This window comes from Anarhichas minor, unplaced genomic scaffold (genome assembly GCF_050575085.1).
Source record: "Anarhichas minor isolate MPS153535 unplaced genomic scaffold, ASM5057508v1 ptg000074l, whole genome shotgun sequence".
NCBI classification, from domain to species: domain Eukaryota; kingdom Metazoa; phylum Chordata; class Actinopteri; order Perciformes; family Anarhichadidae; genus Anarhichas; species Anarhichas minor.
In genome coordinates, this window is record NW_027466520.1 from 5,951,720 (window position 1) to 6,023,808 (window position 72,089).

The window sequence follows — 72,089 nt, forward strand, 5'->3', positions numbered from 1 at the left end:
GAATGCCAAGAGCTGTGTCTGAGAAAGAAAAAAAAAAAAACCCTCATAACTGCATTCTCTCCTTCGTCTGGCTTGTGTCCAGGACTTTCAATCTATCCGTTCACAGCGAGAACTCAGAAAGAGATTGAATTAGGTCCTGGGCGTTGAACCACGGTTTCTTAATTGGCACAGGATTAGTTCACATTGATTTGGCCTGATTAGAGTCCCTAGCTTGTGTTTCCACTTAATCACTGAGCAGATCCTTTTCTTGAACCACCATTTGCATGCACCCTTCCCCTCAGCCCACATCACTCACTCGCATTCCACGGCAACCTTTTTTGAATTTGCATGAAATCATCGGCCTTGACTCTGGCTGCTTTACTATCGCTGCTTCTGCTGCTGCTGCTGCAGCACACATACTACGCTGTGTTAATCAGATTTCTTGGTGGTGTTGTTATAATTACAGTCTTGGTACAGTATAGCAAGAGGCTGATGCTCTGCCAGGTCTAGAAAATTGCCCTCTGGTTACAGAGAATGTTCTGATAGATCGCAGTGGAGAGCGATGGAGTGAGAGAAGGAGCCAGGGAAAGATTGTCTCCAGGGGAAATAAAGTAAAAAAAATGGGAAAAATCACAGATTATGCATGAGAGGGAACAAAAGAGTGGCAGAGACCGAAACGGATCACAAATAAGGTTTTGGGGGCAATATGCTTGGAAAGGCAGCAGCAGAAAGAAGATAAGAGGGAGAACGATATGGAGAGGGTGACATAGAAGTGGAGATGGACTGGAGCTGTGACGAGACTGTCTATTTACAGTTAATTCTGTGCTTCCGCCTCTCAAAGCTCAGACTTTGAAGGCAAGTGTCCCCATTGAATTCAATTTATTAGACCATTGTATTTTCTGTGGAATTGACATGTGAAATTGCGCAACATGTTGGTGCCTGATGTTGAATTTTCCCGTTGTGATGAAACCCGTCATGTCTCAGAATAACTTGTGCTGATATGACATGTGTTCGTAAAAGTGTGCACTCGCGCAGGATGTGACATCTAGTCAACGACATGATTGGATTTGATTATAGGCTCAGACTACAGATGGGCATTTATAGGTGGTGTAATCTCGCCTTGCCAGACCTGACTCTCACAGGAGAAATGTCAAACTAAACACACTTTCATTTTAGATAAAGAAAACAATCTGGGCTGTTTTAAATGTCCTAATTCAATCAGGAGTGTCATGGGGATGTCGAAATGGCACAACGCTGACAGGAGCTCATGAGGTGAAATTTGATTGAAAAGGGTATTGCGTCGAACTAATTACCTGCCTTATGTTCAATTCAAATTATTTTTCCAAATTCAAACTGATTTTTTTCTAACATTTGTCAGTCATTACTTTGCTGTTAGCCACTCTGATTTGAGGATACATAAAGCTTTGCAGCTGAGTGTATTTTGCCCAAATACGCCACGGTAGAGTGAAGAAATAATTTGTTTATTCGTTTATATCTTAACCTTATTTTTCATTAATTTATTTCTCATTTTTTTCTTCATACATTTTCAAAAAGATGACAAGTAGGGGAGATTTATTCATTTATTTTTCACATAACGGTCATTGCATCCTGTTGCTGCATTTCAAAATAAAGAAGTTTGATCAGAGCATGACAGTGCCTTCACCTGGCTACAATCACTGCTGCCATGATCACTGGAAAGTCAGGGCGGGACACTTCTCATCGATATTTTGCGCTCTTGACGGATTCAAGCAGTCCTTTGTCCTTTTGCACAGCCAGAGTGAAGTCCTTACATGACAAGTCACAGTTCACAGATATTTAAAGTACATTTTTGATCCGCTTTTTGCTGCATCTGTTTCTTGAGTCTGACCGTGGTCATGGACCATGGAGAGAGAGTCGTCTCTACAAACGCATTTGAGACTGACACACTGAGGACAAAAAGACAATCCAGAACCGCCACCCACTTCTCAGTGTTGCATTTTGTGGTATCCTGTCCGTGTTTCAGTATTTCCTCTCAGCTAGCGCAACTCTTCATAGAAGTTGGTACATACTGAGTGCCTCTGTCATTGTCAACTGAGAAGACTTGGGCTCACCTTTGGTCAGGGACAATTAATCTAAAATATCCTGCACAATCTATGGCCCTAAAATACTCATTGTAATCATTCCAGCTTTTGTTCTTCGCAAGAGTCCGGTCATTCTTATCTCCATGGCCAATGAGAATCCCTGACAGCATAAAGCACATAAGGCTTTTGTTGCATCACCACTAATGGGCATAACCCCTTTTGTTTTGGCTTTGCATTGTTTGTTGTAGCTCCAAAGTGTTTTTGTTTTGTTTTTGCAGGTTAATCCATATTTGCACATGCCAAACTGACCAAACAACACCAGACATTTCTGAAACAGCTCGTTTGAATAGAAAGAGTCAGAGTTTGTGGCAAATGTATCCATATTACCTTTAAATACGTGCAAATCTCACAGGAGCACGAGATGCTATTTGCTTGGCAGTGCAGCTGTGCAGTTTGTGGGTGCTTTGGGAATAGCTTTGAATTTCTTTTTGTCTTATTTGTGCAAGTTTAGTGGCCCAAACAGCTGGGCAATCCTTTAGTGAATTTGCTCCTGTGTGTACAGTGTTGCCAATGACTCAGCAGGTGTTGAAATTCTATGAACAATAAGTAACAACATCTGGTGGGAATTTGTGCAATTGTTTTAGTGTCTTTACACAAAAACTGTGGAGAATTCAAATTTCAGTCCAACATCAAGTTTTCCATTATTATTGTATAGCTTGTTAGCGAGGTGAACAGTATTTCATAGTTGGTTACCACTGAAAACGGAAACGGATACCCTGGGTAAGTGAAGGGAAGCAGAAAGCAATAGTCAGCCAGTATCATCAGGACGTATCTGAGCAGTCCACATCTATTGAGTCAGACTGTAAGATGAGAAACTGAGAGATTCTTCTGATCGTCAAAATGATTCTATAGATATTACATTGGTATCTATTTCACTTTTCAGACGCGGTAACATTCACACAGTCGGACAAAATGAACCATATGTCTCCTTTACTCTTCCACTACATTGCTCATATTTGATTGTTTTGGCTGCTGTTCATATGTATTCTAGAATACAACCCATTTCCTAATATACACTGACAATGATGACAAAAAGACAAATGGGCATAGAAAGACAATGACAGAAGGTATCACATCTGGTTATGTACATTCAGAGTGCTCCTCCTCCTCCTCCTCCTCCTCTCTGCAAAGGTTAGCTGACTTGTACAACATACGGCACTTTTATCCTTAGACCCTTGAGTCAGATAAGGAATGCCGCTGACAAAAAAAACCTTAACCAATAAAAAAAGAACTTCTCAACAGTATTTTATGTAAGATCGTTTTGTTTTGTTTTGTTTACATAAACGTATCGGCATGTTTCAGATCAGAATTGTAAGAAACCAATGCCCCTTTGCGCACATTTACTTGAAAATAACTGATCTGACATTTCACATAGAACAGAAAACAGTCGAATCTCCTTCTTAAAGTGATTCTGTGCCTCTACACATACACGCATATATACACACAAACACCTCATTTTCAATAAAATGACTACCTGTCATCAGTGTGTGGGTCTCACTTTACAGCACTGTGAATTCATTATGTGTGCCCTTTAGAAGTCTTACCAGCCAGGTGGGGTGCTGTCAACCCCCCTCCTGCCTCTGAATCACACCGAGCATTTCAATTGCAAATACTGTACACATCTCGGTGCTCTTCTAAAAAATCCCTAAATTATGCAACAAACTGCACATTAACCTATAAGTACACTTGCAGACACAACTCGCATTCTTTTTCTTATTTTGAATAGTTCAAAGCGTTTTACCGACATCTGTCTGTGTACTGTTAAAACAGATTTTTATGTCCAACCTATAGGCCTGGAAATACATTTTTATACACTCTGTCTCCTTGAAATTGTCTCTGGCTAGCTCTCTGTGTTGATTGTATTTATTATATATTCACTTCAACATGCGTCACATAGTATTACATTACAGTATGTTGTTATTATTTATTCCAAAAACCAAATGATCAGAAAAACGTTTGTTTGGACCAAAAGCCCAGTGCTCCGATAATACACACTTACTGTGCAATTATCAGAAGATTGTGACTAATTATTATAAAAAATGCCATTAGACATTACCCGTCCCATAATTGTTTTTTCCCCACTATGTGGAAGGCATGAGCCGCCCTATTATGCCTCTGGTTGGGGTACCATAATATTCTTACCATGAACCTGAAACTGAACTAATTTCACTACTCGTGCCTAAACCTAACCAACCTAACCAATTAAGGCAGCTTGTAATTAGAGGCAGAGTGGTGGGTCATGCCTTTCACCCAAAATTGCTTGGAGAGTGTGTATTTTCAGGAAAATTTGGCCTATGTGCATTTGTTTTTAGGCTAATGGACAATTGGGCTTTAGGTCCAATAGGACATTTTGCAGACTATTGGGGTTTTGGAATAATGGGCCATCAGAACAATGGGCAGTCCCTCACATAGCATCGCGCTGAAAAATTAAAATTGGGGTGTTCATCCGGGTGTCATGTTTATATCACTGCCAACTGGAGCTGATAAACACCTGTAACTACAGCAGAGTCGATCGTCGCTACAATGAATGCCGATTCTAACCTTTCCCACTGTACACAAAAGCCAGATGTCAGTGGGGAAGGTTTTTTTTTTTTTTTCTTTTTTGTCCAGTAGTTAGATTAATCGCCCATGGTTTATTTAAAATCTGGAATTATTTGTCTCACAAAGAGATTTGGGTTTATTTTGAATCGGATTAGTGTGCGTTTTTCTGCAGATAGATGAGATTCTAAAAGTTTACTGACTCTGTGTTCGTGCATTCATTCATTCATTCATTATATATTTACACTGTTCTGGCCCTCAGCTTTTTGAAGGATGTTACTGTATGTTTATAGCTGCCTGTGTTTGCAGTTAAGGGATAAGGCCTAATAGAAAAAGTCAGGTCGGACCGGGGCGCAGCTTGGATTTATGGTTGCCTGAGCAATGTCAGTCCAAAGTGATCTGAGACGGTCTTACTGAATCATCACTAGTTTATGTGTAAGTGTGTGTGTATGTAGAGGGGAGGGGTGAGAGGCTCTTGTTGACTGGCAGTGCTAAATCTAAATCCTCCTTTTTTCCGTCAATAATTCTCTGCTTTTTCACAGCCCCTCTAATCCTCTTTCTTACGTGACTCACCTCTATTTATCACCAGAGTGCCCGCATGCCTCAAACAATCAGGCAAAAGTGTGCAAACAGTCCGTTTAGTGTTTGTACGTGTGTGTGCATATGTGCGAGTGTGATTTTCAATCTCCGTTGATCTTGATCTTCTAGCTATGTGTCCTTGCCTGTTTGTGTATTTATTTTGCTGTCTGCTGGCAGTTAAGGAATCGCATGACGCCTGAGTTGATGTCATGAGCTCCTGCTCCACAAATTCCATCTTTGTCCAAAATAAGCATCAGGTCCGCAGCTGTGGAAATGTAATAAAGCATAGAGATAATCATTGAATGATGCCTCTGTATAATGGATCCGTGCTACACCAGTGTAGAGTTTATGCATCATGCTGGGTTGGCCGGCAGCCCGCTGGTGCTGCTGCTGACTCAGTGCAAGCATAGCTGGGGCTTGGGGGGTTAATGCAGCCGGGCCACGGGCTGATCCACAGCCCATCCTCATCTGCCAAAACTTCAAAGGATGCCCTGACAGAGTCTAAATCGCCATCTCCTCCAGTCAAGGCTCTGCAGAACACTTCCCCTCAGTGCACAGGTCAAACTTGGCCTCATCTTTTATGTATGGCTTACCCCATTGATTGCGCTCTAAGAGATTCATGAATACAGAAGGCCCTATTTCCGTATCACACTCCAGCATATGGAGTTTTTTTTTTTTTTTTTTTTTTTTTTTTTTTTTTAAAACAACAGTGGAAATATTTCTCTCGTTTGTAAAGCTCTCGTTTTATTTCCCTCTCATTCTTTTCACCGTTTCTGTTCCCCTGTCATTCTTCATCCCTGTCTTATACCTCTCTCTCTCTCTCTCTCTCTCTCTGCATATCGCTCTCCTTGACTTTCACTTATTTTGGGTAGAAGGTCACAGTCATCTCTCCTTTTGACAGACCTTTTTTCTTTTTCTTTTGGTATTTATTGTTCATTCATGAATTATTCAGATTGCAGATAGTGAATACAGTGAATTTGAGAGCTGCGGTTGATTTACAGGAAGCTTCTTGGAGATACTTGAAACAACTTCTTCAAATCAAATCTGGACACACCCCTTGTTACACCATAATAAAGACCCTACACTATGATGAAAACCCTTCTTAATCACTGACTCAAATCATAATACCAGTCTAATCCCATTCTTGTTTTTCTGTGCATGTGGCTGTTGTTGATTTGAAAGTAGACACAGCTGGGGAAGGGCCAGTGGGTCTTCTTTGCCTATTCTGCTTTCTTGTACTGAGAGCAGTGAAAGCTTTATTAGTATGCCAACGGCGTGTCTCAAATATTCATTTATGTTCATCCCTTGGTTGTTTACTTTTTCATGAAAACTTGTGTTGATCCATTTTTTTAACAGCCCTCCCGACCCACCCTCTGTTTCTGTACCTGTGTTTAAGTGATGTGCGTGTTATGCGCCCCAGCAGAGTGTGAAATTGAAATTTTCCCCTGCAGAGGTGACATGATTGACAGAATACAGAGGACACATGAGATGTGAAATCCCATCTTTTACCGACGTTGTTGTCATTTATCACTTTAAAACTACGAAGGGGTTCAATTTAATGAGTTTTATCACTCTTGATAATACTTATATTGCCATATTATCACATGTTTATAATACTATAATCTCATAGTAAAGGCTGCTGTTTAAATATGCCTTCGTCTGTGAGTGTACCCGGATAGTTTGACTGCAATCTGATTGGTTTGAAGATATTGAGCTTGAACATGTTCATATCCTACATAATACAACTGCATGTATTGAAGTTGCCTTTTATTTAAAAAATAACAGGCACCTTAGAGATACTCTAAATATCAAAATCCTCGCACATTTTTAAATTGGGTTTTCTAGGTCAGGTGAGTTGCAGACAGCAACCTTCTAATACTGAGAACTCATTCAGCACCGGATCTCAGAGTTGGCCTGAGATCACTAAAATGTTCAATAATTCAACAACTATGAAACTGAATTTATCTCACGCTCCTACATAATACAAGCCTTAGCCGTCCTCTCTGAATTGTCACAGTAACTTTGAGTTATTAATGACATTACTAGATGTCTAGCATAATAGTTAGTAGTAAATATAAGTTCCAAGAAGATAATGACTCTTGATTAAGTTGGTGTATTTAACAAAATAGATGGTGCATAAATGTTACAAAACAAACTTTGCATGAACTTAACATTGCCAGACTTTTGTTTTTGTTGGTATCACTGCATTCTTGTCATGTGAAAAGGACCTGAAGCCCCCCTGGAGCATTGCCCCCCCCCCTCTGACCTGTGTGTGTGTGTGCAACCTGTCCAAACCTAGTCCCACCTGGCGAGCGTCGGACAGACCACCATCTGTTAAGTGCCCCCACAATGAACTACCTGCCACCTCCTCTTCATCACCATAATGGGATCTCATGAAAAGGATTCTTTCCACTGAACTAATTAGCAAATTGTTAGTCAATTCTTTTAAGCACAATTATGAATCTGGTTGATAGGTTATTACAAGGGGTAATTATATAAGATGTCTGAGAACAGGATGTTTTCCTACATAAGCCTTTTTCATGTGGGGAAAACACAACATGACAGGCCAGTGCCTTGTGCTTTAAGAAATGGCAGTGAGAGTTGGTGATCTATCTGCTTTATTGTTAAGTAGAGTGAGTCATTGCCCTGAGACAATCACCCTCCCTCAAAACACCTAGAGGACTTAACGAGCTAGATTTAAAGACGCTCAAATAGGCTTAAAATGATTTTCCTCCCCTTATATTTTTTTCCCCTCCCTGCTTTTGTGCCGTATCCCTGAGATGTTGCTTCCCAAAAGACAGGTTTAGGATAAAAACCAACATGTTTTTACATGATTTTACAGCCAAACAAAACTTGGCTTAGCTGACTATACACACAGACATTTTAATGTCCTTTAAGCCACCCTCTCGGGTCAATGAAGATCATCGTTTTCAATTGGTTTCTGGGGTCAACTTAGAAGCAGGAAGGTTTTTCTGTTCTTTTCTTCTAAAGAAGATTTGTGCCGTCTACCGTCCCCGAGCATTTCACGAGTAATTGCAACACTGAAGTGAGTCTGGAAAAAGCGCAGGGAGCAACATCACAGCATGAGCACATGGCACATGGACCAGCACATTAGCCACCAGAGCACCACAGGAGTGTTTTTCTATGTTGTGATGAATTCTCAACCATGGACTCTGTCTTTTTTCACTTCAAGGTGGCGAAATGTGCTCGCACGGAGGACGAGGAGCCTGGAATTAAGCACAGGAGAGAAAAGATGCCGAAGATGAGACAATAAAGAAGGTGAGTTAGACTTCCCTGCGTGCCTTTCCTCCACTGGATCATTATTGCCGACATTGCTCCTATAAGTAGCATGTGTGCATCTTGAATTGATGCCTATAATGTGGGTTTCACTGAGGTTAGCAGTACATAAAGAAACATTTTGATGTTCTGTGTATAATATTAATTCTGGGTGCTGTCAATTTTCACACCTGCATACTCACAGTTCACCTTTGACCAAAAGCTATAACCTTTCAGCGCGCCATTAGTGGAAACGCATCCGTCAAGGTTGACGGCTTACCATCGATGGCAGCAAAAATGAGACAGAAAGAGACACAAACGCTGAGCAGACAGCGACAGAGGGGCGAATGGCAGGAAAAAGGGGGATGATGGAAAGATGAGTCGAACAGACAAAATGAAAAGGAGGTTTCACAGAGGCTGTTTGGATTAAATGCTTTTTCCTGTTTGTATAATAACAACTGGTGACAGAGCAGATGGCTGTGGTGAGATAAACAGTTTAAAAAGTGTGCAAAAGTGCCTAATGGCAAATAAAAGTGCTGAACATGTTTACTGTGCCAGGAGTAAGTCAAAGCACTCTAGCAATGTGGTGCAAAAAGTAATGGAGGGCAAACAGGAGCGAAGGCAAAGGATTTAGAGTTATTTTTGTCATAGGACACAAATAAAAACATTATTACAAATATTATAATCTGACATTAGGATCATCGTTTTATGACTTTCACTTGTGGATGGATGCTGTATAGTACACTTAGGATCTATCCTGTTAATGAATTTTACGTTTTTACATTTTCTTTTTTCATCCGGAAGAGTCGTTAAGGATTCTGGGAATATCTTCATTTAACAGCTCTTCAGCAGCATTTCGGCGCTTTTCAAAGATTGCTGGATATTTCATTTTTGGAAAATCTGCTCTGTGTCTCAGATGTAATGGTAACACATAAGAAGCCCAGACTGGGGCTGAGGGCTGATTGTGCTGTTTGCCAAGTTTTCTCCGCAATCAAGGCGCAGAAATTATTTTTGAGATGTCGCACAACAATTAAACATTTAACAGAGAACTTGCTTTGTGATTGGGATCTCTTACACATCTCGCGTATATACAACAGGCGCTTCTCAACAAATGTTATTAATAACTTTTCAAATTGAATTAGTAATTATATATGATCTGACCTGTAAATGTACCGTATGCTGTAAACTGTTGTCTTGTCATTTATCAAGCTGACATTTTAGATTGAAACATTCTGTTTTTGTCAGACATCTCAAAAAGCCAGTTTGCTTGACAATGGACTGATTAGAGCACTGACTTATAATGAGCTATAATGCAATGTAAAGTTGTTATACTTGCAGGAAATAATTCAGAATAGGTTTTTCTCAGAATTCAACATTTTCCAGAATAAAATGGTGTGTACGTAATAATCACATCAGCTGCAGCTTAATTAGAAAGGAAAAAGTGCATCGTCATTACCACGAGTGGTTAATGTATAATCACGCATGGGATCCCATCTCTCGCTCAGCTCTTGTAGACCAGCCAACCCTGAACCCTGAGGCCTGGAGCAACTGCCAAAAAGCTGGATTTACAGCGAGCGCAGCTTACCATTTGAAAACGTATCATTGCGCTGGCTCGGATCATCATTGAAGGCTATTTGAAAAGAAGTAATGTGGACTACAAACAGACTCCAGGCCAATGTGTACTGTACACCAGGGAAGTGCGAAGAGGGAGGGAAGTGTTCGTCAGGCAGTGGGATAAACGGATTGATAACTGACGCCATATCACAGAATTCCCGCTGTGCAGTCACACTCTTCAATTTAACATCTTTTTCAAATACTGAAATCTTGATGTTATCCTGTGCAAACAACATTTCTGGATTCCAATATCAAGCGGGTTTTCCGTGGAGTGTGTTTATGGAGATTAGGCAGCGAATGAGTGTGTAATTAGGGACGATCCAATGAGGTAAATCTTGGCCAGTGGGAAGAAAGCCATGGCACTGATACTGGCAATCACAGCAGAACAGAACGGACACCCGCGGTCGGGTTTAGGGAAAAGATAGAGGAGGAATGACCAAATAATGGAGAAGGGAGGTAAGTAAGGTTAGAGAGGGAAGAGAGGAGAGTGTTTTGGGATGTAACAGAGTGGAGAAAAGGGGAAGGCGACCCAAAACTGGGCTGGACATCACATATACTACTGACAGTATGGAAACGTGTAAAAGCTGCTCCTCATACCACACTCTTGATTGATTAACAATAAACTGCCCAGACTGAGCTAATCTGTTGTAGTCATGGTGCAAGAACACACAATTTGTTTAGCTACGGAGCTTCAACGCAAGGTGTTGTGATTCATTTCTTCCACACTGCAGGCTACCAAAGATGAGGTTTATCGAGAATACACGTTGGCATAAATAGGTTGCAGTAGATGATACTCGACCTGAGACAAACCGTTTGGTGTGACCGTAAAGCACAGAGCACGCATAAGAACAGCTTCATTCACAATTTCAGGGCGAGTATTCTAAAAGTAATCACAAACATTTATAAATCCATCCAAGCTTTCAGCAACTCTTTAAGTGGTCCACTGTTTCAAAATGGGTTTTTTTATGAGTAAGTTATTAATGAGGCTTTAATATATTTTAATATTGAGCACAAAGGAACTCTCAGCTAAAACCTCCTTATCTTTCAGCCTCCCCACTTCATTAATTCATTATAAACTAAATTTAAATGATTTTTTTTCCTACCTTTCAAAGACTAATTTAAGATCATATCTCTTTGTTGCAGAAATGAGACTCCTTTACCGTGGTTCACATCCTGAGAGTTGCCCGTGATAGATAACATCCAATATTCAAAAAGTTATTTCATGTGATGTGTGTCACCTGAGTACACCAGTAAGTCGGAGGCTGTTATCTGTGTGTACCTGAGCAAATTATGAAATGAAAGCTAATTTAACTCGCACAATGAGCGGCGCGTTTCACAGTTAATTTGGTCGTTTATGAAACACTCAACAGCAAATCACTTTTACATCCTCAGTGCTTTGTTTCTAATTCCAACACTTCACAGTACTTGGGCGGCTAAGGAAAGACGTATAATGTTCTCTTTACAACACTGTAAAACGCTGCAACTCGATGATAATATTATCTTGAATATACTATCGTAAGTTCAAGTATCCTTGAGAATGCATAATATTTGATCTTGCACTTGAGAAGAACCCATTTAGTTTCTGTAAAGATGACTAACATTTACTTTTACTTGACCTGTATTCGCTTCAGTCTCCATGGAAAACCATAATATCCATGTCAATAATATCCTGGGAAGTGTTGCTTTTAATTGTCTGTCCCCACGCACACTCAGTGTTTGACCCGAAAAAGGAAAGAACATAACATTCTGAACATTGCTGAATGAATATTGAACAAATAGTGGAATTGTCCTGAAATATTGATTTAATCGACCTCGGATGAACAAATAACATGTAAAATCTTACACTGAGAGTTATACAACTCTGTTCAGCTGAGATGAGCTATAAACAAAGGAGAGTTTATTAAAGGGCAGACGTGAATGTGCATCTAAAAAAGCAACTATGCTGCACTAGCATGTGGTTCATTTCTCATCTCATGTCTCTCTCTTTCTTGATGCCTTTCTCTTTTTACTCTCCTTGTGTTATTTACTATGCATGTTCTGCCCTGAATGACATGTTGACCACAGTTTCCATCTATGGGAACAGGAAATAGCCACTGAATTTCTGCTGAAGGGAATCAATCTCTGTAATCTGAGTTTAGAAACGAGGCCCCTGTCTTGAGTCTTTGATATGCTTTGGCTAAACCTGAGGTGACAGGAGACGTAATTGAGCCCATTTTTATGGCATTAGCCTTGCTTATTCCATTACGTTGGGAATTTTCATGCCCTCTATCCGTGTCGCCAAGTTGTGATGTGAGGTCAGCCGGGAGCTAGCTGCTGCTAACCGTCAGAGCACAGCACTTACCTGGTTTGACACCTGCTCTCTGTGCAGGCAGCGTGTTCGGTTCAGGCTCAAATCTCCACAGTGGAGAGCTGGAAGTCTGCCTCCTAGCCTCTGTGTGACTGTGTGCGTTTGCAGTGTGTGTGCGTGGCGTTGTATCTGTATTTGTGATTGCGTTCCTTGTGTATTTGTGTGTCGCATTGGATATGCGTCCACCAGCACTCATGCGAGAAGACAGCGGGTTTGACTCCCTCCCCCTAACCCTCTTGCTCAGTTGGATCTCACTCCCAGATCTGTCAGGCGTCTGTTGATGTGTCCTCGATGTGACATGCCACCCACAGTGAAGGAGAGGCACAATTCATCCAGCTTTTTCCCATTGGTTCATCCGAGCACCTCCCATAACCAGTCTGTGACCTCTGCCCTCAGAAGTTAAGCAGATAGCCTTGCGTTGGTCTCAGAGATGTGGTCGAGGTAATCCCATCAAAAGGCTTCAGTTGGTCGTCAGCCCATTAACAGACAGCTAAATCTGCTTTTCATGCCTCTGCGCTAGCCGTTGCTTGAGGCACAATGTTTTCTGGTTGTCCGTCCGTCTCATTCTCGTGAACACTATATCTCATGACCGCCTGGACGGAATTAATGGAGGGATACAACCACGACGTGGTAATTCCATTTTTTCTTTGCAGTTTTGTTGACGAGCTTAATTATTTGCTGAGCTCGAGGGAGTTATTTCACATCACAATTATATGCAAATCACACATCATTGTTTGGTATTAGGCTTCACTGGCACTTAATGCAATATTTAATCTTTATTTTGCACATATTGTCTAATAATAAACGTAGAATAAATAGTTTGGCAATGGATCGTAGGTTTTTAAACTACATCAGCTAAAAGAATATGAGCACATTAGCTGTGTGCACTTGAGGTCGGCTCTGTTTCCTGACATGTAATTAACTGTAGAATCAGTTGCTTGAAATCACCTGACACTCTGGACGCCTCTGGCAGCAGTTTGATGCCAATGCTGCCTGGCAGTGGCAAGTGTGACTGTACTGTGCATACTGTACAAAAGCTGCATGCACACAGCCACGCTGCTTGTTCCAGCAGGGAATGTTGTGTTTTTTTTAATAAAAACAACATGAATGCTTTGCAAGTCGCGTGCAATGATGCATCGTATTTTTAGTGAGTAGGCAGCTGAATATGCAAACAAAAATGTTTTGTAAGGTTTAATTGCCCATGTTCAGTTTGGGCTGCTCACAAGCAACTGCTTGAGTGGAAATAGCAGCTGTAATGAAGAAGCAGCAGCAGCAGCAGTCTTATTATCAGCTACAAGTGTGCGAACACAGGAGAAATGCCACAAGGAGGAAACAGTTGCAAGCCTTACGGTGACTTTAGCAGCATTAGCAGTTTTTTTTCCACATGTGTTTCATGGCCACGGTGGATGGTTGAGGCTGCAGTGTGTTGTGCATAACATGCACGGAGATGCACACACACACGTACTCCCTGACTCTACAGGGTTCAATTAACTTATCGCCGTCACAGCACTATGCCGCTTCCACACAGTCCAGGATTAGACGCCCCAGATTTCACAGCTCTTAAGAGAGAATATAAACATGGAGGTTATTATTTTGTGTGTGCACAGATGGAAATATGCATATCCAAACAAATGGAGGATTTTTACCTGATATTTGTTTTGTTTGTGTGTTGACAGGCTCAGAATAGCTTTTGTTAAGCTGTCCCACTTGTAGTGGAATTGTGATAAAATGCATATTAAAGTAAAAAAAAAGAATTGATGCACTTCATTTTCTTACCATATAAACAACGTTTTGAATACAACGGTTGTCATTGTTGTGAAAAATTAAGGAATCATTTGAAATTGTTGAAGTCTATTCCATTTATATACTCAACACTCATGTACAGATGGTTAATAAGGCAATGGGACACAAGTAGCTTCAGTTTTCCTTGGCATAGATTCTACAAGTCTCTGGAACTTCACTGAAGGTATGAACAGCATCCTCCCAAGAGATATTTCCTATTTCTTGTTTTGATGATTGTTGTGTTAACACAAGCCGAGGTATACTTCCAAAAGAACTATTTTGTTGACGTGCCGTCTGACAGCAAACATGTTTTGTAGCTGTTCTGAATTGCCAATCTCTAAGGTGAGCCTGCTGTCATAGGTGCTTATTTGGGTTTAGATCTTGTGGTCTGTGAATGTCATGTCTACTGTATGTGAGCAGTCGGTATGACATATAGGGAACTTCCCAAATTCTATAGTACTCCTCTAAAGCGTTAACATTTTTACATTACATTTATCACAGATAATAAGTCCATAACTATATTTTAATTTCTTTCTTTTTTAGCGTTCCCAATCAAATCTATCCTCTAAAAATATTTTTTTTAGTATTTCCTTGCTTGCCTTGCAGGATACATGAAGAAATAAAGCATAAGAAATGGCGACTTTGGTTGCTGTCCACACATATGATCCCAGAGGCCGGTACATACGAGTTCTCATTAGCTGAGGTGAAAACACATTGTTTTCCACCAGAAAATCCATTTGTTTCCATGGTGATGATGTGTCCTCCCTTTGCCTGCTTTTTATGGATAGCTTTATTGAACTTATTATTATTATTTTTTTACAAAATGTTTATTGGCTTTTTGTTCATTTTGGATATGAATATGAGACAAATATAATACATGTTGGAAAGGTGTCCACATCTCATAAAAATCCTCAGCTGTGTGCGTGTGCGTGCGTGCGTGCGTGCGTGCGTGCGTGCGTGCGACAATTTTAAATTAAGTTTTAATCAAGTTTAATATGACGGCTTGTGGAGGTAGATCATTTGGGAGGGCTCAAAGTGAACTCCTCTAAAACACTTTGCTCCCGGGCAATAAACTAACATCCATATTCAGTATCTATTGTTGCTTTTCATCCAGTTTATTTTATCTATAATTGAAAACAGGAACATTTACTTTGTGAAAAAATATAGCCTTAAACTCAGAAAACGTAAATCCTTAATCTCTGGATTTAACGTTGTAATTTGCCACGAGGAATACTTACAGTTGACTCTATTAAGCTAACATTAGCATAAGGCAGTTTGAAAACAGCCTTGCATAATCCATGACTTTTTTTCATCAATAGTGTAGTAAACCCAAAATACCTCCACACTTTACAGATGGTTTTTGTGTCATGATTATCTCTTTAGCACACCTTGCTGTTTTTTGTTTTGCGTTGGCAAGAGAACAATAATAGCCTGTTGATGGGGCCCACTGCTTGAGTACAAGGCACACCCAGGTTGTCTTATAGACTGTGCATTTTTAATTCAAATAGATCATTATTGGTTTCTTTTTTTACCACGTTTGAATGGTAGATTTAAATTAAAAGTGACAACCCTATCATATGGTGTATTATGGAGCTGGGGGGGGGAGGCCTCACTTTTTAGGGAGGCACCTATTTATTTTGTTCAGTCCCAAAAGCAATACCTGAACTTTGTGAATGGGCCAGTACCGAGTGGATCTGATACCAGTGTTTGATTAATTCTTCTTTTTTGTGTAAGGCAACATCAGGCTTAACTTGCTTTCTAAACTTTCTAAAACAAAATGTAACAAATATATACTTGGATAGAAATGTAGTGCATTGTTTGTTGAAATAATGGTATATACAATACCAGATCTGCCCGTTGTAACTGATCCAGCTGTTTGAGTCAGTATCAGACCGATATCAGTATCCATGTTGGTGCATCTCTCGCCTTTTTTGTCAAGGAACCACATCTCTTCACATAACTTTGCAAGGTTGACCCCAATCCAATTATATTTTGCATTTGGATTAGGCTAAAGAATCGTTAATAATTCACCATGTTATCATAAGCATCCGGACTTTGAAGAGACGTTGCTGTGAATTTGGCCTGTTTAGAGGAAAACAAGATTCTGTTTTGAGTTTTATTTTTTCTCATAAATTCACAACTATAATGTCAGAATTTTTTGTCTCAGACTATTACTTCTGCCTACAATGACCCTGATACACAGTCGCATAGTGCTGTTTAGGGAAATAAACAAGTATTATCACATGACTGCCTTGTAAAAAGAATGTTATAATATCTATCTGTAAATCAAACCCTTTAAGTGAATAATAGGGTCTGTCTTCTTTATCCTTCTGTCTGAACTTCTTTCATGCATTATTGCAACTAATGTATTCCTACAGTGTCTGCAAGAATCCATCTTAAATTAGTTATTTCCAGGGAATTAAATGTTTTAAGCCTTTGGTGGAAATAAAGATTAAACTAAATGAAAAGAAGCATATCAATAACTGTAGAATTACCTTCAAATTCCATTCCAATAGTTCGCCTCCATTTTCAACCCGGTTTTTCTGTGTTGTCGAAGTATCCCGAGCATCAGTGACAGCTCTGCCTGCAGACAAACAACACCAGTCTTTCTCTAGACTTAATGCCTCTGTTAATTTGTTTACCTTGATCAAATAGACCTCATCACTTGAGGAATCTGTCCCCGGAATGCGTTTGGCGGGGACTGAGCTATAACTCCGCACAGTCACTCCATTTGTCAGAGAGAGGCCCTGACAGTCAGCCTAATTAGTTTGGTTGTGACAAAGGAGCTGTCTTGTGGAAACTGGGAACATCAATCCATCCATGAAGGCATGTGTTTTCATAATGCAGCCGATACAGTGAGCAGAAACATGCCTTTTAGGCGTCGTCTGAAACTGCATCTACAACGAGGCAATGATCTGTTTGGTTAAAAAATTAAATGCTTTTCAGATGCGCTGTAAATATGTATTTGTATGCCAGGTTATTTAACATGCTTTGATAAAATGTCAAGCAAGTTCTTTTCACTCTTGGATAAAAGATGCATATTCCATAGGAAGCATGTTGTGTAAGCTGTCAGGTATTGATACAGTAAAAATTTACAGTCCGGCTTCTTATCTTCCTTGGTGTCAATTTTTGAAACACCTTTGTACAGACCTGTCAGTGGTGGAGAGCGAATATGCCCCTCCGTGAAATAAGATGGAATGCTGAAAGCATTTTACTTCTATCAATTTTCAATTTTATGGACTTTTATCATGTGCTCTATTGCTTTTGTAGACATTCATATATTTTATGAAGCACTTCATATAAACTAAAAGCAGCAATTTGCAGTTTTTCTTCAAAATATTGCCACGCTGCAGCCAGACAGGACAGTCAAGGAAGACAGTCATCCATCATTTAAGAGTCAATTTAACAGTAAGACATTAAGGTCGGTGGTTCTCAGCCTCTCCTGACATCCCTAAAAGCCACTTCTACATAATCCGGAAACACAAAACAAATTACCAGTTCCCTCAACGGCTGTTTGGACCCCGGCTGTCTTTAAAATGTTCCACGGCATCGTTCCCTGGGGATTTTTTTTTAAAGGCACTGTTCACACATTCACAATGAGTACATCCTCTCTGTCACTGTTACTGCTTCTCTGCCAGCTGCAGCTCTCCTGTATGTGGACTTGCTGTGAGAGTGTCTGTTAAAGTGCCTCCACAAAATAACTGAATATACCTCGTTATGTGAATTTATGTCTGCATTTACTGCTTCTTTATGTCACTTAGTATTTTTACAGTGAAGATTTATATTTTTTTGCTATATTGACTTCTTCGGCTTAGAAAAGCATAATGCTCCTTATATTTAAAAGATCAAATGCAGTAAACCATCACAAGTATTTAGGTCTACTGACATCCTTTTCTGTCTCACATGTAGAAACACTGTGCGTGTATCTTCACCCTGTTATCCAGTTTGTGCAGTAATATCTCGCAGTATACTCGGAAATATACTGCGAACGTCTGCAGGATCAAAGGCAAAACTTCACTTGACCTAGAAAATGGAGATAAAGTGCTGTACTCTTTCCTCCTTCCATACAGACATAAAGACACATGCGCCCACATAAGAAGAGAGTCCACTGAGGTGATTGCATGCCCCATGGAGAGCAGACTGGTAGTGTTTTCAACCTTTTTGAAGAAATCATTGCTTCTCTTTGAGTGGGAAGAAGAGACCTTTTGTAGCCTTGTGGCCTCTGAAGGCCTCAAAGAAGCTCTGTAAGCCATGAGCTCCGTCTTCCGTCTTGCAACCGGCGTTTGATGTCGGTCGAGGAATGTAGACGGAACGGCAAGCAGCCTTTTATTTTGCCAGCGAGAGTCTTCTCACACGAAGGCAGATTGATTTCACCCCTTCCTACAAAGATGGTGTGCAGTCAGTAAGTCAATGTTACTTTGCATATTCCTCCCAACTTTTTTTTATTTGCTTTGGTAAGTCTCAAAGCTCGGGGTGAAGTAAAGCAAATTAAGAGTAGATTTGACCACTGTGAGTTAAATGATAGAGAAGGAAAAAAATCTATTTTCCATTTATCTCATCTGAGCCCAAAGAAGCAGAGCATCTAAATAGAATTTGGCCTGCTGTGCTGATGCAGTGCAGGTGTTAATTGGCATTAGCATTCACAGGCTGACTTGTTTTATCTACTCCTCCACTTTGTTTGCACACCTTGCTGTTCAGCACACAATCACTTTAAATGTAATGAAGTCTTTGTAGTTTTCGGAGCCTGTTCACACAAAGTATTAAAGGAGCAAGTTGTTTGGGTCTCGATGTTTTTTATTTGTTGGTTTGTTGGTTTTGTGTCGTGGAAACAGGGATTTTAAGCACCGTAGTTCATGAAATTGTTGTGCTGCTGGTGTGGTTCAAGACAAATCTCCAATCATAGCTGAGCAATCGGAACTAGTCATAGCACGCTTGTCAAGTTTTGGATTTCTCTTAATTTACATGTCAAAGCGGTGTTCATGGGACTCTAGTAAGAACACACTCTGCATTTTGGGTTTGGAGGGTGGTGTCTTGTTTTATGCCTTTCCTGAAGGCTGCTCTAACTTAAGCTACATTCATTAGCATGTACGGCTAACTAGCTGAAAACCTAAAGCATTGCCAAGGCCAAGGAGAACATCACAAACTAACCACATTAGTTTGCAGGGTTAAAGGTTATGTTAAAAAATCCCATTGGTTAGTTTTTCTTCATCATGTTACTATATTTCCATGTCTATGGCTCATCAACTGGTGAGGATGCTGACTTTTAGCTTGCAACATGTAGTTTCAGTCTTTTGGCATTATATCATGCAGCCATTGAGTGCATATTAAAGACCCCTTTTGCAGGACTCTTGTTTTAGAAAGAGTCAACAGAAACGTCAAAAAAAATCTGCCAAGGACAGTGTTGTCAACCAACTCATGCAGATACAATTAGCTTAATTAGCTCACTAACCACTACTGATCAAATCTGTCAGCAACCGTCAGCAGATCAAAATGAAAAGCCTGCTTTTGTCTATACCTTCTGAAATCAAGGACCTTTTGTTTTAAGGACTGCTGTCATTGTTTTCATTGAAAATTGTTATGTGCTTTGTCTTAGCAAACAGCCAATTAGCAACATGCATGGAAAGACCAATTACAACCTGTAGCTTGACAGAAGTGTTATTGTATATGTATTACTATTTCAGAGTTCTAATTTAGCCTGTGCAGTTGTTGGTGTGCTATATTGAGGTTGACTTGACCAGACAGGTAGAGACACAACTGGGTCAGTCAGCTACGATGGACATGGAGCATAATACATAACCACAGTTGTCCATGAGCTTTCCTCATGTCACTAAAGGCCACACCTGACAGACACAGCAGAACTAGCAGATCCTCTTCTTCTTGTTGATAACCTGCATTTTACAAACTAGCAGCCACATCAAAATGCAGCTTGTCAGATACACTATGTATTTGTGTGTGTGTGTGGCTAGCAGGCAGAAAGCCAGCATGACCCAACTTCAGCTTAGTGCAGTGCTGCAGACAGCTGTGCCACAAACACGCTGCTGTGGATCACCGCGAGGGCCTTTTATTTAGGTCACATTCTGTGCTTCAGCAGCCAACAGAAGGGATCTCTGTCAACTGCAATGAATACCTTTAGTTGGACACAGCCCACTTTTTAAGTGCCCTGCAAGAAGCGGACACTGTGCGTGTCTGTGTGGTATGTAGCGTGTGCTTTGTGTGAGTTCACAATGTGTGAGTAAGTGAACATATTGCAGATGGAGTTGGGTTTTGACTACTATACATTTCGTTTCATTTACACCCTTAACAATACAACTGTAATATATTGGCTTAATTCTCTCACAGAGTGATTTGATCCCCTGGTTTACAAGGGAATTGCATGAATTAATCCAGCATCCAGTTTATAGCCACATAAAAGAAAATAATAGATCTGACTCACTCTGTAGTCATTATACATCCTACATGAGCCCTACACAGTGTCTTCTAGTTATGTAAAGAACTGACATGATATGTCATTCCGCTGCTCTGCCTCCCTTCGTTTCTCTTGTTATGTTTCCTTCCTTTGTTTCCGCTTCCCCTTCCTCCTCCTTTTTTTATTTTTTTTTTATTTACCACAGTGACCTTTGGTATAGTATTATAAATTGCAGTAATGAATTCTCCGTGCAGACTCGGCCACACTGCCGTCACAGTGCTACACCGCGGTGCGTGGGCTCTTATTATTGTCTCGTTAGCTTCACCTCCAGTCCATTGGAAACCGTGCGGGTTCAGCGGCTATCCAGCCCCAGATGGGTAAGGAGGGCAGTTTAAGGGCCCTGATGGATGCCATTGTTTTCATGTCACCATGTAAGGGAAAGGTCGTTTATTGCCGCTTGCCTCGACCGGCCCAGAAGCTGTCAGCTGGGTTTTACTGGCCAATTAGTTTGCTCTTAGAGTAGAGCTAGAGGTATAGAGGAAAAGTGTAGGATCAGGCTGTGATCATTTGTTGTGTTTGTGAGCGGGGGGATGTGCATGCGTGCACACTGAGCAGGTGTACTGTAAAGCAAAAATAAATGCACTTTTTCAGTACTACCCCATGTTTTACAGAGGATGTGTCTGCATTCCCATTACCAATTTGTCAGTACCCTCGAACAAAATAGCATACACTTGAGCTAGAAATAGAGTTGAACTCTTCTTGAAACCCCTTCTACCTTTTGTTTCTGTCTTTCTCTCTTTTTCCTCGATCTCCTGTCACTTTTTCATTGAAATCTTCCAGAGAGAACAGAGAGGTGGGAGAGGAAGCTTTCAGACTTGATTTGTATGGTCCGGGACCACATGCCAAGTGGCTGCTATATTTAGAGATTCTCTTTTTTTGAAGTTTTGAAGGACAAAAATAAAAGAATAGGTCCAAGTCTCATCAACATCATCAAGTTTTATCATCTGTGAAGGAGTGCCAAAAAGCATCTTCAAATTAAATCCGAAGAAGACGCTGTGCTTTGAGTGTATGCAAATATGAGATATTTATAATTCTGTTTTCTCTCTCTCTCTCTTCTTGTTTGTTTGTTTGTTTCCTCACGGCTGTGTGTTTCTTTCTGTCTTTTTAGAGCTGGTTTTGGGGCCTGTGCAGACTTCCCACGGCAGCAGCTGGATGTGTATGTCGACTCGGCCACGATGACGATGAAAGGCCTGTCCAGCAGCCGTAGTCACCACCACACGGTGACCTGCGACCCCTCTTACGACTCCATGACCCTGGGGCACTCGGATCGTCGGTCCTACTTCCTCAACCCTGGGGAGGCTCATCCTACTGACCACCCCTGCTACACCCAGCGCAACTCCTTCCAGTCTGAGTGCAGTGCGTACCCTGACCTGGCCAGCTGCACCTTCCCTCGCAGACATTACAGCTCTCACCATGAGCTGAAGGAGGCGTGTGGCGCTGTGGTGCCTTATACAGGGCCAACAGGGAGCATTAAGGGAAGCGGAGGAAGTGGTGGAAACAACAACCGCATCCCTTCTAACCTGCTAGAGCAGTTTGAGCACCAGGCACCGGTACGGCGTGAAGGCTACCACACACTGCAGTACAAGCGCACTGCAGTGGAACACCAACGAAGTGACAGCCCTGGTCGAATACGCCACCTTGTGCACTCTGTCCAGAAGCTTTTCACCAAGTCCCACTCCCTGGAGGGGCCCTCAGGGTCTGGTGGTGGAGGGAGTGGGAGGATGAACGGCAGCAAATCCAGTCCTGATGACCCACCCTCTTCTTTTGGCACCCTGAAGCACAGTAAGCGCAGTAAGAGCAAAGACCGCTCCAAATCAGAGCCTAAGATGCGCACTGCCATCTCGGGCTACTGGAGCTCAGACGACACGCTCGACCGAGAGATGTGCCTCTACCACCATCACCACGGGGGAAGCAGTGGCCTGCCTACAGGGGTCATGACCATGGGGCGCCACCCGGAAAAATCTCAGTCGCAGTACTTCATGGAGTCCTACAACACCATCAGCGCCCACTCTCTCAAGACGTCACGCAGCAACAACGATGTGAAGTGCTCGACGTGCTCTGGGGGCAGCAGCGGAGGTATGCCACTGGTGGGATCCCTGGACGGACAAGTGCAGCTGAAGAAGAGCTCATGGTCTTCTACTCTGACGGTGAGCAGAGCGAGAGAGGTCTACCAGAAGGCCTCAGTCAACCTAGATAAAGCGCTAGTGAAAGCCGAGCAGGGGCGCACCTGCCACTTCCTACAGGTAGGATAGTTACAACAGCCCCACCTCTCGCATGTCATGCTTCATGCTTCATGCATCCTGCGGTGCCAGCTGCTCCTCCATGCTCCAGTATTTCTGCATGTATCTCTGTTTGTTTGTATGTGTGCCTTTTAGAGGGGACTACTGGAGAAGCAGTGGCCCCATCCTTTCATTCCCTGTGACCTCAATAATTATGGGTCTTTAGAAAACATTTCGCAAAATCATCACATGTCATCAGCTCCTCTGTGTTTGTCTCCATGTGCATGGAAATATTCATACATGAAGTAATGTGGTGCCATTACTTCTGTACTGCACAGGATGTCAAACCAATTGTCTAACAGGCCAGGTTCATGTACCAGAACCAGCATTTATTTTTCACAGTATACAAGCACAGGAAAGCAGACCAGAAACACCAATCTAATCTGTGTTCAGGCCATAAATGGCAAATTGTAACATGGAACAACATTTATACAGACTGTACTGGTGGTCGTCACAGCAGTGTTGTGTGTGAGAGAGTGAGTATATCTTATTCACTGAGCGAGAGTAGGGTGCTACTATAAGATTGGAAAGAGCCAGAGGGGAGGAGACAAAGAAATGGAAGTGACCCATGCGATCCTGCTTCTTTTTTTCTTTTTTGGAAAAGATCAAGGTGTTTAAAATTGCATACATTCCTCAATTCAGGATGTGTTTCAAATATAAACCAGAGGAAGACATGGAGAAGCAAGGCAGGGAGGATAGAGGGAGGTGTGTGTGCGTGTGCGCTGTCGGATAAAGACCGAAAGAGAGTAAGTAAGGGCAACAGAAGAGGGCGTGAATGGGAAATGTAAGAAGCAGAAAGCGAGAATGAGGGAGCATAAAAGACTGAGAGAAAGTTCTGTGTGGCCTTGCATTTTAACAGCCTGGAAAACCCGAGCGAGCAGATCAAGGAAGGATGTTGTTACTGCAGTATGGCAACAGTTCTCCCAGCCTAAAAAGAGCCATCGCTTTTTTCTTTCTTCAAAGAGAGACGGAAGGGAAAAAAACAGGCTTTTAAGGAGAGCAGCCAGGACAAGTTAGTCTGCAGACCTTTTTTGAATCCTGAAAACAAGATGTGCCATTTGCTTCGCCTGCTGGGGTAGAATCCTGTAATCCTTATTTGATGTTCATTCTCACATACACACACTTAAATTAATGCCAAACCTCTTCATGCACTTGTGCAACATTCACACAACATTTAAGAAATGATGCGCTATACTGTGAGGGTAATGACATCTAAAAGCATGACTCAACTTATTTATTTATTTTTTACTTTTTCTCAGTAAGAGTAAATCCTTTTGACGTCATTACAATCCCGGTCTTTCCCGAGGTGTTACCACAGTCTGTAGTTGCCCCTGACATCAAAGTCGGCTCGGTTTCCTAGTTACGCACCAGTCTGTTGAATGATTCTCGCTCTGTATCTCATTCCTTTCACTTCAGAGCTGGTGCCGTAACAGCCACTCACATTGGGACTGCAGTGGTTCTGCTGAACAAAACCCCCTTTGTTTTCCCTCTCTCTCTCTCTCTCTCTCCATGTCTGCCGTCTTTGACTCTCTCTCTTTTATATTAGAGATGGGAGATAGCTTTGCCTCCTTTTATTTTTACCTTCATTAGTGTGTTTGAAAAGTCAGGAGAGCAAACCGAGGCCAGGGTACTGCGACGTTTTGTCAAAACAATTCATTTCTCTGCTTTTGATATGACGCATTCATCACAGGACAGACAAAAGAAGGCCTCTGGCACTCACAGGCTTATGGTATGATCAAGCCGGACCCTGCATTGATACAGTTGCTATTGAATCTTTTAAGGCATGAAGTGCTCTGTGTGATACAGGTATTTATATCAGGCCAGGGTAGAAAATGTTGCAGCCTTGTGTAAGTGCATCTGTATGAGCTCTTATGTCTGGAAGGGGACCTGTGTTCGCTCCTTCTTTATATTATCTCACCTCATATCTACAGGTGCCTCAGGATGACTGGAGCAGTTTCTCTCCGCTGGGGAAGGACGACGAGATCCCATGCCGGCGGATGCGCAGTGGCAGCTACATCAAGGCCATGGCAGAAGAAGACAGCGGTGATTCGGACTGCAGCCCCAAACCCTCGCCCAAGGTCCAGGCACGACGAGCCAGCTACCTGAAGGCCACACAGCCATCCCTCACAGAGATGACCACACTCCAGTAAGTGTGTGTGCGTGCGTGCGTGTGTGTGTGCGTGCGTGTGTCAGGGCTAAAACCGTTCCATTCTCATCATCAATTAATCTGTTAAATATTTTCTGATTAATCAAAGTCTCAGAAAGTGAAAAAAACACAATTTCCCAGCGCTCAAGGGGATGTCTTCAATTTTCTTGTGTTTTTTTTCCCACTAATACACCAAAAATATAAAATTTACAATTATATAAAACCGGAATAATTTGCCATTTTTGCTTGCTTGAAAAAAAACGATGAATCAATTGTTGATGAATTTGATGTCATCTGTCATACCTGATCACTTAATTGACTCATCGTTCCAGTATTTATATGTGTTCATGTTTGATGTAACTGTATGCCTGACTGTATATTATGTTTGAGTGTGTCTACAGTACATGCGTCTGAACATTATGTTCAAGAGTCCACTGTGTTCTGTGCAGTCTCAGTGAAACGGATGGGAGGAAAAGAGAAGAGTCGACAAACCGAAGGAGATGAAGTCAGTCCGGTTACGGCCTGGCAGCAGTCTGGCTTATGTGTGTGTCCCTGACTTTCGCAGCTTAATTACCCGTTCTGTGTTTACAACTCTGACACATAGCTGGCCTCTGTATCTCTACAATGACACAAACACATTGAACAGAGTGAGCCTTAATTGAAAATACAAGATGCCTATTGATGTGGTCAACCTCTTCAAAAGTGCATTGTGTGTGGAGAACATGCAAGGGGTATTATATCTTTGTATTTGAAAGATCTGAGGTTAAAAGCCGAGCTTCATCATTTAAAGATTTTAATAGAGTTGTTTCTTGTTGCACAAGGCATTCTCTGATCAGACGACTATTTTTGACAGCGTGAGATGATAAAGTTTTACAGCAATATTACATCCATCAAAAATATTTCTGACTTGGCAAAGTCTTGAAACGCATCAAGTTCAGAACATTGTCCACGTAAGTTATCTTGAGCTAAGACAAGGCACTCAGTGCTTACGTTCTTTTGACTTCATATCTCTTTTTGAAGGAAGAGACTTCAAATTTCAGAATTACAAATTGGGAGGACAAATAAATAATAATAAATAATTTTGTAAATATTGGTTTCATACAAATTCTGTTTTTTTCCTCTGTTAATATTACTTATAATCCAATGAGTAATGTTAACATTTTACGAAACAGGTTTATTTCTGATATCTGGGAATGTTTCAACATTATCAGAGAGAAGTCACAGTCAAAAAATAATAAAAGCTAGAAAAAAACAATCCAGTTTTACAGAGCAACTTCCTGGTTTGACTTGTAGTAATCATGCACGTGTGCATTCTTTTGTGCAATGAGGGATTATTATCGACATTACAGGTGTGCTGACTTTTGGTTTTACCTTCAAAAGTGAGAAAAAACCTTGTAAAAAATCAGAAATGTCCTTTAATTTGTCACAATGACATTTATCCTTTTACTGTTTTCATTACTGGACATGACTAGCCATGAAACACTGAAAGTATTGGGAACACAAGTGCTATGTTGCAGCAGTGGGCTGTGACTGATTAGCTGTGTAATATACAGAGATGAGAAGACGACCAGTGGGTGCTCAGTCATTGTTACTGGTTGCACAAACACAAGCACACACACACAACCTTATGTAAGTGCAAGTGGCGCTGCTTGGGGCCCACTAATGACTTGAATTTGGCCCGGGGAATGCCATCATCATCTGATGGAACCCAGTGGAACAAACCAAGCTGCAGTGCTGCACATTGGAGATAGAGGATGAGGAGCAGCTGACGTCTTGTTTTCACACTGTGCTTTTGGGAGCTGGCACACGTCTGTGTTGCACTCCGCAATGATTCAATCAGCTTTGTTGTTCCATATGTTTCAAAAGCCTTTCTCTGACCATTGTGTCCTTGATTAGTGAAGAACTGCGCCAGAGAAGTTGTGGGATTTTGTTTAATCTCACCCAATGTTAACCTCATCCTATATTAAAACACACAGCGCAGAGATAAAGCATGTATTTAAACGCCTGGGATTATTCCTGGCAGACAAAACAAGCTCAGGAGAAAATGACATCCTTGTTTGTCTCCCTCAGTCACTAACAGTCGTCTGTCTTTTTGCCGCAAATTCATTTATTCCTGGCCTAGATTTTATCATCATTTTTTTTATATCTCGGCGAGAACAGACATCCTGAATAATGTGTTGCAGTAATCACATCTCCGTCTTTCTGTCCTCCCGTCCCTCCAACCGCAGTCATCACTCTGTAGACTATTATTCAGGCAGTAACTAGGAGGAGGGGGAAAGAGGAGGACGTAAAAAGAAATGGCGGATGGGAGAATTTGGACAGAGAAAACTTCTCAAATGACGAAGCAGGAGAAACCGACTGACAGGAAAGACGAGGTGACGCAATCAAGGGGATAAAGTGGAGAAGAAGAAAAATCCAGGAGTACGTCAATACTGGGTAATGCGGTGAAAATCAACAGACGGCTTTAGCCGGCCCTGATCCTTGACTAGGAGAGAGGAACATGTGTTCATTAATGTCACTTGTTCGATAGAGGGACACCCAGGGACAGACTGAACTTCCCCCCTAAGGTGGTACTGATTACAGGCTTGGTCTGCCATTCAAGTTGCCACAAAAGACATCATTGGTTCTGCCGATAATCAGCCCCACAGGGAAATCAAGAGAAGATGTGGATAGTGATAATGGTGTGCAGTAGATTCTTCCTTCCATGCACAGTCACAGACTACAGGCAGCTGATATGGAAGATTCATACCAATCTGAGGTTTCAGATGTGCAATTTGATTTTTTTTTCTTCATTTTAAAAAAGAATGTACTGGATTGATAAAATGAACCGGTAACCAAAGGTTTGATACAGTAGCTTTCAGTAGATTCTGCTCAATATTTAAAAGCCTGGAGGATGGTTTGTACATGGAGATAGATTTTAATATTAGTAACTGCTTTTCCAAAATCATCTTTTTTTATTCCCATCTCAATAGCTCATCTGTCCTTTTATTACTCTGGCTCTCTCCGCTGTCATCTCCCCTCCATTCTTCCATCCAAGAATTGAGTAATCTGGTTTGCTTTGCTGTGGTAACCACACTCTATTTTATGGAGGAAATACATAATTAAAGCAGACCTGACCTGGAGGCAGAGAGTCATAAGAGTTGTGTGTGTATATGTGTACAGTATCTGTGTGTGTGTGTGTGTGTGTGTGTGTCCTCTTTATAGACACACAAGTTAACATAAGGGACAACGTGTGAAATACAGGAGATATTGGATCTAACTCCTCAGAGTTGATTTGAGATTAGACGTTGCACTTTTCTGGAAGTTGGTTTACTAGGCCACGATGTTCATCAAGAGGAAAGCGAGTCAGCTTTTTAGGTTTCATTTCCCCTGATTAATGAATTGTTTAGCTGGCATCCAACTGCTACATAACCTACACACACACACTTGTAATCATGTACACACACACACACACATGCACATAGGCGTGATGCATGCTGAGCGATCAGATTGGAGGCAGGTGAGAGCTAATGAGACGCCTATTCATCTTCCTTGAAGCTGTTTGTGTGTATGTGTGTGTATTTTCTGTTGATTATGCGTCTATGATAAATCTGTTTTACTGTGAAGGTCATTAGATTAAGCATACTTCAGACACACACACACACACACACAGTTCCTCTCCCTTCTTCTGACATATGAATGTGAGTGTTTTCACCGCTAAGTGTTTTAGAACGTGCTTACAAGGAGCTTCAAGGAGCTTCAAGGACAGACCTAAACTACTGCTAGTGTTTCTCAATGCTGCAGCGCTTGTTGATTAGATGAGTGTCTCCTGAAGCAATTGTGGATTGATCCTTATCTTTTGCTTTTTACCAAGCTCCTTTTTCCTCCTCTTTCCTCTCCTTTATTTTGTGGCAGGATTTCCACAGAGCACTCGCCCAAGCTACAGATCCGGAGTCACAGCTACCTGCGGGCGGTGAGTGAGGTTTCCATCAATAGGAGTCTGGACAGCTTGGACCCGGCAGGGCTGCTGGCCTCGCCTAAATTCCGCTCACGAAACGAGAGCTACATGAGAGCCATGAGCACCATCAGCCAGGTTAGTGGCACCCAGGGGCCTGTGCCTCTCTAAAGTCAGCCCTAAAGCCCCTGTACCTCTACTGCTATGTCCAATAAGGTCGTGCAGGGGGGACGAAATCCCATCCGTAGCTGTCCTAAAGGCCTGAATTAACAATCGGGTCACCATCCGGCAAAACATGAACAGTACGAAAACCCCCCATCTCCCAATTAGTGTATACGTCTGCGTGCTGTTTTCTGGAGCTCAGATGATTACAGGCGTATTCAGATTGGCTAATTAAACAGGAGGGCAGGCATAACCCCCCCCCCCCCCCCCCCCCCCCCATCCTCTATTTCACCCTAATATGCTCCTTCTGCCTCGGCATACTTTGTGATGCAAAATGACAGGCTAAAAATGTTCTTTTCAATTTGGCATCTGCTATGTACGAGATGAAAAACAAGAATTAACATGCAGCCATACGAATTTTATGAATAATTGAAATTGGGATTGGTTCCAAATGATGATGGACATTTGCCTTGATTTGATAGTTATTGAAGAATTGGCGAGGAAACACAACATCGGAGGTCTGTTATTGTCGTGGCTGCTGCAAAATATGATGTTAGTCATTTTGGATTTTGAGCACGGCTTCACTTTATTGAAGTGACAGGGGAGCGTAGCTCACCTTTTTGCCTGGGGTAATGGGGATATGTACTCTCCTCCAAAGCCCAGGGGCAACACTTTGCCTCATCGGCTGAATGATGGACCTTTGAGACGTCCCTTCAAGTCCTAGCAATGGAGCAGGCCCAGAGGAGAGTGACACACTGGACCTGGCATCTACAAAAATGCCACTGAATAAAAGAGGTGCTGGCAGGCTCTCTATCTCACTCATTTACTCTCATATTTGACATGTACTGTATGCACATAGAGTGTGAACTAACGCACAAAACTGAGGCCAAACATCAGTGGATTGAATCGAGGTCCACAAACCTTTCTGACTCCAAGCTCTACAGTATACACTCACACTTGTCTGACTGTACACTCTCTTCACTGACAAACGCTCAAACCAAACACTTTAGTCCCGAGCCACATCCCATTCCTATATTCTGCTCTATGTTTCTGGACCAGCTGAACAAGGGCAACTTCAAGGAATGGAATGGAGCCTAATCTTCCCTTACACAACCCAATCTGTAAAACACACCCATCTCACAAGTCTGTAGCAAGAGTTTCAGGGTAGCGTGCACTCGCTGATGATGCAGGTGTAGTTGGAGTTCGTCGAGTCACATCTCAACTCCCAGTAGTCCAAGCTTTGACACTTCCTAATGCTCGCCTGTAATGACAGCACTAGTATTTCACTCTGTTCGACCCTTTGAAGTTGTATCCTACAGTGATTCCTCCCCCTCTGCACTCCTTGAACGTCCTTTTATTTTTCTAGAATATGTTCCCTTTTTTTAAGTATACATAAATTCCTGTATATGGTTTAAAGCTTCACAAGGCATTGTGGAGGTAGAAATTTGACGAATTTGAACTAACATACTCTTCTATTTTGATTGCTTTCTCTGATTGGATTTGAGTCAAATGTTTCTCAGGCTCTTGTTTAAAAGAACACTAAGACATTTAGTATTTAGTATTGTCTGTGAGCAGAGAGGTATCAATATTAAACAGAATTTATTTTTGGCAAATACGGTGAATCAGCCTGCCTCAAATTATGCCAGTTCTGGAACACTGTCTTCTATTGGAGCACCAAATTTGTGATTCGAGTGTGTTTCTACATAAAACTTCTGCCTACTGAGGTTTTAATCGGTAAATAGCTCTGTACATTGAATCTTGCAGCAGAGAGATGATTCCCTGCTTTTTGCTTTTGTGATATATTGTCCCTCCTTTGTCTTGCACTATGATGGTGTGCGCCACTGCATCTTTATCTTTCACTTTTACTTTCCTCTGTGCTCTGGGCATGTACGTGTGTTTTTCCGTCTGGGTGCACGTACTGTATGTCTGCGTGTGTCCCCTCTCTCACAGGTGAGTGAGGTGGAGGTGAACGGGCAGATCGAGGCCGTGTGTGAGTCGGTGTTCAGTGAAATGGAGTCGCAGGCGGTGGATGCCCTGGACCTGCCCATGCCCAACTGCTTCCGCATGCGGAGCCACAGCTACGTGCGTGCCATAGAGAAAGGTTGCTCGCAGGAAGAGGAGGAGGGAGGCGTCACGGTGGGCATCAGGAGGACCAACTCACCCCCGTGTACCACCACCACCGTCAGAACCATCCAGAGCAGCACAGGTCGGTGGGAACATGCACTCATCACACACAGACTCATGGTACTCATGAACATGCATAATCCATAGTGCATTATAAATTGATACGTGTGCATAGAAAGTAATGTATTATAGATGTGCTGTGTGTGCAGAATGGGCATGTGTTTAGTGTCCCTTTGCCGTTAGTGCAAAGAGAGATTTATCCTTGTATTAAGATTGTACTTTGGATCAAGGGCCATCAAATCAAGTTCTTTCATTTCTTATTCTCTTCTGTTAAAAACGGTTTTAACTGAGTATTTTTTCATAAAGGAAAGAGTTACCGTTAGCTGACCGGGAAGTAGTTTCACTCGGCAAACGCAGACCCAAACCCTCTGCATTATTATCCATCTGACCCAGTTTTCTTCTCAGATACAATATGATGCATGCGGAACTGTTTTTCCCACATAAGAGCTTATTGGAGCTGTAAAGCTCACTGGCTGCTGGATCTTATTTTAGCCCTCTTGTGTGCCTCATGGTCTGGAGCGCTTGGCTTTCCAGCATTACTGCTTGCAGTATTGATGCTGAGTGGTGCTGGCACCCAGCACTGGGTGCTTCTATGTTTCCCACTGCAAATCCAAACGTCATTCCCTTACATTGTGCACGTTGAGTCACCGTCGCCTGACGCACACGCTGGCTTTCTCCTCCATTCCTTTTTAATTATGCCAATTACAAGACAGCATTTCCCCAAAACCTAGCCGACAAGGTTACAGTCAGATAATCAAACGCCTTCACTGCAAATTGGAAGAATCGCAAAACTAGTTCAATCAATTCAAAGTGCTTGAAAGAAATTCTGAGAGACTATTTATTTAATGTTGTTTAAGACTTTCTGCAATTCACCCATTCAAAGACAATAATTTATTTCTCTAGTTAATGAAATATTCAAAGTATGAAGTTGCAATTTCACATCTATTGATAATTCAAGATAACAACGCGATTAAAGGGAATCAATAGAGGATTCAGTTGATTATTGTATGGTGTGTGGTGGTAGTTACTGATCTAAAAAATGAGACAGATAAGATCAAGAAAGGGACATTTGGAGCTCCTTCCCCTGAGGAAGCAAGAGATAATGAAGACCATCTATCAGGTGAGGTGTTGTTGAGACTAAACTGTGGTTTTCAAGCCAGACAGCTGCTCTGGGGTGCTACATACACTGCTGTTACACATGAGACAGGAAGCCTCTCTTTCTCTTACTTCCAGCTGTTAAGTGTCTCACACGCTTTTCAGATGGAACTGTCTTCATCTGTAATCATTTGCTGATAGTGGTAAGAAAACACCTTTAAACCATTCTCAGGTAACAAGTGACTGAGCAGAGGTGTGTTATGTAGCGCACACATTTGGAAGAGCAGCCTCACAGCTGTTGGCAATTTGATGAACATCCATTTTTGGCACCTGAGTTTGTCAAATGATGAACGGCCGTTGTGGAAGTATAGAGCAGAGATTGGTGCTGTGTGGTCATTTATAATCCAACATAATGCTGCTGCTTCCAATTGAGAGCAAACCTCTGTCTGGCTTGCATGGATCTCTGTGATTGGCTGTCGACTTCTTGTGACCCTTCTCTTTTTTTTTTCCCCTGCCGACCTTATTGTGTCTCGGAATGAGCTGCAACTGAGGCTCAAACTAACGTGACAGGGAGAGTGGGTTTGTGTGATATATTGAGAGGCAATGTGAAGAGCAGTTGGTAGTGAAGGTAGGGGATTGCCTCAGATTACTGTCATAGTTGTGCGACTGCACAATTTATCACCTCCGTAGATCTCCACCACTGAGTCGTCAGTCACTGTAATTAATTAGCTACCTCTCCTTTTTCTCCTCGTGGGGAAAAGCTGCGATTGACGAGGAGAGGAATGGAGGGAGATTAGAAGGAGAGAAGGAAAAAATCTCACTCTCTTAACACGTGCACTACCGTTCATGAGATGACGGTCAGTGCAAGACATTTGCAGTATTGTGTGTGACGGTCAGTCTTGTGTGGGAGTTAACATATACTTTCCATTCTCTGACTTTTACATACTGTTCACGCAGCGTGTGTAAAATACAGGGATCGCAGGTGATCTCGGACCCTTTCATGAGCACCACTTAATATTAATCAACGCTCCTTTAAAAATGGGATTTTTTTTTTATGGGGTGGGGAGATGCAAAGATTAAGTTTCTTATTTTATATTTGTTTGTAATGTGTTTTTCGCATTTTGTAATGTTAAGAGGTCAGAAGCAGCGCAGGCGATGTAAGTGAGGGTGAACAGGCAGCTAATGCATACCTAATTATTGCAGCAACTGCTATGTGAACATAAAGCCCTCATAGATTAATGCAAACTATAAATTTAGGCTGATTAATATGGTCCGGCTCTTCTTTTGCATAAGTAAGGCCTTGTTTATGATACAATTTGCATATGGAATAAATATGCAATATGAAAGTCCCTATTCATCGAAAGGAAATAATATAAACACATGGCATAGAGGATGTCTTTTTTTCTGTTGTTGCATCATGATGCAGGAAAAACACGCATGCATTCATACATTTCACAGGGAACCACCTGGGAGCCCAAAGTGAGAAGTGAAGACGATGTAGTGGTGAATATTGCATGATGTTTCAGAAGGATGTTTCAGGCTGCAGTTCCAGAGAAACAGCCAACGCTTATAGTCTCTGCTCCCACTTGTCCCTGTGGCAAAGCACCAAGATGTCACACGCACACACACACACACACACACAAACACACAGACAGGTGATAGACCTATCAGCTTTCGCTCATGCTCCTCTCCAGTTTGCCCACTGCGCTGCTCCAGTCCATTATTATTGATGACCGTTTTAATCCTGAGGAAGCAGACCGAAGTAAGGCGCTGTCCTTTGATCTCTTCTCTTTGAACGTCAAGTAGCTGTGGCTGCTATTGCCTGCCTCTGTGCACACTCAAACTGGCACGTACGCACACACTTGCTAACCCACGCGGCCACTAACTCGCACACATATTACGACTGCATCCGACAAAACGTGTTGGCCTAGACATCAGCTCCTTGGGATCAGTTTAACAAAATCTGGAGCAGATCCTGTTTTACAGCCTGGGAAAATCCATAGCAATCGGTTAACGTGAGGATTTTTCTGCCTCTAAGCCCTGGCTCCTTCACCCCGGGTCATCTCCAGTTAACGTATTCGCTCTGCTTTGTCTTGCCCTTCCTTGGCCTCTTACAGTTGGATCCCCTGCCTTTTCACAACAACAGCATTTAGGTTGTGCGGGTAAATCAACCTGTTGTTTCACTGGGAAGACAAATTGACCTTCAATTAGAAAGAGTAAACACACAGATCGTAAGTCTGGGAAATGTGCCTGTGTTTCTGTTTCTCTTCCTCTTACCCTCAGTTTCCCTGGCTCACTGACCTGCTGTCAATTATCCAGCATCTATTTTTCAGAGGTGCTGAGGGATTGGCTGAATGGAGCGTCTTTCCTCCCCTCGCTCCTGTAATAGGCTACGGGACAATGTTTAATTTAATGGCTGTGAATTTCCTTACGGCCCCAAACAGAGGAGTTGCACTCAATAAAGCATTCCTTAAGTAAGCATTTGAGGCATGCTTGTGGCCCATTTTGCTGATGGTCTTATCTAACACTCTCTTGGCACACTTTTCTATTTGTTGTGTAGCATGAATAATGACTGGAAAAGCCTTTACACTCTTACTTTGTCCAATATTTATTCATCATATCATATTATTTATCAGTCGAGCCCCGGGCAGCTTCCTGCTTCAAGCATCAATAGGAAACAACTTGTTTATCCATCTTATCTATAAATCATGAGGAACAGGAAACGGTGTTAGGAAACAGTGAAGAAGAATCCAACTAAAAAGGTCAAGTTCATAACAGCTGCAAGAAGTACTAGTCACAGTGAAGTACTGCATGCTCAAATACAGCCTGTACAACACTGCCCCCAGGGGCTCAGTGTAACACAGCACTGCACCTCTGCCCTTTCTTCCTGCAGTAGCTGTGTGAGTGGGTGGATGTAAAACTACTAGACAGCCTGACCCAATTAACAACAATCGCTGCCATCACTGGCACTTTCCCAAGTGTTCTGTTCTAAGAGAGCTTGTGAGAATAAGTATCTTTGGATTTCCCAGTGTGCTAAATATAAGTGGCAGGGAGACGGACTACTAAAGTCTGGTGGAATCAAGATGAGGTCCAGATCTCCCCTCACACCTCCACCAGCCCACGCAAATATCCAAGAGCAAGCCTGAAATTTGTTTTTCATATGTCGGGATGACTCATATGTTATAAAAGCAAAGAAAATTGCTGCTCAAGGGTTCCCTATGTGTTTTGAAAAGGTCCCCTCTCAAAGTGGGTTTGAGGAGGATTCCAGGTGAAGGCCCCTGTGGCAGCATTAGATCCTGAGAACACTGATCTCTGCTCCATGCTGCTGTAGTGTGTTACTGAGGATTTGGCCATCTGCTTGCCTGTTGTGTCTGTTAACAGAGAGTGATGAGTTCAGAGCAAGGTCAGAAAGGCAAACGATCCCCGAATACCTGCGCGATGAAGTTATTAATTTACGTAGCCATGTGATTTATCTGCTGATTTGTTGTTCACACAGTTGAACATAAGATAAAAAGGATTAGATACAGATCTAAATGCACAATGATCTCCACAAGAAGATCATAACCCCATCATTCAGAAGAAAAAAGACATCAATGTTATTCTTAAATATAAGGATTGCATGAAATAACCAGGGGCAACCCTTCACTAAATCCTTGCCCCCTGGGTGTGAAAATGCTCAACTGCACCACGCTTTACTAAACCACAAGAGGGCAGACATTACACTCACGTCTTCTGTTTGGCAGGATAGTTTTGTGTGTATGGGTTTTGGTTAATGTCACAATCCCTCCAGCTGTATTTAATGTACTGAGAATTAGAAAGACAACGTCTATCAGTATATCATAGTGTAGTTTTAAACATAATTCATTATTTTGTTTTAATTAGATTGGTTCACTGGGTGAGTTCCAGAAGTACTTCAACTTGAAAAGGATTATAGTGCAGCATCAGCCAGAATGCAAAGAGATGCACAACATATGAAATAAAAGTACTTAAAATTTGAGGTACCGAGGTCATGTCCTCTGTAATATTTGAAGAAATCTGGCAGGTTTGATGATATGAAAGAGTTTACAGTAGAAATACATGTACACTACATATGTGGGGGTTTTAAAGGGCCGTAGTTCTGATGTTTGTCAGACTAAATATCTTGGAATCGTACACCTGTGAAAAAAACACATTTTATTTATGTATTTATACATAAATAAAATTGATCATTTTGTAACATTTCTTTGGTGCTAATCAAAAATGTGTTCTGCTCACGACCCAAGTAAGCCAAGCTATGGAGGGACATTATAAATTGGTCCTTTTTTATGGATTAAAAGCATCTCTAAAATGTTATCCTGTATTTCAGTTTCCCTTGAGTATAGTGATGTTATTTGTTGCGCTGGTGCAATACAAGTAAGTATACTGGAACAACTAATAAAAAGTGAATTCTTATTCAGTTCATACAAAATATTTTTTTTAATGATACATTTTACAGAAGTCCAATTTAATATCTCATAAAAACACTAAGTCTATATTGGAACTTCAGGTTAAATATGGTGTTAAACAAAAACACGACAAAGCACCACAGACGCTTAAGAAGTCGGTACAGAAAGGTATGTGGTAGAGTTTTCTAGATGTCTCTGTGCGGGACTGTCCCACCCAGTGCAGGGTGAGCTGTAAAGTGTTTGTGTGGGGCGGGGGGGGGGGGGGTGCGATCAAGGCGCGTCCACATCCTGACATAAGATCCAATATCGTCAGAGTGAAGAAGGAAAAGAGGGAGAGAGGACTCCTCCTGACATTTCATCCCGGCTCAGTGTTGCGGATCTTGCAGCTTTCATGTCGTTACTTCAGTGTCTGTACAGCGCGCTGCTCGGCATGCGTGATTACTGGATCCGCCTTTGTGAGTAAACGCCGCTGCTGTGTTTCTCTGTTGTTTGAGAGCGAGACATGACCGATGGCGAGCTGCGTCAGGCCAGTCGGGGCCAGGAAGTTGGGTTTATGTAGCCTTCAAAATAAAGGGAAGGCGGCAACAGGTAACGAGCATATACAGCAGCAAGATGGCAACATACAATGATGCCGGACGCGATGCAAAACACATTGGTATTGTAGCACTTCATGTTAAAATAAAGAGAAGTTCATTTATAGGGTAGCAACAATGGAAGTTAACTTCCCGACGTCAGGTCGGCAAAAATAAAAGGCTATATGCTACCAATGAAAATGCGTCACTGGCCTTTACATTGAAAGCTGTAACAGGAAGTCGTGTATTTACGGTCCGTCGCTTGACACTGAAGGTGTCGGCGCCCATCCCGGGCTTCTTTCTGCTTATTCATGCTTCACATGAAAATGTTGTTCATATTAAATGAGAATAAAAATGAAACAAGCCAATAACAGGACTTCACATTGTAATTAACGCCATATGGACTACAAAAAAAATTAAGAGTTTGATTATGATATTTCTAAACTAATTATAAACTGGTCGGATTTTTTTAATTGCTTATTAATCAAACTTAAACTACATACAAATATATATTTTCCCTCTTTGGATTTATACACACTCGACTGGCAAGCTCGTGCCACCTCTATTAAATACACTTTCAGGCCCTCTGCAACTGGTTTTCCCTCCAAATCTGACATCATTTTATTGATAACCTATGCTGTTTGCTTGCCCCTCCCCTCGTGGTACCCAGGAAATGTTGAACACCCTTCAGCTCCCGGTCTATTTTGGTATCCTATCTCTGATGGGAGGACGACAGGTGTGGCCTGCATCATACAGAACAACTCCTGGCACAGCATTACAGCACATGCCTCTGCAGGGTCTAGTTATTTAGGTCGGAAGGAGGGAGGGGTCGGGGGCTAGAGATGCTGAGCCCCACAGGCCTTATGGGAAAACGGATCACTGGTTCCGCTCACCAGTTTGAATGCTGCTAGGGTAGATGGAGAGCCCCTAACGCCCTACTGTGTGACAGATGAACAGTCTGTTGCCCCATGTCTCCAACCGACCATCTGTGTTTCAGTGAGTCATGCACGCGCTATTCTCGCCACTGACGCCCCGCCGCCTGCCCGCTCACCTACCAGCTTTCCGCTTTCTATTTTCGGACGAGGCCATCCTGAGCACAACATGCCATGGACAGACGCATGCTGTACACACGTGTGTGGTGATCCAAGTGGCAATGTGGGTTAATGTTTGTATCATGTAAATTAGGGAAAGCTCAGCTGTTGACACATTCATTCAGGAAGGCCTTATTAGCACTTAATTATCAAGCTGTAAATAAAACCAATGCAAGTTACTGTGACTGTAACACTTAAATGTGATATAATTGTTTACACTTTATACAATGAATTTATTTTTCTTTTATTTTTTTAATGTCTTTGCTGATCATTAGTTTCCTTCTGTTTCATTCACAAATTGGTCCAACCCATGGCTCAAAATTTATCCTGAGAAAAATGTAAGTCTCGAGGGCACATATTTCATATTTTGAAGTGTTTCAAAGTATTGGCATTTAAAATGATAATGGTGTAAATGGTTTCAGGAATTACTTTTCCCGGCAAGGTCGTGATAAAGAGCGGAGTCGTTGCTTGATTTAAGTATTTCAGTACAAAGGGGAATATGTTTAGTAACGTTTTACCTTCAGGTTAGACTTTCTTATGTGGAAAAAAGCAGGTGTGCTGCATTTGTTGTTTCTGGACCAAATAGATGTAATCTAAGTTTAAAGGAATAGTTTCACATTTTGGGAAATACGTTTATTCACTTTGTTGCCGAGAATTCATTCCACTCTCATATGTGATAGTTGTATATGAAGCTGCAGCCAAGAGAAGGTTAGCTCAGCATGAACGCAGGAAACAGGTGAGAACAGCTACCATGGCTCTGTCCAAATGTTAAAACATATCTGCCTACCACAGACTACAGAATTCACAGACCCACCCAACTATTGTTTGACTTTTGTATTGGTCAGAGAAACCAAACAGCTGCCGGAACAGTTGCATTACGTCTAAGTATTACCAGTAGTCATATTACGTTGCTCGGGCTCTTTTATGTGGAAGCTGCTAAATATATGTACAAATTACTAATGTATGGTGTGAAACGTTGGATGGATACGTTAAAACTTTAACTCAGCATAGAGCTTGTAGCTTAGTTTATGAGTTTGGAGAGGTTAAGTGCGGTGGAGAGCGCTTGGTAAAGTATATCCAGTTGTCTCAGGTCTGTTGTATCCTATGTGACTATAAGGACTAACAGAGTCAGTCACTGCTTGCAATATTTCCCTTCTATCTATTTGTAACATTCATTCTCTCAGTCTCTTTCTCTCGCTTCATTTCAGGGAGCCTTCATTTGAGTGAGACAGTCTTGCTAAAGCCCACTCCCACGAGTCTCTCCCCCCACTTTCTCGATAATGTGCTGTCACTTGTCCCGTCATATTTTCCCAGCAACTCTCACTGTTAACGGGTGCCCCTTTCTTTCTTTTAAGAAGCAATTATCATGTTGAAGCTAAGCTTAGGAAGTACCTGCCAAGGGAAAGGCAGACACTTATAGTTCAGTCATCCAGTGAAGGTATGAGGTGTCCACATTTACAGTAACTTTGAATGGAGATGTGATGACAGGTAACTCATAAACACAGTCTCCCTGGCTCCGGGGTACTCCGGGTTTCTTCTCTCTCGCTTGCTTTTTCTTTACTCACTTTTAATCTTTCAACTTCACTCTTTCATCAGCCTCTTAATTCCTCTGTGCTGTGGGCAAAGTTAACTCCAGATTTCTAGTAATCCACATTAAAAAGTAGAACAGAGTTAGAAGAACAAAGATAAAGAGGTCAGGTGAAAATAAGGCTGTTAATTAATACTGTTACATGCTAAGCTATGAAGCACTGGAGCCTCAGCAGTTGCTGATCCTGTCCTTACTTACCAACTCCTTACCAACACATTTTTGTCTCCTGGCTCATGAATATTGAATATTGCATTGAATGTTTTTACCTAAGTTTTGTGTTTTAACCTTACTGAAATATTGCAAGGTGGTTCCCAGTACAAAGAACAATACAAAACAAAATGAAACTCCAGTTTACTGGTTAAATACCACTCAATGTTTGACATTTCTTCAGTATTCAGTATTCTCTTTAATATTTCCATTAATGCAGTAATCTTTCGATTTCTTTTCAATTTAGGGTTATCCCCACTAGAGGGTGCATCATCCCCAGTTTCAGAATAAACCAAGCGTGCCTTCTGATGTCTCACCACAGCAGTGTCTCAGTAAATGGGGCAACTCACAAGTTTCATCTTGTGGTATTGCTGTAAAACGTTATTTTAGACTCACAGTGTGTCCTAAGTTCCAGTGACACTTTTAGAGGAAATGAGATGTGAATCATGACTGACGTTCATGCTTTGCTTGATGTATATGTGCCTGAGAGACATGGAGATCAAACGCTGTTCATTGAGGAGGAATGTTTCTTTGAGCTCCATCAATCCCTCCTGCCATGTCTGCTCCTCAGTCCCACACACACACACACACACACACACACACACACACACAGATAGGTCTTCGTACTCTGGCGTTAATTACAGGGACAGATAAAGCCCTGCCTTAGCAGCGTATGCCGCCGCATGTGTGAAATGCACCTGTGTGTCAGTGGATCAAAGCTGCCATCCTCTAAGGTGGAATTATTATTCAAAGATGGGATGTAAATTAAACAGTACTCTGGTGTCATCTGTCTCTCCAATTCTCTCTCTTGTTCCCTCTCTCTCACACACACACACACACCTGCATAATGCTGTTATCCCACATGCTTTGATGGTGCAAGTAGGTGTGTTTGACAGGAAACAAGAGCCGGGTCGAGGCATGTGGTGACACACTAGCACACGCACTGCATACATGTGGAGCAAAAAGGAGGACGACACCAGTTGTGGCAGGCATCCGTACCTCGATTGGAGCTTCTGAACGTGTGTGCACGCATGTGACTGTAGAGTGTCAAAGTGTCCGTGTATGGCTTCTCTGTTTGCAGCTGCGGGATCAAGCCCGAATTGGGAAGCTGGATGTGGGTAAACTGTGATTTTGCTATCTCTCTTCCTGGAGGAGATAAATCCCAACCATGCTGGTGTGTCAGCCACTCAGTAATTACTTCATCCTGTCACGGCTGTCTGAGAATGCGAGCCAGTGGAAACTTGCGCTGTTGGTCTATCATTGACAGAAGGCAAAAAACACTCCGCATCTCTTTTATACGGCTCAATGTCGAGTTTTAAGGGTGTTAGTCATCAGATAAACAGATGCAGATGGATTGAATTTAGTTAAAGTGTTTACATCTGTGGGTTTACTACCCGTTATTCCAGCGTGTACAGTTGCAGTTAAACGTGTCATTTAAGCTGAATTGCTGAATTTAGTCATGTAATTCTAGTGTGTCTGAGGTCAAATTTATTTTGAAGTAAATATTATTACTGTGATCAAGGTGTAAGCAGGGAAAAGTGAAAATTCTTGACTTGCAATACAAAATCTTTCACTAGATGTCATCATAACCTCAGCTACTATGCCGCCAGTCAGATTTGTGTAATCTGGAGAAGTGTTGAGTACGGCCCAAATAATGCGTAACATGACGCTCTGGTGCAATGTCATTGTAAGTAACCTGTGCAGATGATTTGCACCTGTAGGAATTTGTTGAATATCTGTGCAGAAAGTGATAGAGTATAAATCATTGTGAAATCCCTGTGCATGTCCACGACTTGAATCAACAGTGATTTCCTGCCTGGACGTGCTCTAAAGCAGAATAGAAGGCAATAGGATGTATCTGCTTAAAGCTTTTTGTTGGTGGCTGTTAGGTGTTCATGTTTGCTTACGACTTAATTGGTCCCAGTGTGTTATGGCCTGGAATGCTTTGATTGTAGCTATTTAGGGAGGAAGAGCGGCGTTTGGATGTCTTTTGACACAGGAAGAGAATGTCATTCATTCCTCTGCTCCTGCTCTGGGTTTGAAAAAAAAAAAAGGCAGAAGAGAGGGGCGCAGGGAGGAACTGACAGGGCTACGACAAATACAAAGAATGTCTGCGGCATTGGACCCCTGCTGTTCGCCACTCTGCAGAAAGAACACATACACCAGCTTCCTGCTAAACAGAAGGAATCTGTAGTTTTACTTTAAGGATTATCAAGATGTAAATGGCACATTTGGCGTGTCTGATCAGGTGGACAGGGGCTGCTCTGTCAGGTAGGGGCTGTCCCCCTCCTCCCATTTCTCTCTTCCTGTCTGTGTTTTGGCATCAGAAGGAGCAAAGGAAAAGCAAAGCCCCGAAAGGATTTCCTCAGTGTTTATTGTGGATGATCCTCATGGCTCCTGCATGCTAAAGCTGGGCAAGGCAGGGCCCGCAAACTCAAAGCACCGGGGTGAATGAGAAACAGAAGAGGGGTTAGGATACGGAGTTAAATATCTTCCGAGGAGGCATAAAGACGAAACATGCTTTTTGCTCTGCTCTCTTGACAGGATGTTGAAAGTTTTTTTTCCACTTGACAGCTAAATTGTGTGGTTCATGTTGCTTTCGCTGTTCAGCAGGGTATAGGGAGTATGTTGAAGTAACTCTTTGGAATGGTGCATGGATGTAAGTGGGTGGTTTGGGCTCTGCAGTGTGGGAGGCCAGGCCCCAGTGCAAATTAAAGACTTCTCTGTGAAAGTCCCAGACTCTGCTACAGTAATGTGAGTGAGTGAGTGTGTGTGTCTGAGTGACTGAGCCTGTGTGTAAGCGGCCGGCGGGGAAGAGACCCAACCCTCCCACTTTTTATTTTTTTAACCAGTCATTAAAAATAAGCCACAGCTCACCCCCGGTACACACTGAGAGACAGCGAGAGGGAGAGAAAGAATGCATCTCCTCTTTCTCCTCCCTTTCTTTGAGCTTTGCTGCTTCACTACCCAAGTAAAACGGGGAGGAAAGGGAGGAGGGGGAGGTTGTGTTCAAGGGGTACTGACTCCACTCAGAGGCTTTTAAGACACACTCTCAGACCCCCTCCCCCGTGTAAAGTTTTTTTTTTTTTTTTCTATCCAGGAGGGGAGAGAGAGAAAGAGATGAATGGGGAAAGGAATGCAGGAGACAAACGAGTGCTCTCTGCAGGAGAGTGGGAATGTTGGAGAGACTATTGTTCCTCCCCCATAAGATTCTGCAGGGAGTGGATGTAAACAAGTGGGAAGAGGGGTGTGAAAAATCACACCTGAGACAATTAGAGCTCTGTAGCATCTAGTCTGATATTCATATTTACCCTGATACACGTCGTCTCCATTGCTCGCTACTTTGGACACACAGCTGCACACACATGCAGCCAGTGCCTATAGCTGCCATCTCGTCTTTCTCTCCGCCCCCCTCCACCCCTTCAACAGGATGTATAGGGTCAGAGGGTCAGGACTGGAAACCACAAAAGATAGTATGCGTCAGTGTAGCCTGGTTCTTGTTCCAAATCCCCCCACAGCCCCTCTTGTTCCTCCTACCTTTTCTCGCTCCCCCTCTTTTTTCTTAAATTTTCCTCTTTCTCTCTCTCTCTTAACTTTCCATCTCACTCTCTCCATCCGTCCTCCTCCGCCTGCCCCGTTCCTCCTCTCATATAGGAGATGCAGAATTTGGTTTTGGGCCCAGATGGCTTTAGCATGCCTCTGGCGGTGGATTAAGCCCGCCAGTGTCTCCTTTCCCCTCCATGTGCAAGTGGTCAGGACAAAGAACGTCAAACAGGGCGAATGGAGGAAGGAATGCAAGGGAGGGAGGAAAAAAAACCCAGGACTGTGAAACAACACCCGACGCTAATGTTTCACGGCATTCCTGGAAGAGTAAACTCAAACGCTTGTAAAAACCGTCAGCCAGCTTTCCTGTTACTTTTTGTGCCTAGTCATTTTATGAATCAAGTTCTGGGCTTCTTGCCTCTTGGAGTTAATCCCCAGAGTGCTTGTTGCATGCACTCATGGAAAAAAGAAGTGAACTTTTGACCACATTCTGCTGCATTTATATGTAAATAGCAGCTGCAGCAAGCAGTGATCCTTCATGTAATGACATGACATCGGCATTGTGTTTCAGCCCTCTCACTTAAGGTGTGTGTGTGTGTGTGTGTGTGTGTGTGTGTGTGTGTGTGTGTGTGTGTGTGTGTGTGTGTGTGTGTGTGTGTGTGTGTGTGTGTGTGTGTGTGTGTGTGTGTGTGTGTGTGTGTGTGTGTGTGTGTGTGTGTGTGTGTGTGTGTGTGTGTGTGTGTGTCAGCCAGCCCCTTGTCTTATTCCCTGTCTGGCTGTGTGTTTGCTATTTTCTCCCAGAGTCCTCTACTCCTCAGGCCTGCGGTTGTGCTTTCCTGTACTCGGCCATAACTTCACTGACTTTCAGTTCTTGTGGACAGTCCGTCATGTTTTATCAGGGAGCTGTGTTTAGCACTTGGAGACAGTGTGGTGGCAACATTGCTGTGTTGTTGTGGGTATTTTTAATGTGGCAGACACTGGCCTAAGTGGGGCTGTATTATCCACTTAGCGACACAAAATGCCATCATTAAGACTCTGTCCTCTCTTCTTCTTTCACTCTATCTTTATCTCTGTGTTCTTGACATTAACAAGATTTATGTAGACTTAGTCACTGCTCAATCACAAAGCCAGTTTAATTAAATGACTAACTGATCTCCCCCCCCCCCAGCTACATGATTCTGTTTATAGGTATGCCATGGCTTGTTGCAGCTGCCCATGCTGTCATTGCCGGCACATGCGATGTCACTCCGCACGGTCTACTCTTAAAGTCTCAGTCAGTCGGTGAGCAATGCTGTGGGAAGTGAGTGCAGTGAAAGCATGCGTGAGATGTATGGGCGTGTTAGCTTTAGCGCTGGAGCTAAGGCTCAGGTTCATGCCCCGCAAAGCAGCTGGAATGTACAGGAACTGAAGGAAGCAGCACAGCAAACTTATCTTCTGTCCTATCCCCTTTTCTCTTTGTCATCCCTTTCTCTCTCTTTATTGTTCTTTCTTTATGTCTCACCCTCTCTTCTTACGTTGAGTGACTATGCTCTCTGTTTTAACCCCCTGCAGGCAGATCTTTTGGACAGAAAACAAAAGACTAATGTGTCTCTTCACGTGGTTGTGCACTAGTCGGGGTAAAGCCCTTGCCAAGAAGTAAAGGAGAACACTGGAAAAGGCCTGGAGCCGTCACAGAGCAGGTCTACTGACAAAACTGCCACCATGTAAGAAAAGTCTTCAGGAGATTAGCTCGCATGGAGGAATTCAGGGATTACATATTTAAACAAAATCCAAGATGATTATACGTGACAGTGTAACAAATGTCATCTAGTTGCTATTTACAGTGTTGACGATTACACTACTGTTAGAGTAATTGTTAGTTATTTGGAGATTTTGGAGGGATATAAAACAATCAGTTAGTGATGTCACTTCCCCCACATTGTTTAACTTCAAAACACTGCATCTTCAAGGCAGTATGGATCTTAAATAAACGTGATCAGTAACAAGTGTGTTTTGAAAGTCAACTTTAGCTTTTTTTATTTTCCCGCCCCATTTTATTTGTTTTGTTTTTTTTGTTAGCTCTCAGCATGTCTCTCCCTGCCTGTCACTGATTGACATTGCGAAGAGAACGCCGTGCCATTAAAGAGGAATGCAGGTAACCAGGCCCCCTATGAACTCTAAGCTCAGGAAAGTGGGTTAAGTGAAGTGAATCTATTGCCTAACAGTGAATAGCTGCCTGCCAGATTTAGCGTTGGCTGACAGTTGTAAACACACTCTTATCTTGTGATTCAGGAGACTCAAGCCTGCCAGAGCAGTTACCCACTGTTGACGCGGGTTTCTGTTAAAAAGGGCGCACTGAGCACACGGCTTTGTTGATAGCACTGTTGGTCTGAGGACACCGGAGGCGTATTTCACAAATGTTTCGTGCTGATAGGCGATGCATGCTTATGTTTAACTCAAGAAAGAAAGAAACGACTATTTAAAAGCTGCAGTAGTGCAGGATGTTTACAACACTGGTACCATTTGCACTGAGAATTCCCTCCCCAGCAGCCACTCACACATGCTAAATATACTTCTTTAAAAGGCACTCGTAGACTGCCACCTTCCCCTCAGGCACACACACACAAACACACAGGCGCACACAGTGAGCTATTGTGTCTGAGAGAGTTCAGGCATCTGGAGAGCAGAAACCCTCTCCGGTGACCTCTGACCTCTGGTGGCTGAGAGGCGTGGACTGACATGCGGGTTTCTGGGAGACTTTCAGGTGACTCAAAAGGCTGTCAGCGGACCTTTTAAGGACCATTGTATACGCTGTGTACAGGCTTTGTTGTGTCTCTGCAGTGTTAGTTGTTCAGCAGTGATGAGCAACAAACCTGCTATCTTAGGTTAGTTTCACACAACACTTTGAAACTCAAGGCTTTTTTTGTGTTTTTTTACAGTTACTCATAGGAGCCTACCGGAGGCCATGTTGAGTCATTTAGAGGTGTGCCTTGTGTTTCTGCATTGTTGTTCACAACAGCAGTGGAATGTCAACCTGTGTGAACCGTTCAGTTTATTGTAGTCTCATGACACTGCCCTGGAAATCCAGTGGCAAGCTTTTTTTCTTTTTTGAAAACAATCCAAGACAAACTGGTCGGTGGAGTTAAGTACTCAGCTGCACAAAGCTGCCGCTTCCGGTCCAGAAACATTATTGGATATTCATTTGCAACACAGTGGCACCCAGTGGTCCTCTCTATGCCGTTCTCCTGGTGTTTATTTGATTTTTAATTTTACGCTCGCTGCGACCCATTACTCCTGCTGTGTCTTTCTTGTTGGCCGGTGCTTAGGTGGGTGTCAGTGCAGCTGCGGTGTAGTGTACCCTGTCAAGGTAAACAAATGGCCAACAGAAGCTCCCCTCCGCTCGCTGCTGGTAAAACGGCAAGCCTCCCGGCAAACTTCATGTTGCTGTGTGTCGCCATGGTGACGCCTTCACAAAGGACTCCAGCTGGTTTTCTATGCGTGTGCGACAGAGAGATAGATAGAGAGGGAGACGGACACATGGACAGAGAGCGAACAGACGGAGCCAGGCAGCAACTCTCTGATTTACCCTCGTTCCTCCTCCTCCTCCTCCTCCTCCTCCTCCTCGGTCTTGTTCGGCTCCTCTTCGCTGTTCGCTACTCTCTGCCATCTCCCCTCTGGCAGACCCTCATCCCAAACACAGTGCAGCTGGGCTCAGCTGTCAATGTTCCCCCATACTGACCGCCCCCTTTCCGGGCCTTTGTATTTGTTTGGATGCCGGTGGATTTGCTCTTGGCCCCCGCGCGGGGGAGCCCGTTCCTGTTAGCTAACCTCCTAAAACCAAACCGTCTGCTCTTTGAAGTGGCCTATCACACAGATATACAGATTGGAGATTACAAGGCAGCTGCCTGCCTTCAATCTGTCCGGTATCATGAAGACGGTGATTAAATAAAGGAAACACCTATGTGGACACACAAATGGGGACACAGTGATCAGCAGAGCCAAAAGGAGGTGGGCTAGCAGATCTGCTTTTGTTCTGAAGGCAAGCAAAATGAATGAAGCCTTTGCTTTGTCTCAGGGGAGGGAAGAGGCATTCTTTGATATTATGAAGCTCAGAGGTGGGGGGAGTGCTCTGCCAAGAAGAACTGCTATTCACACCGACTTGTCGGCATGGGACTTTTGAAGTATTTGTCAAAAGAAGGATTTGGCAGAGAGCCACTAGAGTTTTGTCATTCACAAACTCTTCTCTTTGGGATGACAATGCTCGCAGCAGGCTGCAGCTATACCTCTGTGAGGGAACGGATGAAATTCCACAATTCCATTGAGTGAGGAAGTTGTTCTCATTTCACAAGATGCATGAATGATGGCTTTCTTTTTCTGTGATCAAAGCTCCACTAACCTGATATTATGGATTGACAGAAACACTTTTTTTGTGTGCTCGTCAGTGTGTATTCGCGGTTGCCGTAGAGAGTTTTCCACATTCCTTCTTGAGGGTCTGGTGGAATCCTGCGTCACATTTCTACTTCACTTTGTCCTTGACTGTCTGTGTGCGTGGGAGGTCCTGGCTGTGTAGCTGTCTAATGCGTTCATGGCTGCAAGAGGATCAAACTATTTTCTTATCATTTCTGTGACAACTGGAAACTTGGCTCCTGTTTTATCAGGACAGTTGTATTGGTCAGCTTTCCCCTCACTATTGACAGACAGGCAGGAATTAAACTAAACTAAACTTAAGTTTTTCTAACAAAGGAACTAAAATCCATTAATTTTGCTAAATGTTTGATGACACATCTTTACACACACTTACATCCAAGTCACAGGCACGGGCCAAGTCACTGTTGACAACAGCTCCTGATGAATGGAGAGCATATCAGTGGCAGGAAACCTGTGGTCTCCCTTGATGTGGAGAGGTTGAAACGTTAAGCTGGGTTGTGTCAATGTTATTTGTGTGCCTCCGTGCCTATGTGTGCATGTCTGTAGGCCAGTGTGCGTATACACTTGTGTGTGTGGGCATGTTCCGACTCCCGAGTTTGTTTACTTAACCTGTCTTGGCATTCAAAGCCCCCCGTCATTCTCGGCGTGTTTGGCTCTCGCAGTGACAGCTAGGTGGGACATGGCGTGTCATCTCCTGTTTCATACGGCGCTTTATTGAGCGGATGAAAACCCTCTGTTCTTTAACCCTTCTCTGGACCTGATAGGAGCGCACGCAAATACGCACACACACACAAGTGTGACTTTTAGATGACTTCAGGGGATAGAAGCTCTGAAAGGGGCTGACATTCTATCCTTTGAACCTCCACGCCTGATAGGGGCAGGACCTCGCCCCGTCTCCCTCTGTGTGAGTGCATGTGTGTGTTCACTGTGTTCTCTTGTGGGTCTGTACTCTGTGACCTTTCTGAAGCTTAGCCCTGGATGTCGGTCATATTCCCTTGGCATCTGTGAAAAGATGAGACAGTGCTGCATATCGCGACATGCTCAGATGATCCCGCCTAAGTGTGTCTGTGGCATTCATTCCTGCATATACAGTATCTCCCAAAACGCATGCCGTTTAGCTGTAGAAGGAAATACAGTAAGTCATCTCCTTTTGTCTTTCTTGTGGTTTGCTACCCCACCATCAAAGGCACTCATTTAAGCAACCCTGATCTCATCTCAACGCGGCATTCATTCTGTCTGAGGACTTTCCAGCTTGTCAAAACCTGACAGAAATCTCGTCTGGGATCATCCAATCACTGCTGGCGAGGCAGGAGGAGGGTGGGTGCAGAGCGGCGGATGACTCTGACAAACCAAGAGGATGAAGTCAGCCCTCTGTCCACCTCCAATATGTTAGGGCCCCTCTGTAGCTGTCAGTGAGATGGCAAGACGCAAAGCAAACAACATCCCGCTCTAATAGTTTAAGACATGGCTGCTCGTGCTGGGTGTGGTTGGCAACAGTTGTCTGCCGCACACAGAGCAACGATCTCTCCATGGTAGGATGTTTGTCTTTTGTAGGGATTAAAAAGGGATCCAGGAAACCCGGTGTCCTAGTTTCGCTGCAGAGAGGGAGAGGGGGAGAGAGGGAGAGGGAGAGGGAGAGGGAGAGGGAGAGGGAGACCTAGTTTTGATGATAACACCCAGCCAGGAAGGAGATTCCAAGGCATAATGTAGTTAGGAGGTGGCTGTTTTTATCTTTCTTTAGACTGGCTGTGTTTTTTTTGTCTGTTGCCATGTTTCTATAACCAGGCTCCTGATGAGTCAGCGTGTGAGAGGCTCCATTGTCTGTGCAGAACCTTTAGCTGTAACCTGAGAGGGAGAGTGTAACTGAGCAGCACTATGATGCTTTTTAATATCTATTTGCTTGGATATAATGTAAAGCCTTTGGAGTGCACTAAGCTCTCTAGCTGTCTTCTACAATATAATTTAACTCCTGTGATTTATCAGAAATTAAATTCAACTTCTGTGCAATTATGCGTGCAAACAATAGCAGGGTAAACAAGCACGCAGGGCTATTTTCTGCACCATCAGATTGTTCTGGATGTCGACAGTAACTGCGTATAGAGGGCTTAACCATCTAGATCAGTGCGTCAAGTGGCTGACATAGTAATCCTATTACTTGATGAGGCTCTGATTTGTTAAAGTTGCCCCTAATCTACTGTCCATTTTGACTCCAACACAGGGACCCAAGGCCTTGTGTTAAACTGTAAGGGTCTTTTTCCTCTCGGGCAGTGATTCATCTATATTTAATAAGTTCTGTAATTACAATATGTTGTAACATGGATGCTGTATTTTGAGACTTTCATTTACCAATTTCTACTCATAAATTTCTGCCATGTAGTTGCTGGTTATTATGTTAAATATCCTTCATATAGAAATCTTTCACTCATTACCTATTTAGATTAGGATTTTCTTTGTCATTATTTGCTTTCATCCAAATCACCAACATGGATCATTAAAGGTGTATTCAATGATTTACTAATTGCACTTCCAAAAAGTTGGGGAAGTCAAATGTCGAAATGTTAAGTTTCAAGTCCAATCTGAGATAACTCTGATGATGTCACAATGACATCATTTGGGTTATTTTTTTCAGAATTTAGACGCTTCCTCCAGAGCCACAGAAAGAAATACACACTGGCTCTATTCTCCTTCTCTTCCTCTTATACTCCCCTTGATGAGTGAACTGAACTTCCTGTGTAAAATATTTGCAGTTTAAACTTATCTTTTATTTAACAGATTTTTGAGATGTATACTTTTTTTATTCATACTTTTTGTCTTTCTCTGTCTCCTCCCTGCAGTGTCATCATGCATCACCACCTACAAGAAGACGCCTCCCCCGGTCCCACCGCGGACCACCCCGTCCAAACCCTTCATATCCATCACAGCACAGAGCAGCACCGAGTCCGCTCAGGACGCCTACATGGACGGGGGCTCCGGCACGCGGACTGGCATCAGCTCCCAGCCGGGCCTGTCCAACTCCACGGAGAGCATCGACAGCATGAAGGCCCTGACAGCAGCCATAGAGGCGGCTAACGCTCAGGTGCACGGCCCAGCCAGCCAGCACGTGACCAACAGCACAATCACCATCACTGCCACCGCCACCACCTCTGCCGTCGCGCACGTCTCCACAGACAGCAAGGCCCAGAGGGAAGTGCTCCGCAAGTGCCTCTCCATAGGGATCCAGGTTTGAGGACGAGCCTGTTTAAGTTCTAAAGAAAAACTCTGTCTTGCAGTTTGACAGTTTCTCCCCTCCTCTTAGGTGGACCCAGAGGAAGAAGAGCCGACGGAGGAGCAGTCTAAATTCCAATCGATAGGAATTCAGGTGGAGGATGAGCGATGGTGAGTAAAGAGAGAAAGAGAAGGAGGTTGTAAGAGTTAAACTGGATAAGTCTGATGGTAGGGATGAGGAAGAGATAGCATGAGCAGGAAGAGGACCTGTGGAGACAGCGAGAAGTTTGTAGTGTGCTGCAAAGCTTTTGCCCCCCTCCCCTGGCTTTCCTGCAGCAGCTGTCCCCAGTTCAGGGGAGGTTGGCGTCAGAGCCCCCCTCAGCCAGGGGCCCAAAAGTGACAGCTGGGCCAGAGGATGTTGTGCAGGGAGTTGGGAAGGTGGAGGGGGTGAGTTGACAGCCATCTGTTGCTCCAGTCATTGTGATTCAGGCTACTTTGAGGCTGTGTGTGTTTTTGCGCGTGTGTGGGAGGGAGGGAGAGAGAAAAAGGGAGGGAGCTTTATTGGGTTTGTTTAGTTCTGAGAGACTGCTGTGCTGTTAGCTACATTCTCTCATTCTGCAACATGTTCCCAGTCTGAGGAGAAGCAGACTTGTGTGCATACTGTTTCATAAGCTCACATTGCACATTAGGCTTATCGAGGCCTCTGGTGGGACACGCAGGCATTTTTGGTTTCTTTGCCTGCTTTCGTTTACGCTGTCAAAACGGTGACCTTCTGTTTGTTGAGGGAAAGTGACAAACTTAGCCACAGTACTGGTTTCCTGCTGGGGCCAAGGCATGCTTCTGGAATTCAAAGGTCACAGTGAGGGCCGAGTCCAGCACTTCAAAACACACACACTTACACAGTGTCAGGGAATGTGAGGGGCTTTCTGAAAGGGGAGGTCTCAGCTGAGTGACCAAGCTCTGAGTTCCCAGAGTTGCCAAGCCAAATATTAACTCACCCCGACACCTTCTAGTCTGCGGAGGCTTGGATGTTATGCAGCACTGCAGCTTGTGCTTTTTGCTGGTTAATGTTTGGAGTAGGTGGAGGGTATTTTTGTTGGTGCATGTTTTGATTGTTTACCTGGTTGCTTGAATGTGTGTGTGTGTGTGTGTGTGTGTGTTGGTCCATGCATGTGTGTACCTGGGAGGTCTGGGCATGCTGCCCCCTACATTAGATTCCCAGACAGCGAGAGTGCCAAACTCCTACAGACTCGCTCCAGTGCTCAAAGTGCCTTATTTGTGAGAGAGAGAGAGAGAGAGAGAGAGAGAGAGAGACTTTATATGCAGCAGTCGTAGGTCATAACCTCACCTAGCTGTTTGAACTAGGATTAAGTGAGAGAGAGTGGGAGAGAGCTGTTAAAGAGATAAACACAACATGCTTATCTTTACACTTTTTTCTATTGTGAAATGATGGAAGATTAAAACAAATCTATTTATATATATATTTTTTTAACTGCTAGTATCTGATCGCAAACATGCAAAAAAAAGTAAAAAAAATAAACTATGTATATATAATAAAATGCGATGGGTCAATTGACCCATCGATTATTTTTTGGGCCTTGCAAGTTCAGGGTCTGGGATTGGTGATCACCAAATGGCTTTGTGGTCACAGGGGAAGTGGGGCTTTACTCATGGTCCTATGACTAAACCATATGCACAACCATCTTGAAAAGTCAATGGAAGGGACAGCTAGACCTCCCTGTCTTTTTATGTTTGTCCTAACTCACTGGAGGTTTGTCTTTACAGGCATAAGACAGGCATAAATGTCAAAAATGTGTTTTCTGTCATCCAACATATCTCTCTCGGCTTGTTCCGGCACTTCTTTATCCAAATAAAACATCAGGCTGTTTTTGTTTATAGAGGCTTTTGTATTTCCTCATGTTTGTGGTATCCAACCATGCTCTGTGCAGATGAGAGGAAAATGAATACAATTTGAAACAAAAACCGAGAGGTTACTAGGCCATCCGAAAGCGGCAGCATGAGGAATGCAAGACTCCACCTACGTTGTGATTTACAACTTTCTGTCATGTTCGCCACACGAATGTAATGAGAACATGGACTTTCAGCATTTTTATGTCCACTTTTATTTCCTCCTACATACCTTCCTGACATTTTACAGTCTTCTCTCTCACATTGGCTTTTCTCTTTTTAAATGCGCTTCCTTGTTGTTTTGCCCTCCTGTCTATTGATACGTCTGTCTTTCTGTCTGGGCTGTGTTTGGCCTTGCCCGTCTCGGCCCCTGCAGGAAGTTGTTAGCGGGCTGATAGAAAGCAGGCTGAGGTCATTAGAACTGAACACCTGCTCGGAGGAGTTACTCTTTAACTGCTCTCCACACACACTCACACTCATGGGCTGCTTGCATGTACACATAAAGCACACACACACACACACACACACACACACACACACACACTGTTTGATCTAGCCGAAGTCACTCCCTTATTCTTGCTCTCTCTTTTCCTGTTCACGGAAGAAGAGAGATGAATGAGAAAAGGGGAGGTTAGAGATGAATGGGTAGCTTCGAGGAGGAGTGTGCATTTGTGTGTGTCATGCTGCAGGCAGGTCATGCTGAGGTTCATGTGTGGGAAGATTGTGGGCATGTTTGGATCAGAGTACAGCTAGCAGGCTGGCAAGTCTATCTTTTTTTTCAGGCTTGGCAAAGTTGTTACTTCTTACTAATTTCCTCTTTATTGACAGCAAAATAGTAAAATATGTAAACCTACACATGCAGGTAACAGTCAGATGAGCAATGCTTGGTATACCAGAATTTAAAAGTTAGCGTGACGACATATGTGATGACTTCAAATGTGTACTCTTCCGCTTTTATTCGCTCTTTATTTGTGTCTTCTAAATCTAAGGCCCTGTCCGTGCGGGCCCTTATGTGTGCTTATCCAAGTGTATCTCTTGTTTGCGCCCTGGCACATTTTTGTATGTGTTAATAAAAGTCATGTACCAATTTGAGGTGTCATTTAGGTGTTCCATTCATTACTGGGATGGCGAGCTGCTCTATAGAACATAGCATAATGTCTGGGTGTGTTGATTTGATCTTTGTACATGTGTGTGTCTGCTGTTGCACGTAGTGTGGAGGGACTTGGCAAAGTCTGTCCAACAGCGGCACAAAGCCTCTGAGCCAAATACGACATGGCACACACAGCTGTAGGGAAGGCTCCCAGGTGTGTGTGTGTGTGTGTGTGTGTGTGTGTGTGTGTGTGTGTGTGTGTGTGTCTGTGTGTGTGTGTGCGCGCACCGTTTGTGCATCAGCACCAGAGCAGGGCTTGTGGTGCCACGGACGACTGCATACTCTGTTGCTTCTGAATGAGCCAGGTGTCAAAACACACACACAAAAGACGTTCCACACTACAAAAGCTATTCATCGCTATCAGTGATGAAATTGCAGTGATCATTTCAAATTTTCATACTGGGATCACCTCCAAGAACTGTGTGTAAACAATTTATCATAATTACTACCAAAAGGAGACGCTAATGTGGTTTTACTAAACGATTTGTGTGCAATCAATCACATAACATCAAATGTTTAAGTGGGTCTCTGCTTCCTTTCCTAGTTACCGCAGGATGACCCGCTCCAACAGCGTAACCACAGCGGTGCAGGCTGACCTCGACGACCCCACAGACGCCCCAGAGCTGCCGCCTCGTCACTGTGCCACCATGCCACGCCAGCTTTCCCGCGATGCTGCCTCGTCCACCGTCAGCATCCAGGGCTCGGGGAACCACTACCACGCTTGTGCCGCTGACGACTTCGGGGAGGTGGGGTTCGACCCTTCAATCCTGCCTCCTCCAGACCCATGGATGGACAGCGTGGCAGAGCCAGAGGAGGAGGCTCTGGAGGCTGTCGGCCGGTCGGTGTACCCCCGTGACGGCCGCTGGTTCCTCAAGTTGCTGCAGGCTGAGACGGAGCGTATGGAGGGCTGGTGTCGACAGATGGAGCAGGACGAGATGGAGAATGAGCTGCCTGATGAGAGTGAGTAAATGCCAAGATGATAAGACTGATATCGGGTCTATTTCTCATCCTCTCCTCTCCTCTGGAGAGTGCTGATATTCATGATATTGGACCACAATAGCTGCTTGTTCCTGTTTCAGGCCCTCTGGCCTCCACAGACATACCGTGCATACTTATCAATAGGCCGCTGCTGGCCCCAGCCACACATCTGTCCTTTAGACACACTGTATAATGAACTCTCCCACAAACACAGTGAAGGGGTTTCTCTCCCCGCTCCTCCAGGCAACTATTATTTGATCTTGATGTAACAAAAATATGCACACTGCAGAGCATGTCGGTATACACGCGTCTAAATATGTTTTATGCATATACACTTGCATGCACATACCGGACTGAGCAAACAAGCCTCAGGCAGTAGGCACTTTATTTATACCTGACCGTACTGCACAGCTGATTTCATGTCTTACCGAAAATGTCATTGTTTATGCAGCTAGTGTGCTGTTATGGTTTCAGGCAAGATATTCTCTCACAGACAGGGAGCCTGTCTCAAGGTTATGTTTTCCCAGATCCCACGCTACCATGTACACACACACACACACACACACGTACACACACTCATCCTGAAGGAGTAGAAAACATTGTAGTGCAGATTCATTACTCCCCCTCTCAGTTTCTGATCCCATTTTTCTTCAAGTACACTAATGTATGCACTGACAGTTCCTCTCCACAGGGATATGTGAGTCAATAGGACTGACATCGGTGTCAGGTTATGCAGTACAATCTTGTTTATCTCATATATCAGTCTGCTAAACAGGCACTGTGAGAGAAATATACTGTAATAATATATTCTTTTTGGACTATATGCTTGATTTTTAAGTTTCTTTTTGATACAGGACGTCAATGAAGGCTTTTATTATGTGCTGTAAATATGGCATTTTGAATTGTGTATTCATATGGGATTGCTATTTCTGCATGTGTTCGGATTTGGAATTTCAGTGCATTTTAGTAATTATTTCACTTCCCTAAATGATTAATGTTTCTGAGAGACACGGATAAAAGAGGATTCTAGCGTATCCTTTTCTGTTGCATCGCGAATGCACCCTCTCTGCTAGTGCTGCAACATGCCTGCAGTATGCGGTACTGTGAGTAATTGCATTGTGAATTCTGTGTGCACGTGTGTGTGTGTGTGTGTACGTGCGTGCATCCATGCATGTGCGTCTGTGTCTTTCTGCAGTCCAGGGGAAGATCCGCAGTGCAGTGGGGAGTGCCCTGCTGCTGATGTCCCAGAAGTTCCAGCAGTTCCGGGAGCTGTGTGAAGAGAATCTGGTATGTGTCACCTCATCCACTGCATGCTTCCCGAGCCCTCCCCCCACAACACTGACATCATCCTGCACAAATCATCCTGACAGGACAGACCAGAGCTCATTTACTATGCAACTAGTGTAGAGTGTGCATCTGCACACCCTTACTGTCTTTCACATACAAAAAATGGAATATGTTTGTATTTATATTGTTTATGAAGCAGTGGACAACATTGAATAAAAGAACTGTAACTTGACGGATAAACTTAAATATTGATATGTCAAATGACTTGCCCCTCAATATGCATTTCAGTCACTTGAAAGCCAAATCTGTGATCTGTGCAATTTTGGTAAAACTGAGTTGACGGATAGCAACAGCATCTTTGCAAAAATGCGTGATATGCATATGCACATTATGTGGTTGTATATGTGTGTTAATGCAGACGTTTCTGTTTATATTACATTTTTGTGTATCAGAACCCAAATGCACACCCACGGCCCATCTCCCAGGACCTGGCAGGTTACTGGGACATGCTCCAGCTGTCTATCGAGAACATTAGCCTGAAGTTTGATGAACTCCACCAACTCAAAGCCAACAACTGGAAACCTCTGACCCCACCAGAAATTCAGGTGCATACACACAGTGCCAATATGAAATCCATCTAATCTCAATTTTGTTTTGGAATGCTTTACTAACCCGCATGTTATCGGCTGTCATTGTTGTATACTTAACATTGCAAGTCCGAATGATTGACAGCTAAGCTTTGTTGTAGCATGCAGATATGTGTTGCATACGCTCACGTTTGCCTGCCTGTCGTCACCACTTGTGTTTTTGTTTGTTCTGTCTTGTTGTCGACAGTGAGCTGCTTTTGGGAAGCTACACTTCCTGCCATGCACCGTTGGGGCCTGTCCGTCTCCAATGGTCACTTTTACCTCAGACAATGGCAACCGCCGCGCTCTCTTACCCCACACGAATGGCTGCCACTGTGAACCATAACCTCATTCAAAGTTGCATGCACATTATGCCGACAAAAGCTACACTGCTCTTTCTAACCCTTACGCAAGCTGGCTGCAGTTGTGTTGCTCCTTACTGTGTTTAGCTGCAGCTTGACATGAGGACTCAGTGGTTTATCACTAAGACTTTGTTATTCCTGTCCAGGAGAGAAGGATGCCCCCTCCTGTGCCAAAGAAGCCCCTGAAGGGCCACCACCCTCCCCTGGCTAGGGACCGCTCGCTGGAGAGCTCTGAGCGCCAGCGTCTGGAGGCTCGCAAGCGCCTGCTAGCTGCCAAACGTGCCGCGTCTGTTCGGCAGAGCTCTGCTACCGAGAGCGCAGACAGTATCGAGATCTATATCCCAGAGGCTCAGACCAGACTATGAGACACACAGATGCATGTACCCACACACATGCCCGATACACTGTTCCATATACACTGAAGCACTGAATGGTAAGGCTAGGGTGCTAAAATAACATAATCACATTTTTTGCGGACTTCCCAGATCACTGTGGAATTAGTCACAATGGAAGAAGAACAAGAAATGTACATTTACAGCATTTATTTATTTATTTATCAACCCCCTCCTCCTTCATTTCCTTCTCCCAGCTTTGATGTAGCAGTCCCTCCTCACTTACAAAGATGTATCTTATCCCTTTTTTAAGTGGCCTAATATTACAAAGTAAGCCAGGTGTAGCACAGCAGTGATGCTTCACATTATTATGTTTCAAGTGCTGAAAAAACAGAGGTAAACAGGGAAGGAGCATGTGTGTGTATGTATGTACATGCAAACACATACGAGTGATGTATTTGATCTGCTCCGATCAAATGTAATTCAAATCAAATGGAAAGACCAGACCTGACCTATTGACTCATATTTAAGATGTATTATTTATGCTTATTTTGTTTTTGATATTCGTATAAAAAGACCATGATCTGAGTTTTGATATATTTAATGAGGCCAAACATTATGAAAGGAAATAATGGTGAAAAGACCAGACAAGAAAGCTATGGTGTCCAGTTAGTGACACAATTCGCCCTCTGTCTGAAAATGGGTCTTTCCAGCAGCAAGAGGTCGATCCCCTTAAGAAAGGTCAGATTTTGCTCCTCCAGGTGAGGCAAAGTGGCCATTGAGCCAGGAGCAGGTCCTGTGGTTCTGCAAAGACTGCAATTCGCTGAAAGAACCACTGTTTGAATAATGCCACAAAGCTAATCTATGTGTGAGTGAGAGAAAGAGAGAGTGTGTGTGTGTGTGGTATGATTCAGATGTTCATTTCAAAAGTGCTTCCTATTTTTCTAGGTCTAATGGGTCCTAGTTGTAATTGAAGATGAAGGTAGCAGTATCAACGAACTGTAAACAAACCACCCATCTTGTCTCATTCTAAAGTTTGTATGAAGAACATACAGTATAATGACTTGACACGCATGCTGATATTTTTGTCTTTTTTAAAACAGGTTTAATCCTTTCTCATGTTGCGTTCAAACTCTTCGGTGTTACAGGCATTGCTAAAATACTGATATTTGGTACAATACCGGTAGTTGTACTGTATTTTATGACGTCATTTTTAGACAAGAGGTTTATTGACAGTATTGGGACTAAAGGACTGAAAAGGGGAATATTTCCTCCTCACTGTGTGTGCACTATCTCTGCCTCCAGATGAAGCAATTCTTTGAAGGCCATACAAAATATTATCCAATTTATAATATTTTGTATTCATGTTTAATTTATTGATTAGGAGAACAATGACTGTTTATTGACATTGTGATTATCATTATGCACTGACAACAAGGCCCTTATACTGTGTTTATTTTTTATTTATGTTGATTCTTTAGCATGACAGGCACCTTTTTGTCTTTTCTGTTTCAGTGATCAGCCTTAATTTCTAATATGATAGTCGAGCACAACAGCGGTCTCAGGGGAAGAAGTGTGTGTGTGTGTGTGTGTGTCTGAGAGTGTGACTGACTTCATGTGACTGTATGTGACCCATGGCGTTGTCTCTTACTGTATGTAAAACCCCACTCACCAGGATAGGCCATGATGGTAAACAGGGGATTAGTATCCATGCCATCTTTTGAATGATGCTCCTATTGAACATCTCGGCCCTAATTACTTCAATGTAACAGGGTGTCAGCTGCTTGAATGTGGAGACAATCCTGCGCCAGTTTTACCATCACATACTTGTTTTGATAACAGAATAGCAGGACATTGGGTTGTAGTTTGATTCTCTGTATTGATCTGACAGAGTTTTGTGCCATTGGATAACTATAGGTATGGGTATATTTCTGCTATTTGTCCCAGTCCCAAACGGCTACCTGACATTTTCATTTAGAGACGTTTGTGAAGGAACTCAAGTGATGAAGTAACCGTAAAGTATGATTTGTATTTCCTTTAGTTGGTTAAATATGAAGTTAAGAGAGGATGCATACAAATAATAATAGTTCAAACTTATTGCCATTTCATTTAGATGAAGGTTATTTTAGTATTTTTTTACTTTGGAACTTGTATTTCAATTGAATTGTCTGTCAAATGATTGACTACTTATTTATGTTTATGATATTAACATATCAATATAATGCTCCTGGTATAGCAGGGAGATAGAAACCAGAATGTTGGATTGTGGTTAATCGCTAAACTCTAAAGGCACTCCAGCAATCCTGGCACTTCTGAAGCTTGTGATGTAGTTCAGAGAAAAACATTCAAAAACATTCAAATCAACATTTGTACATACATGAATGTTTCCCTATGTAAATGTAAACAACCCCCCCCCCCCAATCAAATAACCTATTAAGCAAATATACATTTTGTAATTAATGTTATTACACTGTTGATGTTATGGCACGTGTATGAGCTCTTATCAGCATTAAAAAAATATATCATTGCCATAATTGTGTCGCGTTCATTTCTTTTGCTGTCTCCACATGTGTTTTCAATTGGAAGATAATTAAACAAATTACAAGGCCAGCATGGTGTGCTTTTAGGGCATTCCCCTTCCGCAGGGGCGGGTCCCCATAATTAGACAGGATTTTTGGCCTTGGCTTAGCCCTGACGCTCCTGTGCATGCAGCTTCTGGTGATTCGTCATTCATACATCAGTCATGCTGATGGGAGGCATGCTGACCTCAGTGGCCAGAGTTCAGGAGAGGGGAGGGGGTGACAGAGGGGGTTGTGGAAATGTGTGTCGTCTTTGTATAAAGCCTGGCTCAGGGTCAGTCTACCTCTCAGAGGGCCCACCATGGTGGGCTACAACTTCCCACTGTGGGCCTGGAGGTCCGTTTAAACCCGTATAAGTGGTTACATCCCCAAGTTTGGACCCAACCTCCACCACAAGAACCGTCATTTCTGACAGGCAATGTCTGACAAAAAGGGAAAAAAAATCTAAATGCATTCTGAAAATTTGCTGACGTTTGATGAATCACTCCAGCGACTAGCCTAATAAATGTGTTTTTTTAAATATACTACTTTGATATTGCCTTTTAGATACAAGCGCATACTATAGCTTTCTGATAAGCAAGGATAGGGTTCTGATTGTTCCTGGGGTCTTTTAATGAAACCAAAAAAACAACCTCAGCAAACGTTTATATTGTTTCAAGAGTAATAAAGACAACAAATCCTATTCAGGCCAATCGAGCAGCTTTAGCAGGACCAGGAGGGAACAGCTGTCCTCCTCGCCTGGAACGAGCCAGCGCACTCAGTTGTAAGCTGACTTACATCGACTCTATTGAGATGCAGGCACACATAAAGCCCCTTTGGCAAGAAACTGTTGACGTCTGCCATTTGCTCGTGTTAATTTATGCAGGATTATGCTAATTGGCAAGAGCTGTTGTAAACCTCTCACACACAGGAATGTCTCTGAAAGCCTAACGGTAGCCTGTGGAAAGACATGAACACTATACTATTTCTGCTCCTTTTATTTACAGAGCATTCTGACTTAATACGCTCTCCGTATCCTTAAGGGATGAATCAGTAATCTCCACAAAGTTCAGTAGGATTTACAAGAACAAGAAGCCTGTATGAATGTGAGTGATCCGAGTGATCCGCAGGGGTGGGGGGGGGTGGGGGGAGGATACCAAATGATCAAATCTGAGATGTAGAAAAACAAAACTTTATTTGAATCCCATGTGACCCCTATTTGCCACAAACATTGCACAGTATGAAAAGAAATCACATCATTGGGCATCATGTCACATTAACTATACACATGGTCCTATTATACATGAAAATGCATTTTTTTGGTGATTTCAAAATTGCTGTCTTAGTCAGGTTGTAAAACAGCAAATGTAGAAAAGACATCTGTAGTGTTTAATTTTCCAGTCCACTGGCCGTCGTTTTTCGCTGAGTAATGGGATGAAGGCTCAGACTAAGAACCTGCTACATTGGTCATCTGAAATATCCCTTAGTGGGGAAAAACAAAACAAAAAAAAAAACAGTAAAAAACAAAAGCATAGGGTTTTTCTTTTAAAATAGCTAAAAGTAAATTACAAAATCAAAACTATACTTATACTCATGAAAACACATAACAATTACTACAGTAGTGAAGAAGTTTGTCATAGATGCTGAGAGCAAAGTATGTTTAAGACACTGAGATGACCTTCCTCTGCCTTTTAGTGTGCAAACAAACATGGCAGACTAATCATGAGCTGATCTCTGAAATGTAAAAGAGTAAACGTGTGTGGACATGTGACCGATCTGTGTGATCGGTCTGTGAAGGAGGGCTGATTCTAGCTCATTCTCCGTTCTCTAAAATGATATACAGTATAATGGAAAGACATAAGACAGGCAGCATTTCTCCGATAACATTTTTGGTCCCTGTGTGCAAATAAGATACACATGTAGTTACATATGCATGTATGTGAAATGAATAAACAACTTACAGCCAAGGCACCTCGATACAGTTTTTTTTTTTTCAATAAAAAAACGTCCTCATCAATTTGATTGGTATACCAAAAATAGAAATGATCAGGCTTTCATGTGGATTTGTTCTCTGTTGCGTGCAGACAAGTCACTGAACTCTGACGAGTTCCACAGTCGAGACACAAAGTCAGTCTCTAATCCCTCCTCTTGTTCTTCTTCTTCTTCTGTCACTTTTAGGAGACCAGCTGTTTGGCTTGCAGCTCCATCTCTGCGGCCCGTTTGAGGGCCACATCCACCAGGAGCTGGAAGCCGCTGAAGTCTTGCGTGAGGTCTGGAGGGGTGGGGGGAGGGGTGTTGAAGAGCCCGCTGCGGGGGCTCAGGTTGCCCTCCATGCCGGTGCTGCCGAGGATGGTGGTAGTGGTGGGGAGGGGCTTGCCGCCCTGCCCGTCATCCTGGCACCTGAGCAGCGCCTGGACCTGCACGGCCTGCAACAGCTCAGCTGCCCTGTCGCAGTTCATTCCCGGCACGGAGGGGTGGGAGGTTGTCGGGCTTCCCTGCATTGCTGTAGTGACAGTGGTGTGACAGATGACGGAGGGGCGGGTGGGCATGAGCCCCGGAGAGGGGCACAAAGAGGTCGGAGAGGGTGTGGAGGGAGACTCTGTCTTCCTCAGGACACCGGGCACATCGGGTTCGAAGCTGGAGGGATGGAGGACACGCTTGTCGTAGCTCTCCTCGGCACCGCCTGCAGGGCTGCCGTGTTTCGGGGACTGGGAGCTGTCGGAGAAGCTGTCGCCCGCTTTGCTACCTTTTCTGGATATGGTAAACTGGTTCGGATCTTTGCCATCTTTTCTCAGCATCTCTGGAAGAAGTCGCCGCCGTGCGTTAATGAACCAGTTGCACACCTGGAGAAGACGACAACAAAAATCAATGCTGTGAGAAAGTAGCATTACATGGCTCACTTATGTTCTGGCATGCAATTTAAAAGGAACTCACTTAGGTACACATAGGTACACTTATCCCCATGTGCGGATTGCACCTGTGTTTTCAAAAAAGAAATCTAAATAGAGAAATCTAAATGAAACACCGACCCAACCCGTCCTACATTACTTCACACCAGAGGCTGTATATTTCACCTATTAGCATTTTCAGCACTGCAGAAATCAAAAACCAGACCAAAGATTAGCACAACATCTCAAAGTATGAGAAGCTAAACGTTAACTTTCAACAAAAGGTCCAGTTTGGAATTCTTAATCCTGTATTCAAAAATAGTCTTCAATAAAAAGTAATCTCCTTTGTCCCAGCAGTAATCACGGTCGTCTCCCTTCCGTTTTCCTCAGTTCTCCAGGCTAGTCGTAACTAGCTCGGGGAGACTTGCAGCTCTAACCATGTAAATGACTCTGCATTGTTCCCAGACAGCTGGGATGGAAAGGGGCTGGAGGGAGGGAAATTCCTGTCCAAGTGCCTCAGCCAAGCCCACAGCACACAGGGAGTGAGTTCACTCACTTTGTCTCGGACTTTCATGTTGCAACATCAAGCTGATTTGGACGACCTTCAATTCACTGTTGATGTGTCATGTTTTGTTTCTCATCTAGACAGGAAATGATTCAACCGAGCTGACACTTGCTTCCTCTCGACTTTTGCAGTGATCTGTTTACGCTCTAAGGGTTCAGCGGTGGCTTAGATAATCCTATCTTCTCGGTCCATACCTGTAGTGTGGAGAGCTGAGTCTGCTTGGACAGGAGGGCTTTCTCCTGCTCTGACGGGTAAGCGTTGTAACGGTGCTCGTACAGCCAGTCCCTTAGGATCTGAACCGACTCCTTGGGCAGATTTCCCCGCCGTTTCCTCTTCCCGCTGCTGCCCGAGCTGGACGACAGGTCCAGGGGGGCGTCCACGCTGTCCTCGTCATCCGTCTCGCTCCCCGACAGCATCATCAAACCTGCGCAAGCGTAGGGGAGACAAGAGAGTGTGTATGAGAAAAACAAGACAAAAGAATATGTATCCTCTTATGTCAGCCACCCTGTTGCCAGTCTCCCAGCCGCTCTGCCGCAGCCGTTCACCAAAACACAAGCTGTCTGGGAGGCAGCTGATGTGTCAGAAGCAAGCTGTCAAGTTCAGCCATGTGATTCATATAAGGAGCGAGGGAGGGTGTGAGGAGCAGGAGGAGGAGGAGGGAGCAAGGGAGGGATGAAAGAGGGGAGGGGGGGACGTCACAAAAGGCTGGTCTGATGCTGTGTCAGTTATAAAACCTGCCTCGACAAATACAAGCCAGGTCTATTGCACAGACTGGGAGCACACCTTGCATGCTTGGATAAGTAAAGTACACTGGGCTGACCACAAGAGCAATCCCAGCATAAAAGGGAGATTTTGTGTTTGAAGAATAGCAGCAGCCTTTTTGTAATGATTACAGAGCTGCTTTCTTATTGAGTTGTAGGCATGTCTAATCCAAGTCAATCATGATCAAACAGGATTTGGATTGAATGAGAGGGAAATAAATCCGCTGTTAAAACTTTGATCAGATTTGTAGTGTGTTTCAGTGCAGTTTTTAGCGTCTGTTAAATTGTATATAGAAAGTAGGCTCCAATTGACCCAAGTCATGAATATAAATAAGTACATATTTGTTTGCTGCTGGTATCCATAAGCACTATTTACACATGGATACCAGCAGCTCACTGTGCAGGCTGCCCAGACCCCATTCAGAAATCGCAGAAATAAGAGTCAGGGTGCATTTAATCCACGACCCTACGCAGTCTGCTCTGGGGCAAACTAGTGCGAAAGCAGTAAGAAAGTTCCCAAGTCTGAGCGGCCAACAGGATGAGGTAATTACGTAGGCTGGAGCGAGGGGAAGGGGGAGGGGAGACCTGTTGCAAATCAGCGTCTCCAGACTAAACAAAAGAATCTAGGGCTGCGTGGTTCTTTGTATGCAATTCAAAAGTTTATACACGCAAAACAGTGAGTTCGCCATAAACTTAACTCCCTCCGAAATGTCACAGTTTACCGGAGTGAGGGGGAAATACGTTTGAAAAGGCATAAAAGGTCCTGGTTTAGTAAGTTGAAGTAACTTGTAAGGGGTTTTCTATTGTGTGTGTGCGCGCTGCACCACGAGGTCCATGAAATGTAACAAGGCAACAGCAACTTCCCACAATGAGGTCAGGATGATTATGAGCCTACGATTGGATTTAGATACTATTTTTTTTTTAAAAAGGTGCTGGCGGTGTTTCCGTTCGTGGTTGATGATTAAAAGATGCTATCGGGGTTTTTTTTAAAGCTCGGACGTGGTGTAAATGCAACACTTCAGACTCTTGAACTCACAACAATAGCCAAACTTTGACTTGAACCATCACTTCTCCCGAAAACTTCGACACAAATGTAGCGTGTGTGACTTCAAATGAGAGCGTATTCAAACCGAAAGCGAGCCGCTTTTTAATTAAGTTGACATTTTATGGGGGCTCCGAAGTTAGGCTAATTACACTGCGACCAGGAAAACTACACATATGGCGAAACGGTCGTATGTTATTGTGCCAAAACTTGAATTAAACATCTCTTAAAAAGCAAACCTAGCTCGGTCGACTTTTGATATCGCGCCAGCACATGGCAGAAAGAAAAGCCCCCTGTCATGTCTGGAAAGGAAACAATAGACTGCACGGTTTGCATGTGAGGGAAATCGTTCTGCTCGCTGTCTCCGGGCATCTAAACTCGTTTTGACTTTATTTTTCTCATAAGCAGTCCAACCTACCCTTTTTCGTCTTCATTTCCCCCCGCAAATGTCCACTTTTTCCTCGTCAAGCGCAGAAGAAAATTGTCTTTGTGTTAGTGCAGTGTTTTCCTCTTTTCTCCAGATATCCCCAGCGTGTATCCGAATATCCGAAAATCCTTATTCATCAAAACTCGCTTCTTCCCCCCCTTTTTTTAAAAAACAAAAATATGTTTCTTTCTTCTGGTCGTCCTTGTTTGGAGACGGAAGGGGGTTACCTGAGATCTCTGCGTCCCTTCGGCTCAAAGCCCTTTTTCTCATTGACTGTGTGTTTGATCCTGAAACTGGGTGACAGCTATCTTTGACAGCTGCGTGACTCAACGCACAGAGATCCTCCCACCGCGGAGGGCTAGAGGGAAAAATCTCTGACATCAGCGTGGCTTGTTCCACTGACATGGATACAGTGTAGCTAAGCTGTTACCGCTGCAGACCCCCCGCTCACAAAGCCAAACAAACACCGACACCGTGTATATTAAATTATGAACCACGAAAAAAGGCGTTGGTTTAGGCGGGCAGTCCGAATCACAACAACAACAACAACAACAGCACCAGCGGCAGGCTGCTTGCTGGAGAGCACTGCGGACCTCGTGGTAACACCCCACACAAATAACAACCGCGATGAAATATCACATCATTATTGATAAAGGCTATGGCTTCTTTGGCAGATGGTGACTGGTGGTGTACCTGCCTTGTATTCGGTATCGATATGATCGCATTTTGTGGTTTTATTTTTCTCCTTTTATGTCACTTTAGCAGCGATTTTATTGCCCGTAACACATCGCGGAGAAGTATATGTTGCATTATACTCCCTGTGTATGTGTGAGCGTAAAATCCACATTATTGTGCATAATAACAAGTTGACCCATATGTTTAGCAATACCAGCACACGCTGTGTTTACTGCACTTTTCCCTCCAATGTCGTCACCGTGGAAGCTCATTCTGTTGTATCAATGTAGCGACTGAATCACTTCTTTTTGTTTTCCTGTGGTTTTTTGGTCATTTCCTTTAAAATGTTCACATTATCTAAAAGTCTGTCGTTCCAATTTCTCGCGGGAATGAGAACATGTGTAAAAACAGTACAGGTCTATGTTATATGGTGGGGGGGTGTTGAGCCATCCCTGTACCAGCTGCAGGTCGGTGCACCAGTTCATGTTACTAAAGACAACACTACAGCGAAGCAAACGACCGAGGCGCTCATTTGTATGCCGCGCACAGCCTTGCGACAGCTGCCGTAGCGTCGCCTCTTTGCGTGCATTTGTTCCAGACAGGCCGGTCGTTTCTCCACGTGAAGCTAAATGTCGCCTCCGCGTGTGCATGTGTGGCATTTCACTGGAATGCAAAGTCATTTGAAAAAAAAAAAAAAAAAAGATCCTCGGACTCCCTCTGGTGGTCGTTGTACTGCTGCGCGACTTAAGTGACGTTTTGTAAGAAGTAGAGTTGGTTTGAAAAGAAACAGAGAAAAAGATTATATTGTGTCCACTTGATGAATAATACATCTTTAGTAAATAGTATAATTGTCATCACCCAAACGCCCCATGTTGTAATGTTTCTTATTTTTGACAGTCATTAGAAATGAAAACGGCCAACCCACCATTGGCAGTCTTAACTTAATCATGTATATTAGTTCGACATTTTTAATTGTAAGGTTACTTTTCATCTGTAGTTACAGTTGTAACTACCTCCACTGAGGTAATATCTATATTAAGCACCAAACGTAATGTGAATCAGTCAGTGTGCTAAAATTAGAGACATGAGCAGGTCAGGCCTGATGTCGCCACCACTAAGCTCATATCAGCCAGCTCCATTATTCAATACTATGTGTCACACCCTTCAATCTAACTAATAATAGTTATTATAATAAGAATCATAATCACCACTGTAATAATGACAATGCTGAATCTCAAAAACCTCATTGTAGTGCTTGCTGAAGTAGATTTTTTATTTGGCAGGCCTCTTAAAATACTGGTAGTAAATGATTTATTTAATTATTAATTTAACTGAAATTCAACAAGTTCACTTAATATTTGTTATTGATGCTGTGAGCTTTAGTTTGGTTATTTATTTTATTCGTGTTATAGGGAGATACAACGGAGGGACTTTTTTCCCGAAAAAAAGAGTAATAGCCCGCTTTAACTTGTTACTGTCATACATACTATCACCTAGCTCATACCCATCAAATCCTTAACATTTGTCGACTGATCAACAGTGACGCACTTCTTCATTTAGAACCTGACAGTGGACAGCTGCGTCAAGCTGCATACCAACATTATGACCCATACCGGACATTGGCTAACCTGCCTTCAAAATAAAGGTATCATTATCACGTAATTATCCTACCAGTCATCTATGTTGCCTTTGTATTAGTTAGAGCCAGAGTTTGATTTGCTATTTACAAATTATTTAGAAAATATGAAAAGTTATTCATCACAGTAAAGTCTTAATTTCTTGACATTTTATTGGGATGGAGTTGAATGGAAAGCCCAGAGTGGACACAGTTTTACAAAGACCACAGCTTAATTGTTGTGACCTCAAATTATCAAACTATCACAATCAAGATTTATCATCTCATTGTCATGAGAGGAGAAAAAGGTTCTCCTGTTAAGCACACTTTACTTGACAGCAATAACAACAATGATACTATTGAGTATAGTAATAGAAATGTGCCAACACATTTCAAACAAACCCTGCAAAAATGTCAACATAAAGCTTATTCTGAACATGTCTATGTGCAAGAAAAGTGTGCACAGAACTCCTTCTAGTGCCTGTGATAAGTCAACTGAAACCCACACAGGTTTTGTCCATTTAACTAATTAGCCGTTGTAACTTTTAATCCAATTGGCTGCACCAGTGGTGATCATGATGTGCACTGTTAAAGTTGAATATTTAAGGGAACGAGTCCAAAAAAGAAGCAACATTATATCTACTTTGATTCAATGTTACAAGACATTAAAACATAAACAAATTCAAGGGGGGTGAAAACAGACTTTTATAGGCACTGTAAAATCTAATGAGTTCCATGCAGCGTTTAGGCTCTGCTATGAGTCAGAGCCTAACTTAGGGTGAGATAAAACAGACTTGGCCATAGTGCTGCACACATCTGCTATCACCTTAAAACAATGCATAACCGACAAGACAGTAGTACACCAAAGATGCAGTAGAAAAACATGTAAAATATTGCACATGCACTGAGAAGTGTTGAACATGTTTCACCCCAGCACAGAGTGCACGAAGTATGTAGCTTTTTAAAAATTCAAATTTCACTTTATATTTATTTTTAAAAGAATTTAACAATGCTCTATTGGTCGATACGAATTTTATTTTTAAAAGCATTTGAACGGAAGACGTATCGGTTTCATTCTGTCTGACTTCACATTGTTAAAGCAGAGTGTCTTGTTACATTTTAAAGTCTAAAATTAGGGAGGCACCCCGACAGCAAATGACGCAAGCCGTCTAAAGCGGACCGTCTGCTCGTCTCCGTGTGTCAGTGGTATCCGGACTCCGGGCCATGGAAACGTCCCCTACAACTTTGCTGTTTGTTGATGACACGTTGGGTATTTTTAGATGTTGTCATCTTTCCGTAACAGCCCGGCTGCGACGTTCAGTATAAAGGACTCCTTCCAAAATGCAGCTGTACAACAGTGTGCTGACACACTACCCGAGGTCGTCTCGCAAAGTCACAATAACTTTGTCGACCAGATCCGAGCGTCTGAACCGGACAACGCCGAGCTCCTCTGACGCTCGCAAACCGGGATTTACCACTTCCACGACCAACGGGGATCCGGTGAGAGAGACTGCTTCTTCCGCAAACATGCCTGCCTTTTCGTGTTACAAGGCTTCATCTATGAGGCCTGTTTACTTCACATCGACCGCTGAGATATTAGTCCGCAGACCCGATGGAGTGGAGAGGACTGTGCCTGTCCATGTCATGAGGGAGTCCAAGACCAAACCCCTCTCTCCCGACTCACATAATGGGGACAGAATCCTCTATGAGGACTGTGGCTCTGACGTGATTGTGGACTTGATAGATCGTCTCAGAAATGGGACGGATGAGCTTTTTCCTGACTGCCCCGAGCTGGTTGGAAATCACATTTTCAACAGAAGCAACATCTGCGGACCCAGAAGAGAAGAAAGCAAGAGGGTGGCTGGAAACTCAAGTGAGGACGATACAGTTTCAGTAACTAATGCCCCCTTCAGAAGCAATGGATGTGACTTATCACATGAAGGGGGAACGGTCCCCTCCAGAGCAGATCACCCTGAAGACCTCACAAAGGAAGATCTTCAGGATCTGAGCAGTGGCAAAGCTGCTCCAGCATCGGATGAGAGACGGGCCTTTGAGCTCAGCGTTCTGCAGGAATCCCCCCCACAGAGATGCAAAGAGCGCGAGGAGGTCAACAACAAAGTCACCCGGTACCTGGCGGAAGTCGAGAAGCAAAACAAGTACCTCCAGGAGAGGCACAAATACAGGTACCACATCATTCCAGATGGCAACTGTCTGTACAGAGCTGTGTGCAAAGCCACGTACGGGGACCAGGCGAGGCGCAGGGAGCTGAGGGAGCAGACGGTGCACCACATCGCCGACCACCTGGAGGAGTTCAGCCCCATCATTGAAGGGGACGTAGGAGAGTTCCTGATCAACGCGGCGCAGGACGGCGCCTGGGCCGGTTACCCCGAGCTTCTCGCCATGAGCCAGATGCTGAACGTCAACGTCCACCTGACGACGGGGGGGAGCTCGGAGAGCCCCACCGTCTCCACCATGGTGCACTATCTCGGGGAGGAGGACGCCTCCAAAGGGGCCATGTGGCTGAGCTGGCTGAGCAACGGCCACTACGACGTCCTTCTGGACAAGTGTCTCCCCAACCCGGAGTACGAGGACTGGTGCAGCCACTCGCAGATGCAGAGGAAACGAGACGAGGAACTGGCCAAGTCGATGGCCGCCTCGTTATCCAAAATGTACATTGAGCAAAATGGATCGGCGTGAGATGAATGAATTAAAGGACGCACACTGATCCAGTAGAATGCAGGACCTCTGATTCTGCTTGGTAGTCTACATGATTGAAAATATATTTTTTATAAGATTTATATCTTCAGAGAGAGGAAGTGCAGTGCACATACTTTGTTTTTTTGTACATGCCAGCGTTGCCAAATTAGTGGCAGTGGTTTCTGGAAGTGTTTGAAAGTGTGTGAGCCTGTTCTTTGTGATAGGGTTATGTTGACATGATTGAACCTCTTTAATGCTGATAAGTTACTGTATGAGGAAGTGCTTTTGGGTATTTATTTGCCTTTTTATTGGCAGACCTGTTGTTTTTCTGTTTGTGCTTTGTAGACCATTGCCATTTACAGAAAAAAAAACCTTTGATTTGGTATTTGTCACTGTAGCTACTGTTAAATATCTGTAATGCTACTCTCTTTTGCACAAAAGTCCTGTCAGACAAGTCCGGAGAGTTTGTTTGTGTCTGTGAGAACAATTCAAGGCTTCTTTATTTCTATTATTCCAGTTCTCGTCAGGCTTTTGACAAAATATTTCAAAATAAAGTTTTGAAGAAACTTGATTCACAGTGATTTCATGTTTAATTGTCATGCTCATTGCTTTATTATCCTTCTCCTGCATACATTGCCACATATTCTTATTCAGTATCACAATGATAATGTCAGCTACGTC

At 43.2% G+C, this 72,089-nt stretch overlaps 3 protein-coding genes across 4 annotated transcripts; 2 read left to right on the top strand and 1 right to left on the bottom strand.

Annotated features, from left to right (window-relative positions):
• The first annotated feature begins 21,760 nt into the window (after positions 1–21,760).
• On the top strand, positions 21,761–59,077 carry LOC142937697 (disks large-associated protein 1-like). 2 transcript variants are annotated; one of them, XM_076080748.1, is made up of 11 exons: positions 21,761–22,944; positions 24,912–25,126; positions 29,021–29,198; positions 31,173–31,432; positions 39,622–39,647; positions 51,168–51,553; positions 51,629–51,708; positions 55,140–55,555; positions 56,769–56,860; positions 57,313–57,465; positions 57,995–59,077. In XM_076080748.1, exons 1-11 carry the CDS (start codon positions 21,877–21,879, stop codon positions 58,211–58,213), a joined length of 3,093 nt encoding a protein of 1,030 aa, XP_075936863.1. In that variant the 5' UTR covers positions 21,761–21,876; the 3' UTR covers positions 58,214–59,077. The 2 variants fall into 2 exon arrangements, with proteins under 2 accessions (XP_075936863.1, XP_075936864.1); XM_076080749.1 differs by lacking the exon at positions 39,622–39,647 and having other exon boundaries at positions 31,173–31,428.
• A 2,837-nt stretch (positions 59,078–61,914) lies between these two features.
• Positions 61,915–66,671, bottom strand: tgif1 (TGFB-induced factor homeobox 1). Its single transcript, XM_076080489.1, has 3 exons — positions 66,413–66,671; positions 64,386–64,615; positions 61,915–63,581 (listed from the first exon to the last, which is right to left on the bottom strand). The coding sequence occupies exons 1-3, from the start codon at positions 66,426–66,428 to the stop codon at positions 62,913–62,915; spliced, it is 915 nt and encodes a 304-aa protein (XP_075936604.1). The 5' UTR covers positions 66,429–66,671; the 3' UTR covers positions 61,915–62,912.
• Positions 66,672–69,906: 3,235 nt separating this feature from the next.
• Positions 69,907–71,979, top strand: otud1 (OTU deubiquitinase 1). The gene has a single exon (XM_076080461.1). It carries the CDS (start codon positions 70,053–70,055, stop codon positions 71,406–71,408), a length of 1,356 nt encoding a protein of 451 aa, XP_075936576.1. The 5' UTR covers positions 69,907–70,052; the 3' UTR covers positions 71,409–71,979.
• The last annotated feature ends 110 nt before the right edge of the window (positions 71,980–72,089 follow it).

Coding starts and splice junctions, on each gene's coding strand:
- LOC142937697 (XM_076080748.1), top strand. CDS start 21,877: ATGACGATGAAAGGCCTGTCCAGCAGCCGTAGTCACCACCACACGGTG. Junction 51,554..51,628: donor GCCTCTCCATAGGGATCCAG/GTTTGAGGACGA, acceptor CCCTCCTCTTAG/GTGGACCCAGAGGAAGAAGA. Junction 56,861..57,312: donor AGCTGTGTGAAGAGAATCTG/GTATGTGTCACC, acceptor TTTGTGTATCAG/AACCCAAATGCACACCCACG.
- otud1 (XM_076080461.1), top strand. CDS start 70,053: ATGCAGCTGTACAACAGTGTGCTGACACACTACCCGAGGTCGTCTCGC.
- tgif1 (XM_076080489.1), bottom strand. Junction 63,582..64,385: donor CTCAGCTCTCCACACTACAG/GTATGGACCGAG, acceptor CGTCTTCTCCAG/GTGTGCAACTGGTTCATTAA.